At 36.3% G+C, this 72,089-nt stretch overlaps 2 protein-coding genes across 2 annotated transcripts; one reads left to right on the forward strand and one right to left on the reverse strand.

Moving 5' to 3' along the window:
- Positions 1–13,894: 13,894 nt before the first annotated feature.
- On the reverse strand, positions 13,895–42,667 carry LOC149782161 (asialoglycoprotein receptor 2-like). Its single transcript, XM_089935074.1, has 4 exons — positions 42,555–42,667; positions 36,186–36,286; positions 35,448–35,550; positions 13,895–14,112 (listed from the first exon to the last, which is right to left on the reverse strand). Exons 1-4 carry the CDS (start codon positions 42,589–42,591, stop codon positions 13,895–13,897), a joined length of 459 nt encoding a protein of 152 aa, XP_089791200.1. The 5' UTR covers positions 42,592–42,667.
- A 999-nt stretch (positions 42,668–43,666) lies between these two features.
- On the forward strand, positions 43,667–52,867 carry LOC149782162 (perlucin-like protein). Its single transcript, XM_089934836.1, has 5 exons — positions 43,667–43,758; positions 44,469–44,569; positions 44,907–45,009; positions 49,594–49,801; positions 52,141–52,867. Exons 1-5 carry the CDS (start codon positions 43,722–43,724, stop codon positions 52,166–52,168), a joined length of 477 nt encoding a protein of 158 aa, XP_089790962.1. The 5' UTR covers positions 43,667–43,721; the 3' UTR covers positions 52,169–52,867.
- Positions 52,868–72,089: the final 19,222 nt, after the last annotated feature.

The following is a 72,089-nucleotide window of genomic DNA, read 5'->3' on the forward strand; positions in this document are numbered from 1 at the left end:
AGAAATTTAAAAAAAATTAAAAATGGGGAATGTTTATATCTAGATGGTTGGTTCATGCGCTTTAATCTAAGTCAGTTTAGACAAGTTAAGACATTTCTGAGAGATAAAGAGAAGAAATAGGGACAACTAATGTAAGATTGTCCCATATTTGCCACTTAACAGGACGGAAATCGTTCATCAATGTATTTTCTCTTGTTTTTAGTATTATTTTAAGTAGGTTCTTATTGTTTATATTGCTCCTTGCCAAATTTATTGTCATCGGACTGGTATTAGACCTGATTATGATCAGTTTCAAAAGCTTTTTATTAAACAAAAATGAAATGAAGAAATGCCTTCAACTGACCTTTGAAGCATAATATTTGTAAATCTTGTTAAGGAGTTCATGCTTTCCATTAAAGACGAACACACATGTGTTCCGTGCTTTCTCCAGAAAGTACCCGGAGGAATGTTGGTAATGTGCGGGACGGAACGGAATGAAATTGTTCATTTTAGTATCTGGACACTATATTCTTGGTAAGCATATACTCAACACGAGAACACATTTACTACAGAAAATGAATGCTTTTAATCTTCAAGGAAATGAAAGTAAAGTAATTACTTGTCACATATTGCTTTTATTAGTCTTTTCTACTATTATCTGGTCTTTCATGTTTTGGTGAATATATGTGTAAATAAACGAATCTCGGAAATTCTGTAGTTAGGTAGACCGTTCAGCAGATAGTTATGTCTTCCTTTCTGAAATAATTTCTTTTTTCATATGTGTAGGTATATGTGATTTAGAAAAGAAAGCAAAAATATATTGATATCGTTCCGTTCTAAAAAAATCTATTAATATTGGTATTATGCAGAAGGAAATAAAACCAGACAAAATAATTATGTAACTATGCATGACTAGGCATTTGTGAATACGTATGAATGTATAATTATTTCAATAAACGTAGGTAGATAAGTAAATAGGTATGTAAATGCCTAAAAGTGGGTAGGTAAATATTTAAATGATTACGATTACTGCATGGTTCGCAGATTAAAGGCATTTTTTGACTCTCAAGTATTTATGAAACAGATCACAGGCTCTAAGAATAACACATCAAAAGTACTTGTATACCATTTCAGTTGTTCAGTAGCTCCAGACTGAAAGAGCAAAAGAGGAAAATTGTAAGAAAGTACCCGGATCACAGGACAAATCTTATCTATATCTATATTTTGTGTGATATTTTTCATGACTGTAGATGATACGGGTCATTGTTTAATTAAAATATTAGATACTAATACCCTTTATGATTGTGTTTTAAGATGAGACCATTTTTAAACCTGTGCAAAGTTTAAAAGCTGTGAAGCTGTACTTTAATTCAAATCAGAATCATATCGTTTGATTTTATTACACGATATCTTGACAACAATAGGCTATCTAGTCCTTAATTGTCTGGCTGTTAAAGTACTTGACCTTGTTTACAAGTTTAATTGTACTGGTGATTACTAATCAATTTTATTGTGATTTTGGAACCTCGTCTTATCTTCCTATATAAGAGATGATTTACTGAAGGTTATTCATTACTAACAAGTACAACAGCCTTAGGAAATATTAGGCTTTGTTCAGTTGGATGATTTATTTATTTAATTCAATTATTTATTGAAATTATGAAGTGCTCAGATATTGGGATTTAATAGCATAAATTCAACTAAATGCATTTTGGGTTATATCATTGTTATTTATCAAGACTATTTACACATCACCACAACAGTGTGAACTTCATTCGGAATACCATTTAACCTATTTGGATTACTGGATACTTTGAACTTGTGATCGATCAATTTAGATAGTTTAGCACTTCATTAACCATGCTTAAGTTATTTTTAGTTTATCACTTTGTATTTTAGGAAAATATTTCATATTTTGCATTTACAAAACTTGTTGGTCTCGCTCTTTTCTTTTTTTTTTTGTTACTTAGTTCCATAGAGTCGTATCACTTAACACATACCGATGCAACATGAAATACAGGTCACGGCGACATCTTCCTGTGTGTTGAGTGGTGCAGATCAAATAGCATCCATACATTGCATCACGTTACTACCTTCTAGAATAACTTTAGCATACATGTTGATGGCGTCAAAGCAGATTCAAATCACCAACATCACTGAAACCAGACCTACATTCCTAATGTCACTGCCACAACATCTACACGCCCATTGTCACCAAGATGTTATCACATTCATCTAGTGATACGATAATCTAAGTTCTCCGGACATACCACATACTCAAAACTATATATAGTTTGATATCTATTTTTATCACATAGTAGGTGTAGTTTTCTTAGTATGATCAGTTTCATATTTTTTATATTATCACACGCTAAAATATCACTTTATGCGATTCTGATTGGTCCAAAAAAAACCATGAAATTATTGCCCAGTATTGACTTTATTGATTGGCTTGGAAAATGTTTTTAACCCCGTCTTTTTGACATTTTTTGTTTTCAGTGAACATTCTCGGCCACCATTTTTCCAATCGACTCTCAAAAATGAATTGGGTAAAAATGGTCTCGTTTGTTTCAGTATGGCTAATTTACCACCACAAGGGTTTGTTATGTCATGTATAACATATTATAACATAAAAACCACAAGACGAAAACAATAACAACAACTAGTAAAACTATGGGTATTGCTTGTGTTGGGTGGGGTTTGAGGGAGGCAATATAACCGTAGCTTGGAATCCAATCTATATACAAGCGTGGTTTAAATATCAACTTACAGAAGTAAATAAACTCACCTCTATTCACAGAAGAATGTGGACATAAACCGGTCTCCAAACTAAAAGAAGATTGTCCAACTACTGCATATTTACGCGGCAAACATGTGGAACAATTCCGAGTCAAAATTTTGTGTGTGCATATTCTGTAGTATATTGTTTCAAATCAAACACTGCACAGATACATTAAAGTAAATATGGGAATTTAGCATCTACTAAACCTTTTTTCACATGAATATCGAAGTATCATTGTAATGTTTAGTTATGAAAGTGAAACTTTAAGGTTATGTAAACACGGATCGTCAAATGTAAGTGTAGTGCATCAATCAATGCGACATCAGACATATTGGACATTTTGTGTTGAAAAATGATTTTTTTCTGTGTAAAATGTTATGTTTGTTCAGAAGGACTCTTATTATTTGATTTATAATTTATAAGTAAAGTATAACCCACTTTAAACGTCAATACTAGTTTAACTTTGGTTGAGACTTTTTTTTTACGCACAACAAATGAAGATTGCAACGTCTGTCAGAATGATCGAGATAATTCGTTTTTCTTTTCATCTAAATAATTTCCACTGAAATAAGCACTATGTGATAAAAAGAATCTACAATGGCTTATAATTCAGTATTAAATTTATGAAACTCGTTGAGTAATGTGCAGCTGTTGCAAGCTAAGGATCAAGGCTCACAAATGCTCACATTATGCAACTTGTGTCATAAATTCAATACTAAATCATTACCCATTTGAGATCCTCTAGGTCCAAAAAGGCGGTCTCAACGTAACAACCAATATATTTGTTTTCAAAACCGATTTGTAAGTTATGACTGTTGTAGAGGAAATTTACATCGGAGCTGCAGACGTAATGAATGAGGGCAAATTCATTTTAATGACCAGTACAATAAAAGTAACAACAGCCCACTATCCTACAGGGTAACCAGATAGTTGGTCTATGGAAGAAAACTGCGTCCTCATCTGGCGTTCTGGTACATGTAACGATGGCACATACACAACGCTATTTCGATACATATACAAATCAGAAGAAGGGTAAGACATTTTAGTATGGAAATAATTTAGCAGTAGTCACTTGGAAGTTCCTTCCCTCCGCCCTACTGTAACCGTTCAAATATTTTACCTGAAAAAGTTTTAAGCTTCAAACTATCAGAAACTACCTTGCATCAATCCTAAATTTGTGCGTGCTTGTTTGTAATTTTTTATTTTCCCCTTAATGTAAAGATAGACAATTGTCCAGTTACACATAATAGACCACTCTGAGAATAAAAGCGTCGCAAGTCATATTGGATCTGGACATCTGGTTTGTGAAACATGGCATATGTTACATTACTGCTTGGCGAAGTCACTGGTGTAGATCCCTGAATGATGTGATGTTGTGTGTGGACTGTGTATGCAATTAACTTGAGCATTAGAGTAACCAGCACAAAGCCACAGTAAAGCCTCGCTGGACTAAAATGACAGCTAATAGGTCCACACATTAATTTTATTTTGAAAAATGTGTTTGACTAGAAAATAAGCAAACTTAAATTAAAAGATACTTATCTGCTAGAGCGTCACTAATCAGCATCTGTAAATCACTCCAAGAACCAAGTTTTGAAAAGGAAGAATGCCTCATGCTGATTTTCGATCGTTTTCCTGTATGCCCCAATAGTTGATTTTGTATTTTAAATCTGCAGAGGGAAAAAACGTATTCGGAACATGCATAGCGCTATATATTATTTGAGTAACAAGATTTGAACTTACTCGTATGCATGTGTGCCTGTAAGAGAGGGAGAGTAATTATGTATTTTCAAATGCAACCTTTCCTGCATATTGCAGCTTTAATGTCGGTGACGTTGATCGAAAATAAGAATTATTATTATTATTATTATTATTATTATTTACAAACATATTCTCCGGACCTATTCCGTCTTTGTCTTTCATGGCGTTTTCTGCGCAAGTTGTCGTTTAATTGTACTGTCATATCACAGGGTAATAGTTTATCATTTAGCAAATGTTTCCTTTCACAAGCAAATACTAAAATTATCAACATAAATTAACAGAGTTTAATCTCCCCGAATAATACACCCGGCTAAGGTTGTAGTGCTTTTGAATGTAACATATGATGATTAAATCATTGAGGTGATGGTTCGATTGTTCATTTCCCAGAATCGGTCCTTATTCCTGCCCATTATTATGGATAAATATAATCCGGCCTTAGTTCCATGTCTTATTTAATAAAAATACCTAATTATACGATGAATTATAGGATCTTTGTTTACCACTGTCACTGTAATGATTTATCTGTGCAAGAACTATCTACTGAAATTATTACATGTCATAGTTTATATTCATCTGAAACTTCGAGATATTGTATTGTGCATATTTTTGCGTCGGATTTTTAGCGCGTCAAAATATGTTTGGAAAGAGAAAATTTAATCTTAAATTAAGGAGACAGTAATAAAGTAACATTTCAGACATTTATCGCGTTGGGCTTTTGTACTTTATCATCATGTTTCATAATAAGCTCAATTTTCTAACCTCGCTATTGCGAAAACGCATTTAAACAACCCGCGATTTACAACTGATTGGTGGGGTTAAATCGTAATGTTAAGGCATTATTTGTAAATTTGTTTAAGTGGAATATTCCATAAATGGATATAAATTGAGGGTTAATTATCTTGTCAAATTGAGGATTGTTATAAAAGTGGGCATTGTCAATCTGACATTGAAGACGCGATATTTCCAATGTTGATGGATCTGAATCTACTTCTAATATTGTACCCCCTCAGTCCAAAATGTCTAATTTTCTATCGCCCAACACACATTTACACCCACGGTACCAGAAACAAACAAGTCAACCGTGTATGTAAACGTATTTTATTATTTTTTTACTGCATCCTCTCTCGGTATATATATATATATATATATATATATATATATATATATATATATATATATATATATATATATATATATGTGTGTGTGTGTGTGTGTGTGTGTGTGTGATCAGTCTCCTGATGCAGTTCTTTAATTGCTCATAAAGTCAACTTTTCAGTAAGTTGTTTCTTTTAGCAGACGTCGTTTTTTACGTTTCGTAAGACAAATTTTAATTTGTCCTCTTCGGAGACTAGAACACTTTCCACCGCTTACAGCGTATAGGCAATGATGCTTGCATATAAAATATAGCTATTGTTTTTTTAGCTGTTTTGGGATTCCCATTGAACATCTCTATTTAACAGCACAATTATGTTAGAAAAGAAAATATTACAGCGTTGACAGGGATAAGTATTTGTGTACATTCTCACTGCCTGAAAAGAACATGTTACCATATAACACACTGAAAATGATTACTCCTCGTAGGCAAATTGCATTCTAATATTTGAAAACTACACTACTGGGTTTAATCGGAATTAATTCTGAATAGAGGGTTAGCTATTAGCTGATTTGGATTAAAACTTTCATCTTGGAATGTATTATTTCTCTGTCAGTACAAATCATGTCACTTGGCAAGAACACAAACTGTCATTGAAAACCAATGAAATGATCAAAGTTAATACACACAAAACGTCAAAAGATACTACACCTGCGTTGACCGATTGTGCTTAGATTATTCGTGGATATCGGCTTATTTATTTGTTTTAATCGTGCAAAGTTTCGTCACATTACGAAATGAGAATGTACTCAATAGAAGAAATCGGCTTGACGGTTATAATCAATATGCCTAATAAAGTTCAAAAACCCCACGTAAAGAGTGAAGTAAAGTATCACCTCATGTTGGGTAAATTTCATCTTTTAAATGCACATGTCCAGCGTTAATTTACAATTTTATTAGCGTGTTGGCATTGTAACTGTAACAATACTGTCGAAACTAAAGTTTGTGGCATATACATGAATATTATGAGCGTAATCAATGTGCAGCATGCGCATAGAGGAGGCTTTGGTACAAACGATATAAATACAACAATATATACCAAAAAGCAAACCACGCTTGAAAAAAAAAGAAGAATGAATAAACGCGAAAAGGTATGTTTGTCTGAATAAATGCAGTTTAGAGATCATACATGATCTAAGAGCTTGTTGAGGTCCAACCCTCGTGTTGTGCCTGATTACTCTCGCATTTAGCATAATAGTTATTTACGTGTTACATGCTTCACTAGTTTCTTTAACTGGAAGGGTTAGAAATGAACCGAAGGGGAAATAAAGCATTATTTCTTCAAGCGTATATAACATGAAATTTTCTTGTTACCAGGGCCTTAAGTGTACACTAAATGCGGGGAGTTTGAATAATGTAAAGAAAAATGTTGAGATAAATATAAGCCTTGTTTTAACTCAGTAAAGTTGGACAAAGGTTTGAAATTTTCCAAACCCGTTTGATGCGCAAGTATTTGGACTGAATTTAACGTGAAGTATATCGACAGCAAGGCTTTTCCGCGATTACAGAATATCAATAAGTCATCAGATCTTACCACCTTCAAATTATTTATAGCTTCTGCTGGTTTCCTCAGGAGCATCTTTCACAAAGACTTTACTACTGCGCCACTGCGATAGCATTATATACGTCTAATTGACATAAAAATTAGAAGAAATTGTTGATGACCCAATCGACGAATTTCAACAATCTTTCACTAATCGTAATGATTTTAACAAAATTTATGCTGTATTAATGTTGATGATACAAGTTCGAAATTATTATTATTATTATTATTATTATTATTATTATTCAGAAATAACACTTGAAAATCATATAAAGGGGATGTCTTTATGTACGAAGTGCATTATCTGACTATTAAATAACTATTTGGTATATTTTGTAGTTTTACGACAAAAACATTTAAAGATTGTTAGTGCCGATGCAATTTAAATGACGTACCTAACATAATGATCCACCACGGAGCCAACCCGGGTCGATCCATTTGTAGGATTCAAACCTGATGAATCTGGCATGCAAGCCACAGAGCCACCGAGATTCCCTTACATGTTCCAATCAGCTTGCATGGAGTGTCTGTACCGTAAGAATTCGTTGCAAACTTACGTTTATCTGAAGCTGCTAGTTTTAGAATTATATTCGGTATACTTAGATGAGTGTAGCAATATAAAATGTTTTGCTTAGTAATGTAGGGTTCAGGAAATATAAGCATATTAAAAACTTTATAAGTTTACCTTGGCCAAGATGGTGAAATGACGAGCTGATGCGTATCAGAATGAATTTTATGTTTAATAATGAAACATTCCTGTTTTGGAGTGTAACGCCATTTTTCATCACAACATAGGCATACATGGTGACCATTATAACTGGAGGAGAATGAGAAAAGAAAAGGCCCGACATGAACGATCGACCCACTGGAACCTGTTGGCAATCTTTTTCATATACAAACTGACTTAGACTCGAAACCACTCAGATGTGATATGGCAACTGTCGATAAAGGCTAGCGCCTTGGACCACTAGGGCACCCAGGACCCTGAGACATTCCTTGCACATACATAATTATTGACGGTTGAAGAAAAATTAAAAGTATATTACCTCTTTGTCAAGACATCTCATGCATGAGGAGTGTCAATTAAAGGGTTTATGAAATATATATGCAAATAATAAACACTAAACAAAACATTTTAAACTTTTGACAGCAAAGCATCGGAAAATAGACTTATTTGTCTAGCTTTTCTTTTAAGATGGCCTAAATACAATGGAATGAACGAAATAGTTAATTAAGAGTCATTATTCAAAGGCTGATAAATATATGTTCTGTGTTAGATGCAGTCTAGTCGCATGCCAACGAAATAGTGTGATCTGAGAGCTACTTGGCTCCTTGTTAGTTGTTCAGTCAAAAGATCAGCAGCCGTTTAAACTGTCGTGGGTTTGAGTCCTGCAAAGGGCGAAACTAAAAATGTTTACTTGGACATCCTCAAGCCCCAACAGCAATAATTCAAACTCGAGAAACACACATGTGAGTAATGTATGTATGTATGTATGTAGGTATGTAGGTATGTATGTATGTATGTATGTATGTATCCATGCATCCATGTATGTATGCATGTATGTATGTATGTATGTATGTATGTATGTGTGTGTGTGTGTGTATGTTTGTATGTGTATGTATGTATGTTGCATGACTGACTGACTGACTTTATTTCCTCTTCAGAAAAGATTACATCAGATTAAACAAATTCAGGATAATACAAGATCATAAAATAGAACAGAAAAGTGACAAAAATACAACAGTAATACTGTGTCAGCTACCGTATTGACAAAACGAAATATCTCAATACCTGCAATTTTGCAAATCTGCAATCATTTGGCTGAGCATGGCACTGATCTTTAAACAGTTGCTTGACGATGATAATATTTCGAAAAGTTAATACGTCTATATTGTTATGTGCTTAACATTAAGTTCGAGAAGCAGCGAAAATGAAATGGAAAACTTATAACAGTGTAATTCCATATGTAGTTTTTTTCATATGACACATGTATTTATACATACATATATATATATATATATATATATATATATATATATATATATATATATATATATATATATATATATATACTTGTTTGCGCGTAGGCGTGCGATTATGCATTTATCTATGACTAACTGACTAAATGACTTAATTACCTCTTCAACAAAGATTATATCAGGTTACTAAGATATATATTATACATATCATAAGATTATGAGACACAGTATAGACGAGAACGCAAGCATGATATATATATATATACATCGTCTACTATGCATTTACAAAGTGAGATATATAAATAAAGAAAACCGTATAGAAATCTCTAAGAAATATACATAAACAACTACACACACACACACAAACACACACACACACACACACATATATATATATATATATATATATATATATATATATATATATATATATATATATATATATATATATATATATATGAATACATACACATATACACACATATATATATATATATACATACACACACATATACACATACATACACATATACACACATATATACATACATACACATACATACACACACACATATACACACATATATACATACATATGCATACACACACATGTACACATATATATATACACACACACATACACATACATACATATGCTTATATATACATATATACACACATACACACACACACACATATATATATATATATATATATATATATATATATATATAAACATATATATACATATATATACATACACATATATATACATACACACACATACACATATACATACATATATATATACATACACACATATATCCATATACACATACATACACACATTCATATACATATATACACATATACATACACATACATACAGCCATACTTACATGCATATACACATACATATATATACATAAACATATACACTGTATACAGCTGTCGTACAACATAATTTGCGGATTTGACAAGAAGACTTTGGCCTTTAATTGTTTTTTTTTAATGTTAATTTACTACTTACTTTTTATATCATGTCTGAACATGTTACTTGATAGCAGGGCACATATTTTATTGTAGAATGAAGCTATGCTGTTTGCGGTCACCAACATGAGCCTATCTGATACATCATCGTCAATAGACGACATGCAGTCAACCCTGCTTCCAGGAAGTGTCTCCAACACTATATCTTCTTCTTGATTGAATAAGTTAACCCCGTCTCTCACTTCTAAAGAGTCAATCACTCTCTCTCAAAAAAAAAAACGTTTCGTTCATCAAGCAGCATTTCGCAACATACAATAAAATGTTTCACTCTGTCGTCAGTCTCTTTTCCACAGAGTTTGCATACCATAACTCTACCAACAGGCATGATATATAGTTTCATTACTTCAGAGAGAGAGAGGCCATAACATGGATGGAAATGTGTGTATGTATGTATGTATGTATGTATGTATGTATGTATATGTGTGTATGTATGTATGTATGTAGATATGTATGTCTGTATATGTGTATGCATGTGTGTATGCATATATGTATGTATGTGTGTGAATCTGTGTGTATGCATGGAAGTAAGTATGCATGTATGTATACATTTATGTAAATATGGATGTATGTATGTATGTATGTATGTATGTATGTGGATAATGTGACTGGGTGGGACATCATGCTACATGTCTGCGGCATGATGCTCCAGTGCTAGACATCACTATAAGCTGCCACATTGCAGACATCGTAGCGATAAGACTGCAAAATTGTTAAAGCTACGTTAAAAATCAAAATTACATCACATCACATCACATCACATGCATGTATGTATGTATGCATGTATGTATGTATGTATGTATGTATGTGTATGTATGTATGTATGTATGTATGTATGTATGTATGTATGTATATGTATGTGTATGTATGTGTGCATGCATATATGTATGTGTGTGTATGCATGAAAGTATGTATGTATGCATATATATATGTATGTATGCATGCATGCATGTATGTATATATGTGTATGTATGTTTGTGTGTGTGTCTGTATGTATGTGTATGCATATATGTATATATATATATATGTGTGTGTGTTTATGCATGGAAGTATGTATGTATGTATATATGTATGTGTTTATGTATGTATGTATGTATGCATGTATGTATGTATGTAATCTCAAAGTCAGGTTATTATGTCTAGTCAGATGTGAGCAATAGCAACTTTGATTCTTGACCATTGTACACGTGGGTCGATATGATTCCTTTTGTATCTTAGAGGATATCATACTGCGAGTGTATGGTCACTTAAGTAGAGTTACTGCAGCCGTCATACAGTTAAGAATTAAACTTTGCAAGATGGAACCACCTATACAGATTTGTAACCGTATAAGTAACGACCCATGAGAATAAGTGTCAAGTATTTTGTTTTCCTGCAAATAAAAAAGTAAAAGGGTACATAAACAAAAAAGGAACAAAAAGCAAATAAATAAATAAATTTTAGAGAACAAAATGTGTATTGGGAACTTACAATTTGGAGTTAGCATCTTAAAATGTAGATGTAGCATATCGTACTTTCGACTCAGTTCTTCACAGTTTCAAGTGTCAAAATTGTTCTTAGTGTATCGAAATTATTTTCGTGTTACTATCTCGAGATTTTAATCTACTATGCCTAGATAGTATATCAAGATATTTGAAAGCTATTAAGTCGCAAAATTTTGAATTGATAACATATATGATAAGGTAATCCACTTAGCCCTAATTATCCTGCACGAGTAACAGTTCCAACAAAAGGAGAAAATCGAGAATACAGAACTTAACAACTGTTGAGTCAAAAGTAGGTTACTGTGGCCTCAGTCTGAAAGCAAACAAAAAAATGTTCACGGGAAATAAGCTGGTATGGCTTTTGACTTTTAATGCAATAGTATGACTAGACTGAGCTAAATTAAAGCTTTAAAGAGAATGCGATCGTGTCGAGCCCTGAATCTGCATGCTATGGTACCCCAGAAACAGACATTAAAGCACAAACCCATGCTCGGCTCTTTCTCTGAAGACAAGGCAAAGAGGAAGACCACATCATGAGAAATGTGATCTATCACACGTTTTTGCAATCACATGTCTGCTCAATTAAATTTTAGGGGATCAAATTAAGATTGTTAATTTTGGCTATTAACTTTGTCACAGAATGAGGCATAAATAACTTAGTTTTGCTTTAGAACGATTTCACCATTTTTCGATTTACATGCGTACAACGTTATCTAGGGAGACTAATTGTTTTTCCAGATAAGCGACTGTACTAGCATGTATCTTGTCGAAAATTACTTGCGGCGAGAGACACTAATTGCATGGTATACCCGGGTATTTTACCCTGACTATTACTCACTCTCCTATGCATTTACAGTAGATTCCATTTCTAGCCGACACTGGTCGTTTCGGATCTTGTCAAGGAGTGAGCGTTCTCTATTGTATTCTCCATCCATAGGGGTAGATGTTAAATTCATATTTTATTTGATATGTGATGCTTATTCAGGTTTTAATGTCATATCGTGTAATGATGCATTTACTACTACACAGATTTGAAAAGTTGTGAACTTTGAATTAACAGCTGCTATTAGAGTTTAATTTATTATCATATATCTAAAGATTTTTTAGAACCCATTATTACGACCAGTTTGGTTTTATTGTAGCTGTTCAAGGCTGTTTAGAGCTGACTGAAGATGTTTAGGGCTGACGGTAACTGTCATGGGCTGACTGTAGCTGTGTAGGTCTGACTGTAGCTGCTTAGTGCTGTGCGCTGTCTTTACGTATGTGTATATCAGTGTCTGAACACGTGGTGGAGCCAAAAATGTAGACGTAGCCAATACAAGGGTGCTGTATAATGTCGGTACGTACTTGTATACGTATGTCTGTACATGTAGTGGATATGTGAAGGGGGTGAGCGGCCGATAAAAGTGTGGGCCAACCAAAGGATTAGATGAAACTGTGGTTCATCAGTTTATGAATCATACGACTGTACAAGTGTCGAGAGTCATATGTTTGTTCCAACAGATGTTTCAATTGAGTACATTTTCAATTACATGAGATTTTTTTGAATTGTATTTGTATTATTAAAGATTATGTGAAATCTCACTTACATTGCATAATATAGGGTATTATGTGAATCTCACAGCGCATAATATTATTTGAAACATATTTGAATTCCTTGAGATTATTTGAATCTTAATCGTATTCCATACGTCAGATTATGTGAATCTCTCTTACATTGCTTAATATTATTTGAAACGTATTTACAGTCCATGTGGTTATTTGAATCTCACCTTCCATACGTAAGATTACATGAATCATATTTTCGTTTTTCAATTTGTGAATGTTTGTGTAGAGTGATAGGATCAATTCTTCATTTTAATAGCCGCGTGCATTCATCGAGATAGTCGACCGGTGCCATAGAATTGTTAATTCGTTATCACCTTATATATTTATCAATTTAGAATATTGTTGAAACAAACTGCACATGAAATTTTTCCCGAGGTGCAGAAGAACAGTTTTCAAACGTATTTTTTTTTCAGCGTCAGATAGAGAGAGGGAGAAAGATAGATAAATGATAAATGTTATTTTTTTTACATATTGCCATGAGCATGCTTAAATAGCAAAAACACGTTTTCACTGTTTTGTCTTATGTACAAAACCTTTATGTATTTATAAGGTTTATTCTATAAATCGACAGATGCCTCACAAATGTATCGTTTAAGCTCAGAGCACGGTCGATCATTCCATGTCCCATCTGCCAAGATCTCAGTACAGTCCTCATTTGTCCCTGCGTTATCTGGTTGCCCAGGAGACCAATGCGCAATTCTTACTGGAGTTTTACTCTTCATCCAAATATATTCACCATCATATACCAAATCAGTTGCTCCAATCCATGTTTCGTCTGAAGGTATGAAATTGAAGAACAAATCAGAGGGCTGTTTTGATAGTTTTAAAGTCACGAAAGTTCAATCTATTTAGTAGCTTGTATTGAATTAATTAAATATGATTCATCCCTCTTTTCACAGCTAAATAAACTCCCTTAGCACCTATTTCCTTTAATCACTGCATAAAATTCTCAAAATCGTGTTCACATCATCAATATAATGTTTTTTAATAATAACCTACTACATCATGTCACTGATCACAACCAAGGAGGGTAGACTGCCAGGTATGACCATTCATATTAGTGGTTCGACTGTGCTGACGGATACAGACGAGGCTAATATTCAGTTTAATGTCCCAATCTATCTTGACTATTTTTGAAGATATTTGCTATTAAATATCTTTATTACATCAGGCTCCTTTAACATCATAAAATACTATTATTTTAATATCCAAATTTCGTTGTTAAATGACATCGTGTTTTTGCTTGTGTTTTTATTTTGTCTCTTCAACGGACTTTTGTAAGTAAATTATTTTCAGGTTTTTTGTGTACGGAATATAACGCTAATTGGATAACCTTTATATATGTGTGTATTACATATTTAATGCCGGTACTTTTCAGCATGGATGGTTATGACTCTGTTTACATATCTTATCAAGTCTTAGGTGCAGTTACATATTTTAAAATTGTGCCCCAGTTCCTCAGTTAGTAGGGCGTTAGGTTCGTATTCCAGGTTTAGCAGGCTAGATACTCGCCCATGCCAGATTTGGTTTGCTGCCTCGGTAGTAATGAAGGGGGTCACCCTAGCGACAATGGGAATTAGCATTACAGACCCCCATGGGTCACTCTAGCGACAATGGACATTTAACATGGGGAAAAACCATGGGTCACTCTAGCGACAAGGGAAATTAACATGGGAATAAATCGTGGGTCTGTCTAGCGACAAGGGAAATTAAGATGGGGAAAATTGTTGGGTCACTCTAGCGACAAGGTGAATTTAACATGGAACTATAGTGTGGGTCTGTCTCGCGACAAGGGAAATTAACATGGGGAATAGAGTTTGGGTCTGTCTAGGGACAAGGGGAATTGAACATGGGGAATAGAGTTTGGGCTTGTCTAGGGACAAGGGGAATTTAACATGGGATTTTTTTTTTAAAATTTTAAAAAAGAGTAGGCAATCGAAAGTCAATCTCTTTTCGAGACCTATGAGTGGCCCTGAAAAGAACCTTTGGGTTTATGTTAATGTATCCATTAACATAAAGGGCACCGCATTGGTCTTCTTCTTGTCCTTAGGCTGCGCCTCACTGGTGTCTGTCCTGTGGACAACGGTCCACTTGGATCGGACATACATTAGCATGTCCGTCCTAAACATCATTGAAGATACAAGGGTGGATGATTCAACTGTGGTCCACATCTTGAGGCGACGAGAACAGGTGAATCAATGCAGTGAACTGCGCTTATTTATAGGTAGAGGAAGGATTGAAACGGATTGAGTTCATTCACCAATCCAAACACGCGTTACAAAATTCAGTCAGCCCGCATCCAATCCGAAGAGAACAGTCTGTGACGTCACGTGGCCTATATAGATTCGCTTGCGCCTGTGTGTAGTCAATCGATGCGAGACAGTGATTCAACATGACGGAAACTCAGAAAACGATTCATTGGGGTGCACCAGCAGTGGAGACCACCCAAGGGAACCCGGACTTACTTTCAGAAGAGGTAAATTGGGATTTTGTGGATTTTCTTACCTCGCAAGAATTTGTTCCGGAACCTTCGTTACCTTCTTCATTACCGCAAGTGGAGAATTTTAGACAGAGACAGAAAGAAGAATTGGAGAAATTTATACAACGACAAAAGGAAGCGGAACAAGCTTTTCTCTTACAGCAACAGCAGCAGCAAGAAGAAGAGGTAAGAAAAAAACAACAACAAGAAGAAGTAGCAGCAAAGAAACAAGAGGGTGAAAATCAAACGGTCACGGTACTGTTGGACATTTTAGCGGAGTTAAGAAGTCTGAAACAAATGTATCAGACTTCTTTATTACGACCAAAGAGAATACGACCTTCCCGAGCTAAACAGGTCAACCCTGTGACTAAGCCTACCGTACCACCCTTAGTGATTTCAACCAAATCATCATCATCATCAACATTACGCAGTCCAGAAGTAGGCCTCGGCCGTGGCAAAGGCTTAAGACAGTTAAAGTTGATTGCTTAAACTCACCCCTACACCAAAAAAAACCCCCAAAGGCCCTTTTCAGGGCCACCCACGTCTCTCGAAAAGAAATACAATTTCAATTGCCAGTAACTCAAAAAAAAAAAAAAACGTTTTACCCCTATAGTACTTTTATATGAGTGCGTGAGTGTACGTTCTTATTTTAAAATCAAAACCCAAAGACACTTACCTTATATAATTAATGTATTCTTTTATCAATAGTTACAATCCAATTCACAATTCACAACAGAGCACTTTAAAAAGTTCTTACACTCCTTCTGTCTCATTGTTTAGTCTCTCTGTTTTTTAAATTTCTTCACCTTCACAGTTTTTTCCTCCGCTTCCTCCTCACTTTCTTTCCTTCTTCTTTTCTTCTCCTGTTTCTTTTTCTTTACCTGGCTGCTTTCTTCCTCTGAAGAATCCCTCTCTTCTTCTGAAAAATCCCTCTTTTCTTCTGACTCCTCTTGTTTCTTTTTTGGGTAATCTGGAGACCAATGTCCTTTTTCTTGACAATAATAACAGGTATCTTGACTTTTGTCTTTTCTAGCCCCTTTTTTTCTTTTTGATGGTCTGGACACTCTGAAGACCAATGCCCTTTCTTCTGACAGATATAGCAAGTATCTTGACTTTTATCTCGAAAGGAAGGAGAGTAGTCCGTCGGCTGGTCTGAAGAGAATTTTCTAATGACCCCTCGCAAAGCTCTGATGAAACGTTCGATCTGGGTAGTCTCTTCCATCGTTGTGCTCGGTTTGAGAGTGAAATGAATAGTGAAAGGACAAGACACACAACCTTTTTATATACGCTGGTCTGCCATGACTATAAATTAGTCTATGGTGTTTAAACTTGAGTCATTTGACGTTTTGCACTCAAGATGAAACGATCCAATTCATTTGAGAAGAAAGAAGAAGAAAGTAAGATGCAGAAACGTGATCTATCGCCTCGTACCAGAGCTGAAGTCTTGGCACAAATTCATGCCAGTGATTTTGAAGAGGACATGAGTGAACCAGAATCCAAACCCTCTAAACAAAGTTCGCCACCCTTAGTCAACCCTGAAAAATACTATTCCATTCGAGAGACGGAAAAGCGCTCCTCTAGAAAATTTAGAACCACGGCTTACAAATACACGGTGAAGTTTAAATATTTCAAGGCTGAAGTACGGTTAGAGAAAGCAGAAGGGTTCATCACCGGAGTGTGGGATTCTTTGCTCACCACACTCAAGCGACAATGTCAACCCAAAGAAGGCGATCGCTTGAGACTTTCCATACAACAAGACGGTTTGAAATCCCCTGTTTGGATCGAGTTTAGCACCCTGCAGAATTGACCACTTCCAAAGTCATGGACAAGATTCAACACGTACAACAATCTAATGATCAGTTTGACATCACCGATGGAAAAGCCACACTGGACATGACCCACGTCTCTCCTCCTCAAGGGACTGGACGCAAAAAGATGTTATTGGTGAACGCCCTTCGCAACACCAAAACAAGTCTCGTTCGAATTAACAACCCTCAAGACCAGATGTGTTTAGCCAGGGCTATCGTGGTGGGACGAACCTATGCCAACAAGAACGACACGGTAGAATGGAAAAGAGCCTGGAAAACTATTCAACGATCCAATCAAACAACGAAATGAAGCAGAACTCCTGTTGCAACAAGCCGGACTGTCCAAAGACACACCCTGTGGCATTCCTGAGATGCACAAATTGCAAGATGTCCTAGCTCCACGCTACACCTTGAAAGTGTACCCTCAAGAAGTGCGCGGGCCTCTGTTGTTTCGAGGGAAAGACTTTAAGGATGGAAAATACATTCATGTCTATTATCACGATGACCATTTCGATGCCATTACCAGTATCACCGGATTCCTGGGATATGTTTATTATTGTGAGAAATGTGACCATGGTTATAATAATCGAGAGCAACACAAACATTGTGGATCGAAATGCCCAGGATGTTTGGCCTCTCCACCCTGTCTGAGCGAAGGACCAGTGCCTTGTTCAACATGTCTGCGCACGTTTGTCAGCCCTACCTGTTACCAACAACATTTGAAGACGCAAGGTTCACAGCAAAATGTGCTTGTCAACTGCTGAGATTGTGCCTTACGTGTGGACAAGGCATACGTACCAATAATGCCAAGGCACACGTATGTTCAGGAAAGAAAAAATGTCACATTTGTCACCACATCGTGGACTTGGAACATCAATGTTACATGCAAAAATACCAACCCCCACCAGAGAAAGAGGACGGTCACAAGAAGAAAGGCAATTTCATCTTTTTCGATTTCGAATGCATGCAAGAGACTGGCATTCACAATCCTAATTTCTGCGTGGCTCATCGAGCTTGCGAGAAGTGTATTCAAGAACATATCTTCAGTCATTGCCCTCACTGCAGCAAAATTCCTGGAGGGCGTGAAAAAATCTTTCGAGGACCGAACACGCTAGCCGATTTCGCTCGATTGGTTTTAGACCCCATCGACAAGACGTGGAGCCAAGAAGACATCGAACATTACGGAGATTGTCATCGTCCTGCCACGGTGATGGCTCACAATTTCTCCGGATACGATGGACAGTTTCTTTTGAGATACTATACGGAACAAGGCACCGAGCGTCCTAAAGTAACTTTGAACGGAGCCAAAATCATTTTCATGCAAGTAGGACAAGTACAGTTTAAAGATTCGATGAGTTACTTGGCCATACCTTTGAGCCGAATGCCTAAAACGTTTGGAATGACAGAAATGACTAAAGGGTACTTTCCACACTTTTTCAATACGGAAGCCAATCAACACGCCGTTCTACCCCATTCACCTGAGGCTCACTATTACGACCCCGACAACATGCGTACCGAACAACGAGAAGCTTTCTACGCTTGGTACCAGGCTCACGCCTCGGACCCTTTCGACTTTCAGGAAGAAACGTCAAAGTATTGTCGTTCCGACGTGGACATTTTACGACGTTGCTGTGGAAAATTTCGAGAACTGTTCATGGAACACGGAGGGGTCGACCCTTTGAAATAAGCTTGCACCATTGCCAAAGCGTGTTCCTTAGTGTACAGACAAAGATTCATGCCTGAAAACACCGTGGCTGTCATCAGCCCTCAATCGACCAACTATGTCAAACGTCAATACTCGGTCAAAGCTCTACGTTGGTTACATTACTTGTGCGACAAGGAAGACAAATGGATTCAGCATGCCCGCAACGGAGGAGGCGAAAAGACCATCGGAACGTATTCGGTCGATGGCTGGGACTTAGAAAACCCCAAGATCGTGTACGAGTTTAACGGTTGCTTATTTCATGGATGTCCCGTCTGTTACCCTGATCGTAGCACTAAAAATCAGTTTTTACAACGAACCATGGAAGACTTGTACCAGGCCACTTGTCAGCGACGCCCAAAGTTAGAACAGGAAGGATACCAAGTGGTGGAAATGTGGGAACACGAGTACGATCACCGTTTGAAAACCGGTCCCGAATTTAAATGCCTCGTGGAAAGTTACAAGCTGATGGACCCCCTGAACCCGAGGGATAGTTTGTACGGAGGAAGGACCAATGCCACCTGTTTGCTGTACCAAGCCGACGAAGAGAAAGGAGAAGAAATCAAATACTTGGACGTGTGTTTGCTGTATCCCTACGTGTGCAAATATTGTCGCTTTCCTGTAGGGCACCCACAATTGTTGACGGAACACATCGACCTGAAAAACATTCGACAATACGAAGGTCTGATCAAGTGTAAAGTTTTGCCGCCCACGGACTTGTACCATCCCGTGTTACCTCACCATTGCCAAGGCAAACTGATGTTTCCTTTGTGCCGTACTTGTGTCGAAACGTGCAATCAAGACCAGCCTTGCCATCACACCCAGGAAGAACGGGCCTTGACAGGGACGTGGGTCACCGTGGAATTGTTCAAAGCTCTGGACATGGGATGCCAACTGTTAGAAGTGTACGAAATTTGTCACTTTCCCAAGACACAACAATACCACAAGGGAGACCCCACGCAGAAAGGCATTTTCGCCGACTACATGGATGCCTTTTTGAAACTGAAGCAAGAAGCCAGCGGCTATCCTTCCTGGTGTCACACTCCCGAAGACGAAAAGACATTCAAAGAGAAATACTATGAACAAGAAGGCATCACTTTAGATCACATCGAGAAAAACGAAGGAAGGCGATCGTTTGCCAAAGTGATGTTAAATTGCTTGTGGGGAAAACTGGCACAACGTCCGTGTTTACCCAAGACGGAATATTTGACCGAACCTTCCCGCTACTTTCAGATGATTCACGACGAAACCAAATTCATGAAACACGTGGACGTCGTTCGTGAGGATTTGATCTTGGTCAATTACGAAGAAGATCTGGACTTTTTTCAAGACGACCCTTTTGGAAATGTCATCATTGCGGCTTACGTGACAGCTCATGCTCGCATAAAATTGTACGAAGCTTTACAACTGTTAGGGGAACGCGTCCTGTACTTTGACACGGACAGTTGCATTTACATCCATCACCCGAGTCAACCGCACACTGACATCGAAGGAGACCGTTTAGGAGCCTGGACAGACGAGCATCCCGACGACAAGATTCTAAGTTTCGTCAGTGGCGGTCCAAAAAATTACGGCTACGAATACCGGGACCCACAAGGAGAAGTGTACACGACGTGCAAAGTGAAAGGATTGATTCTGAATTATCGCACCAGTCGTGTGGTCAACTTTGGGGTATTGAAAGAAGCCTTGCAATCCGGAGAGGATGAACACTTTAAAGTGACCACCTATCAACCGAACAAGATTGTACGTTTACCCACTCACCACATCGTCAGTCGACCCTTGGAAAAAGTCTATCAAATGGTGTACCAGAAGCGAGTGCGACTGCCCAATCATTTCACTTTACCGTATGGACATGTTGGTATAAAACTTTGGTTGTAAGCGGATAACAACTCACTAGAAGGATGACTTCGCCACAGCAAGAATCGAGTGAGAAACCCGATGAGAACTCCAAGTTCAAACCTTACCATTTTCCAGTCTTCTTACCTGACTATTGTGACTGTGCCCGTCGATTGGACACGTTTCAGTAATGGCCAACGGATAGGGAAGGATTACCTTCTTCGCATGTTTTAGCTAGAACAGGATTTGTCTACTTGGGACCTGAGTCAGGATTGGGATACGAAGTACAGTGTTTCGCTTGTGGCTTGAAGTTACGAATGGATCTATGTATCTATAAAGATTCAGCTATTCTGGAACATACTCGATGGTCTCCCCACTGCCCTTACCTTTCTATGGACTTTCCACCCATGACATTACTGTACAATGATGACGGTACCTTAGAGACGGTACCTTCCAAAACAAGACATAAAAAAATAAAAAAGGAAAGATGTACAAGCTTTAGACTGCATTGCGACTAGTTTAAAAAGGGGCTATGGTCAAGATCGATAGTTCATTGGGACTACCAAGACCGAGCGAACAAGATGAATACTTTCAGAGAAACACAAAACAAGTTTAGACAGGTACACTTCAAGTGGGGGGCTTCTGAAGTGGAATCCGATTGTGAGCCTTGCGATGGGTACGATGCTGTACGTTGTGACCTTAGGGATGCCGTAAAGCATCATGGGAACTTTGTTCTCACTACCCCTATCATGGAAAGGGATGCTGTGCGTGCCAAACCTTGAGGGATGCGAAAGCGATGCCTCTCGTCCTCTTGGACATTTTACTGGGTTTAGTTTTAAAGAGGAATGTTCACCTTCACGTCTACCCCCCTACGGATGTCATCCAGCTCTGAGCAAACTCCTGTTCATGTCACCCAATCCTCATCGAAACGAACCTGTGAAAGACGAATATTCGTTTCCTGTGCGTTTGTCGGAATACTGCGACTTTGAAAATCGTCTTCAATCGTTCAAAGGAAAATGGCCTAAGTATCTGGGAGGCCCGACCCCCGAAGAATTAGCCAGAGCCGGATTTTTCTACTTGGGCGAAGGAGATAAAGTCAAGTGCTTCAGTTGGGGTGTGTCACTTCACCACTGGGAACCGCAAGATTCGGCCTACGTAGAACATGCTCGATGGTCACCGAATTGTCATTACTTACCCTTAGTGGGACCGAGACATTAAAGTAACTTACCATGTCGTTGACGAAGAAGAAACCAGTTTGGCTAGGAGTCAAATGTTGGACATCAACGAGACCAGTATTTAAACTTGATTTCAAAAACGATATTGAATCATTACCTAAAGAACTGCAAGAGAAGATTTACAAGGAAGTTTGGCAGGGGTTTGCCAGAGGGAAATCTCAATGGGTAACTGTAGAACTTTTGTGCCGAGAAATTCACAAGAGGAAAGTGAAAAAAGTCAACCAGTGTGTTAGATTTATTTGGGTCAAGTGTGCATTCGTCCTATTATATCACTCTAGACCGTTTACATCAAAAGAGTTCAGTGAGATTCTTGGACGTTGCCCTGAATGGCAGTGGTCAGAAATTACTTACTATGTGGATTACTTTTGCTCTAGGAGAAGATTGTGAATTGTACGGACTGACCTATTCATGGATACTTTACAAGAGAACATTCGTGCTTTGCCTGTGGAGTTGAGAGAACGCATTTACCGAGAGCTGGTGAAAATACAAGTCAAACGTAAAGAACAGTTGCATCCTTTACGTCACCAGATCTTTAACCACGGGTACCTGAATGGTATAAGAGAACTGATTCGTCAGAAATTGTTTCAGTGGTCAGACCTTGTTAGTGAGTTAGTGAATGAACGAAACGTTCATCATTTTGGTTACTTCGAGATTCACCTAGAGCAACGCATTGAGGAAGACGAGTTAAAGGATTACCAACATATGTTACGTGGAATCTGCTTAGTGGAAGAGAAAACTTCTAATCGAAGTTTGAACTGTAGGTTACAGTATTCTAGATTTCCTACTGGAGAACGAAGATGTCTGGGTAGAATGTACGTGTATTGCTTCCGAAAAAAAGAGAACATAAAAACAGGAATCCATGCCACGGCTTATGTCGTATGTAATCCAACAGATTCCGTGGAATTTCACTCCACATAAAAAAATCTAAAAAAACCTCAGACCCTTTTCGTCTGTCTCACACACATTTTGAACATGACGTCCCTTCAATCGCATCTTCCCGTCAAATTGATTCGTGCCTTGTATGGCATCAGTCGAGAAAAAAATCCACAAATACGGACTCGTGTCTTAGAAGCTAGTCTCAAAGAAGTCTTACGATGGTTCACGGTGACGGCACGTCAATTACTCCAAGGAATCATTCAGATTCCTCATCGAACCAAACGCTTTTTTGATCGAAACAAAGTCGCTTTGACCCAACTGGCCGATCCCCGCATCGACACTCAAACCAAAAAACAAATCATTTTGAAACCTGGAGGGAGCGGTACTCTAGGAGGGGTCATCATTCGCTCTCTCTTAAGATGGGATCCTAATGCCCCCAAACTTCTCCCCAAGAAAAAAGTCAAACGAAGCTCCAAGAAGAAGAAAAAGACCAGGTCCCCAAGGAGAACTTCTCCAGTGGCGGGACCCTCCTCTTACCAGACACCACCCCGGAAAAAGAAAAGAAGCCCTCAGAAAAAGAAACAGAGAAAAAGACCCCAGAAAAAGAAAAGCCCACAGAAGAAAACTAGTCGCAAGAGAAGCACTTCGGCCAGGACGCAACCTTACACTAGCAAACCACGACCTGCCACGGCGGTGACTGCGTCTCCGGCAGCCTTACGTTCATCCACTTCTCCGTTGATGACACCAAGAACTGAAGAGTACTTGGAGACGTTGATCACACCAAGAACATCTCCGTTGATGACCCCAAAAAGAACTTCCCCAGTGGCAGGACCCTCTAATTTAGTGGCAGTGGCTGCTGCTCACAAAGTACCTTCTCCCAAAATCAAAGTCCAAGAAAGATCGGGCATGTTACAAAGTTTACTGGATTTGTCCAAGCAAGAACTGGCTCGATTTAGTCCGTTGCGTACCCCTGCACGACGTGTCATGCCTGTCCTCAAACTGATACGACGTAAAGACAATCAGTGGCGACGCGTTCCAGTATAAAAAAAGGTGTGTGACCAACTAGGGTATCAGTGTTTTGGTGCTCCTGAAGATGTCACCCTCCAGAAAACATCCCTCTCTAAACAACCCCAATGAAAGAAAAGGAAAGGACTGCCTCCACGTTTAGTCAAACATGGGGACATGTTATCTGTCCTGTCCAAAGCTTCTCCACCCCTACGAAAAAAACTCATTAAATCAGCTTCCAAAGAGGTCATCGATACCGTGTGCGAATGTTGTTTGAACGTCTTGAAAGGCACGATCCCTTTGTCCAAACACCAGAAACAATGCTTAGGCAAACATCGTCACGTTCTTCGCCAAATGGTTCAAAAGAAATTTCCGATTCGTCAAAAGAAGAAGATGTTGGTCCAACGTGGAGGCATTTTACCCCTCTTGTTAGGTCCCTTGCTGAAAGGAGTCTTGGGAACCATGTTGGGAGGACTGGTGAGAGCAAGATAAAAAGGCCCTCGGAAGTCCCAAGATCTCAGAATCGACCCCTGACAACCCCATGGAAGGACGAAAACTAGCTTTAGTGCCTTACAAACGATGGATGGAATACCATCGTTGTCAAGAACAAAGCACCCCGCATTTACCTCCCAATCCCAATATGAGCGAGATGTCCCAGTTACAACACGAATTGCAGTCCTTGATGGATAGCCAAGATTTGTCCGAAACAGAAAAATCACAAAAGTACGGTCAACTCTTGCAAAGACTGCAACTCTTTCACCAGAAAGCTTTAGACGAAACAGCTCTACCCACTCTGAACAATTTTAAGACCTTCATGAAAAGTCCAGCACCATCACCAGTACCAGTACCACCACTACCAGTGACCAAGAGAGAAAAAGGAGAAGAAGAAGAAGGGTTTCAAACTCCACCAGAAAAAGTACGCAAATTAACAACACCACCTACCTCCAGAATTGGATGGATTAAAAAGATGATGGCCACCCCTTCTTCATCACAAGAGAAAAAGAAAGTGAAGACAGAAGTGAAGACAGAAGTGAAACAAGAACCGATATCCCCCGCTCAGACATCCTCCTCCTCTTCAACACCTATTGCCGGTCGCACACGCAAAGCATTGCAATCCAAGAAAGTACCCCAAGAGAAAAAGAGTAGCATCCTTCAAGAGTGGGTGTCTTATTAACACACAAACACAAAAAAAATGGAAAAAGTCTTAGCCAGCATTTACTACGATTCCTCTCATCCTGCAGGTTACGCAGGAGTTCAAAAATTGTATCGTGCTGCCAAAACGCGACTGAAAAGTCTCCGCTTACCTCAAGTGCAACGATGGTTACAAGAACAAGCTACCTACACTTTACACAAACCTATTCGTCGAAAGTTTGCCAGAAGTCGCACCCGAGTGGAATACATCGATCATCAATGGCAAGCCGATTTAGCCGATGTCTCTCATTTGGCCAGCTACAATCGTGGCTACAAATATTCAAATATTTGTTTTGTGTCATCGACGTCTTTTCCAAATTTGCCTGGGTCGTGCCCTTGACTTAAAAATCGAGCAGCGAATTAGTGCGAGCCCTGCAACGAGTGTTGAAACAAAGCGGTCGTCACCCTCTTCGATGGCAAACGGACAAAGGCACCGAATTTCTGAACCAAGCTTTCCAAAAAGAATTAAAGAAACGTGACATTCATTTTTTTACCGCCGAGAATCCAGAAACCAAAGCCAGCATCGTGGAACGTTTTCAACGCACTTTGAAAGAAAGCATGCGGAAATATTTTACTCATCACCACACTCTGAACTACATCGACATCTTACCGCACCTGGTGCAAGCGTACAACCAATCTTACCATCGAAGCATCGGACGTGCCCCGCAAGAAGTGACTCCCGAGAACGAAGTGTTGGTGTTTGAGTGCCTGTTTGGTACGTCCCCGACGAGGGCTGTCCCCAAGAAAAGTGGAGAGTTGACCGTAGGAGATTGGGTGCGCATTGGCAAAACCTAACGCACTTTCGACAAAGGTTACTTACCTAACTGGACGACCGAATTGTTTCGTGCTACTGGACGAGTGCATGGTCGTCATCCTGCCGTCTATAAATTGGAAGACATGAACGGAGAAGTGCTCAAAGGAACGTTTTATTTGCCCGAGTTACAACGTGTCACCAAAAAAGAAGACGACGTGTACGACATCGAAAGCATTCTCGAACGCAGAACCCGTAAAGTGGGCAAACGACGTGTCAAAGAAGTCAAAGTACGTTGGAATGGATATCCACCCAGTTTTGATTCTTGGATTGACACTTCGCAAGTCATCGACTATAAAAAGAAGTGACCATCATGCCCTTTCACACAGATGCAGCTACGTCGACCACTCCTTCACCCAGTTCTTCTCTGCAAGATTTACAAAAACAAGGTGGAAACACTTATCACGTCCACCGCGAATTTGTACATCCTCACTATTTGCCTGTCAGCAAGTCGTATTTAGACACGGTCAACATTGCTATAAAAGGAGATCTGGGACAAAATATTCCATTCACCAAAGGAAAAGTCACGGTGAAACTCCATTTTCGAAAACGGTTCTCTCACGACTCGCAAGTCATGTATCCAGTGTACCGAGGGGTTGCTCGACAACGAGGACACGGTGTAGGAGATATGTTAAAATCGGTCTTTCGTTCGGTAGCCCCAGTGTTGAAACCGATGGTGACACGCGGATTGCACGCCTTGAAAGATGCGGCACTGACGCAAGGCAAAGAATTTCTCCAAAATGTCATCATCGACAAACAAAACCCTAAAGAAGCCTTCATGAGGGCAGGCAAAAATGTCTTGCTGCAAACGGGCAAAGACCTTTTGGGCCGCCGAGACACACCTATAAATGCCCTGCACGGTACCGAGTCAGGCATTCAGCAAGGACAAGGCAGAAAGAGACGACGAAGAAAACACCCTTTCACCAGACTTTACACGTCTAGAGCTAGAAAGACAAAGAAAAGAAGAACCGTTCGAGACTTAGACATTTTCGATTATTGAAAAAAATGATGCACCGAGAACCTTGCGCTTGTTCCAAGTCGGAACTGGATCTGTTTGACATGCTCCCCACCATGATGACGATGCAAGAATCCCACTGGGTGGAATTTCATCCCGTCTCCTCATTGAACGATTCCGCTCCCATCGAGTTTGAAATCAAAGGACAGCCCGAAGATTACATCGATCTGAATAGCAGTTACCTACACTTGAAAGTGAAAGTGATCGAACCACCCAACGCTAACCTAGACAATGATGATGCAGTAGCTCCCGTCAACGATTTCATGCATTCCTTGTTTAGCGAAGTGGACTTGTACTTGAATAACAAACTGGTCATCAGCAGCATGGATACTTACCCTTACCGAGCGTACCTGGAAAATCTCTTGACGTACGGAAAAGAAGCCAAGAACACTCATCGGGATGCTTGCGTGGTATGGAAACCTGACAAAGCGACTAAGTTCAACAGCCTTACACTTGCCGGGGATGCTCAAAATACAACGGGATTTGTAGAACGACGAACGAAAATTCATCTAAGTCGTAGTTTAGAACTGATGGATCGCTTGCATCTAGACATGTGGTTACAAGAAAAGTATTTGCTGAACGGGGTGGATGTCCGCCTGAGACTGAATCGTAGCAGTGCCGCCTTCCATTTGATGGCTGCTGATGGTTCCACTTACAAAACCATCATCCAAGAGCCAGACTCTACGTGCGTTGTGTGGAAGTGTTACCTAAAGTGGGAAACGACGTCAGTCAGACGTTGAGCAGAACGACCGCCAAGTATCCGATACGTCGCGTGGAAGTGAAAACCTTCACCATTCCTGCTGGACAGCGATCCATGATCGAAGATCATCTGTTCCAAGGACAGTTAACCAAGCGTTTGATCGTTGGTATCGTCAAGAATTCAGCCTTCAACGGAGCCTACCATGAAAATCCTTTCAACTTTCATCATTACAATGTGTCCAAGATTGAGGTCAGTCGCGATGGCAAGACCTTGTGTACCCGACCCTTTGAGCCTAACTTTGGTGACAGGAATTATTTGAGATCGTACTTGTTGCTGTACGAAGCCACCGGACAGTTAGGAACCAACACCAGTCACGGTATTACGTACGAGGATTATACAGGAGGCTATGCTTTGTGGGCTTTCGATTTCACTCCAGACCAAGGCAGCGACGAGGGACATTTCCACCCTATAAAATCCGGCCAAATTCGTGTGGAAATTCAGTTTGCGAGTCCACTGGATGCAGGGAACACAGTGAACGTCATCCTGTATGCCGAATTCGATAATACCATAGAAATCAACAGTTTGAGAGAAGTCATTCTAGATTATTAGAAGGTATGGAAGACTGTTATCCCTCTTTACCTAGTGAAGAAACTTTGGACATGAAATGTGAGGAGACCATGGAAGAAGTAGAAGAAGATTCCCATGACGAAGAAGTGATCATGATGAAGTCAAGATGGCCAGAACAAGAAGCCCATCTAGTCTCCTGTTTTGCTACATTCCTGACAGATGTAATGAAAGAATTGATCAAGGAAGAGTGCTATGGATGTCACAACGATCATCCCAGTCAAATTCAACACGACAAATGTCTGATGCTGAGCCAAGAAGAAAAATTGGACGAATATCTGGACAAAGCTTGGGGTGTCATCGAGATAGAATTCGTGTTGAACGAGTGGTATAAAGGCTTGGATAAACATTCTTCTCCTCCATTAACGTCTCTGGAGCACCGTCGCATCGAATCTCTCTTTGACCAAAATAAGAAGTCGGAGCCAAACGCCTTTTACTTGTCAGACATTTTCAAGCAAAAGGTCAGGATCGAATTGATGACTTATCATTACCTGTGAAGAAGAAAAAAAAACCATGGATACCTGGGAACTTTATTACCTTTTGAACCACAGTTCGTATACGTCTTGGAATCCTGTCGTCTGTGCTAAAGATGAACTCCCTCATCGCAAACCTAAAGACCATCAAGCTTATGTCATCAACACGGACGACAGTCATCTCCCAGGAACCCACTGGGTAGCCGTCTACTTTCCTCAAGAAGGATGTGTGGAATATTTCGATTCGTACGGATTGCCCCCTTTGGAAGACGATATCATTGACTTTATGAGAAGAAATGCTCAGACCACCCGATTCAATAATGTGAAATTACAAGGCACAGATTCCTTGGTGTGTGGACAGTACTGTGTGTATTTTCTGCATCATCGTAGCCTGGGCTATTCCTTAGAACATTTAGTGACTCATTTTGATCCTCGTTCTTCTTCAAGAAACGATGTGAAAGTAGATAAATGGTTTTGTGACCATTATGCTTATCTTTTGTCTCAAGCTAGGAAACGTAGTGTCCATCAATGGCCTAATGACTTCCACCAGTGTAAATCACAATTTCATTCACAACGTTGTCAAACCTGTTTAAAGTAGAGTTTGAATTGAAAAAAATGTTTGTCATTTGAACAAATGTTTGATGTTATATTGTTGGATTATTGTTAAACATGTTAGAGTTGTTGGTTAGTGTTAAGTGATTTTCAATAAAAAAAATGTTGTGTTTTGAAAAAAATGCCTTTGTCTTTTGTTTGGCTATAAGAATGTTGATTCATGCTCTTTGACTTCTCTCTATCCCTCTCATGACACTCATTGAACGTTGCGGCTCGAAAACCGCAGAGGGATGTTTTCCTTCACGTCCGCGCTTTGACTTTAAGAACCGGGGTAGTTTCCAGTCTAACCATCCATTGTCGACTCATCCTCCTACGAAGATGTGCTCCAAACTAGCTCAGCTAAACGAAGCCTACGTGAATTTGCATAGGGTCAGACACAGTCTGATACCGCAACCTGAAGAGATAGAGAATGTGAGAATGTTAAAAGTCACTGAAGACCTGATAGAAGAGCTCTTCAGAGAAGAAGTGAACAGGGAGAAAGAAGAATGGACAGAGAAGTACAGACTTCAGAGACAGCAGCAACAGCAACAACAACAACAGCAGCAGGAACCTGAACCTGACAGAGGCTTTGTCGATTGTCGTACCGACACCAAAGAGTTCTTCTTCTCTTTCCGAAGAAGCACACCTATCGTCAGAAAGTCTATCCTCAGAGGACGTCGCATTCTTAGAAACTACAAAGATTGCCATAGCAAACAAAAAGAAACAGCCCTTTTCAGGGCTACCCAATACTCTAGAAAAGAAATAACAATCGATTTGCCAATGTGTGTAGGTAGAGTAGTGTGAACATAAACACTAACTCTTTTTTTAATGTGTGAAGGTATGTGTTTGTGTATAGGATTGTGTGTTTGTAAGTGCTCACGTACGTTGTTGTGGATAGTAGATTAAGATCATGGCCTTTTTGGTGTTAGAGGTGTGGGGAGAGTAGATTTGGGGTTTGATTGGATTGCTTTGCGTATGTGGATAGTATATTGAAGTGATTAATGAAAATTTTTAGAATAGTGATGGGTAGTATAAAAAGTGAATGAGTGTTTCTTTTAGGTCCGCGCGTTATTTGGTCATGATCTAGGTAAGATCAATTTTGTTTTAGGGGGATGTTTTCCATCACGTCCGCGCTTTCAGTATAAATTGAAACTCGTTCGGCAGTCTAGCTATCCTTGTTGATTGATGAAGAGAATGAATACCAGAATTGCAAAGCTTCTAGAACTCCAGATGCACCTGGAATATGCCAGGCGCATACTAAATGAACTGGCCGCGGAGGCCATTGTCGAAGAGGGAAGGATGAGAGAGGAGGAGGAGGAAAGAAGAAAAAAAAGAAAAAGAGGAAAAGGAGAGAAGAAATTTCAGAATCCCAGTAACAGAAAATTGGGATTCTGAAGCCACTTATCCCGCCTCTGCTCTTCCCCCAAAACGAGTGAAAAGAGACTGGGGAATAAGATGTGTGTGTGGCGCCAGGCCAGGAAGGTGCCAGCATTAGATAGGTGCATCTGAAGTTCAAAAACAAACAGCCGTTTTCAGGGCTATCCAATACTCTAGAAAAAAAAAATAACCAATTTGCCAATGTGTGTATGTAGAGTAGTGTGAATATAAACACTGACTCTTTTTATCCTAGTGTGAGGGTATGTGTTTATGTGTTTGTGTTTGTGTTTGTAAGTGCTCATGTATGTTTGTGTGAATAGTAGATTATGGGTTTGTTTATTGTTTCTTAGCGTATGTGGAGAGTATAGTTTGGGTTTTGTACACGTACGATTGTGTGGATAGCAAATTGTGGATTTTGTTTTAATGATTTGAGTGTGTAAATAGTAGATTTGGGGTTTGTTAAATGTTGCTTCACTAATGTGGATAGTAGATTATATGAAATGAGAAAGTAGTCATGGGGGATGTTTTCCATCACGTCCGCGCTTTTTGTATAAGAACCCACAGTATTCGTCGTTCAAACCATTCTACAGAGAAGATGGCTTCAAACCACCTCGATAAAATGCAAACATTGCAAGACGTCCTGGATAATTTGGGCATGATGGAACAAATGCTAGTGAGGCTAAATGAAGATCACTATTCTTATAGTCCCCATTGAGTGAAGATGGAGATTAACAATTTAAGAAAAGTAAAGGACATGATAAGTGATGTGATGAAAGAAATAAAGGAGGAGAAGGAGAATGAAGAGGAAAGGATAAGGATAAGAACATGGAATGAAAAAATTGAAAACGAAGAAAATGAGAAGAGGAAGAAAGAAGAGGAGGAGAAGAAGAAAGAAGAGAAAAAAGGAAGAAAAGAAAGAAAAGAAGAGAAAGAGTGTAGGAGAGAAAATAAGAAATTGGTGGAGAAATAGAAGAAATTAGAAGAAGAAGAAACCCAAAGGCCCTTTTCAGGGCCACTCATAGGTCTCGAAAAGAGATTGACTTTCGATTGCCTACCCTTTTTTTAAAATTTTTTAAAACAAAATCCTATGTTAAATTCCCCTTGTCCCTAGACAAGCCCAAACTCTATTCCCCATGTTCAATTCCCCTTGTCCCTAGACAGACCCAAACTCTATTCCCCATGTTAATTTCCCTTGTCGCTAGACAGACCCACACTATAGTTCCATGTTAAATTCCCCTTGTCGCTAGAGTGACCCAACAATTTTTCCCATCTTAATTTCCCTTGTCGCTAGACAGACCCACGATTTATTCCCATGTTAATTTCCCTTGTCGCTAGAGTGACCCTTGGTTTTTCCCCATGTTAAATTTCCATTGTCGCTAGAGTGACGGGGGGGGGGGTGTCTGTAATGCTAATTCCCATTGTCACTAGGGTGACCCCATTCACTACTCTCGGTGTGTCCTTAAAAATTACTTTTAGCTTCAATTTCGTCAGCATAATATAGCCAGTAATGCGTCAGAAGTACTCTCACCCCCACCTCATTAACTCAATTTTTTTCGAGTTTGGCAGGAGTACGATTCTAGTCTCTACTGGGATTTACATTGTAGCAGCTACTTAGAAGTATTGGGAATAAAGCAGTCCAATGTTCGAATACCGTTGGAAGACTATCTTTACGCGTAAGTGACAGTGGCGTACTCCTCAGCAGCAGGCCATTTCAACCCATCCCTCGTGTCCATAGGGTTTGCTTCCCTATTTGTTGTCACGCGAACATGTGTCTAACATTCGTCATTATTCGCAATTTGAAGAAAAAGTTAAACGCCTCAATCTAAATTTCCATAACACTCGTACAACATTGCAACAATAAATCACTAATGTAAGCGTGTATGCATTCAACAGTCCCCGCTTTGTATTTATGTGTGGAAAAGTCCGGAATTGACATATTTTATTGTTCTTTTTGCTCAAAGTAGGCACATAAAGAGCTTGTGTTATTTAATGTTGGCGAAATAAAAGATGTATGTACTAATTCTTCCAAAATAGGTAAAGAGAGTTAGTAGTGCTCATTGCAGAGGCGTAGCTGGGGGGGGGGGGGGGGCAGGGGGGTACATATGTCCCCGGGCGCCAAGGTACAGGGGCGCCAAAATGAGGCTTACAACGTTACATTATAATAAGTAAACAAGGGTAATATTCAAAAATGTGATTAAACGGGGAGGGGGCTGGGGCACCAGTTTTATAGTTCGTCCCCGGGCGCAAAATATCATAGCTACGCCTCTGGCTCATTGTTCGAAATAAGTATGAGTCTCTCATCAGACAATGCTTTCCTAAGTAGAGATTTGCGAGATGTTTTTATTCCAGAGGTTAAGAATGACTGATAATCAAACACAGTTTGTAAATGGAAGGATTTGAGCCACATCTCAAAATGAAGATTTATCGACTTATTTGCAAATATTTTATGCTACCTCTATCTTTGTTGGCATCGCTTTTTTCATTCATTCATTTTGTTCACATTATAACACTTTTCGACTGTATGTGCTTGTATTTGTCGCATTACTTTCACAAAAATTGTTTCAATTAGAGATGTCAATATTCACAAACTTAATTAATATACGCAAGTTTGCTCGATACCTTGTATGTGATTCATACAGTTAGATAGGGCATTCTTCTGAATGGCATGTCATTTGTTGGAACCTCAACATAAACAGAGAATAGATACGTTTCTTTATTAGATACAAGGAAAAACATTATATTTTCACATGTGGAAAACCGTAGGGAGCAAAGCAAAATGTTTCCATTTCATAAGTGAAATATTTCCTTATAGATACTAATAACAACCGTAGTGGATTTTTTATTTATATTTTAGAGCAGAAACCGTCGACATGGATTTTATTATTCATTCTGTGCCGGTGAAATTAACGGATGCATTGCGATATCGATAAAAAGAAGTTTTGAAATTTACAATAATATTTGGACAGCGACTTTTTACAAATTTAGCTTTATTTTATTTTAGATTTATTTTACATTCGTTATTTTTGTTAATAAATGTCTTGCTTGGATTGATACTGTGAACATCATTGCAAATTGGTTCCAGGAGAAACATTATAAACAAGTTTGTATCTTTCAGATTTAAGAGCGTAAGATCGGTAATACCGCAGATTTCAATTATGTTGAGTTTGCATGAATGTATTTTAGTTTTCAATATGTTTATTGTGCATTCAAGCTTAATCTTTTTATGGTCTTGGAAACGTACTGGCTTTTTTGCTGACAGACATTGCACTCAAAGTTCGATTGTCACTTAATTTCTGTTTACTATCAACACTCGTATATGCGTGAAGTCTCCATCATTTTATGATACAGGTATGATTGTATGGAAAGTTAAACTCGCTAATTAAACAATTTCATTACATAATTTAATCTAGAGTTTTTCCTAAATATTTGTACCATTTTTACCGTGTAGTGTAACATCTGCACGATGCTTTATGGGTGACATGAAATATCGAACAGCCCATATAAATTCAGTCACTGACAATTTGAATAATTATAAAACTTTAGTCTTTTGTTGTTTGGGGATTGCTCTTAGGCATTATTGATGTCATTCTCATGGATTACTTAAATGTATATTAGATGGTCGACAGCCTTGAACATTTTAATGTCTGTTTATTATGATGGGAAGAGAGAACGATTAAGGTAGGAGAGTGAGAAGGAGAAGAAGAAAAAAATGAGACCTAAATCTTGAACACTAGTCGGAATAATATCTATAAAGGAATATCTATTTCAGCAATAGGACAATAAAGTAGTCCCAAAAGCGATATTACCAGTTTGGCGATATAATTTATTCAACAATTGATATATTTCAATGTTTATCATAACTTTATAATCAAGTGTTTGACTCTGCTACTACAGACTTTCTTCGATTTCAATCTTCAAAGATAACTGACCGACGTCATTGTCTCACTAGCATGTGAAATCTTGCTTACACTAGGCCCACGTTTGTTAAATAACACCATATATACCTGCTGGTGTGTCACAGTTATCTCCTAATTTAGTAAATAAACGTTTAAGATCAGTGTTGTTCCTTAACCACCCAACAAAATACACTGCTATTTGTATTTACCATTTTGTTTCCACATAGTAAATGCAAATACATAAATGCCTGCTATTTTGTAAAGCAAACCATTCGTATTGTAGAAAGAAAGCACTTTATGGTGATACATCTAGAGATTATCAACTTATGTCTTTGAGTTTACGAAGGATGTCTTACTATCCGAGTAACGGTGCACAATCTGGAAACAAGCACTTTAATGGTAGGGTGAATATTTATGCTCTTACAAGGGACAATGCTGCAAAGAAATCAGACTGTTTTTATAATGCAACTTTAACATAATTGTGTATTTACCATGAATTACCTTTACTTGGTTCTCGACAAAAACCGCCTCATCGTTGTCATCTATTTCCACAAGGTATCCATTACCAATGTCACTAATTAGGTTGCAAAATGTCTGGAAAAGAGCAGATGTTAAGTAATGAATGTTCTTTGCGATCGTGTGTCATTACGAGATGCCACATTTTTAAATATTAGGCTCTATGATTACAAATGGTTTAGCAGTGTTGTATGACATATATATAATTATGATGTCTTGCAATTCTGCATGGAATAAATTTCTCTCACAAACCCGTTATAGGACGATGACCACAAAGATGCTGGAGAGGGAATAAATTAATTTATGGGTAAGTAATTATCATCAATATATTATGGGTCAGGACCCGCAACTTGCAAAAGATGACGGACTATGAATTAAAGAGAAGTAGATTTGCGAGCAAGGACTTTACATTGATAGTTTTAATGTGCCAATAATATTTCACAGAGAAAACTATGAAGACGAATGTAGGATTCATTCCTGTTAGTCTTCTTTGTATAACGTAATTGGTGTTTTGAATGGTTGTACATTCAAAATTGTGCTATGTATCATTCGATCATTACTTTATTAGTTTAACAAGGTACATTGTTTACATTGATAAGAGAGTATTTTTAATTATTTTCTCGTTCTTTTATAATTAAGAGAAGAACTTGGGTATCTTTATCAGGTCGGCTTTTCATCACAGCATTTCAGGTAATACTTCTTGCATAACATACGTAAGCATCTTCCCAGGAAACGTGATCCCGACTAACGTGGTAACAAGAACTGCCATGACGAACCCAACCTTGCTGGCAGTCACCGTAAACTTCAAAGACACCTGTTAGTTAGAATACAATAAACTGGTAAATGCCTATAATTATCCTCGACAATAGGAGGACACATAATGCCTGCAATGAAAATATCATTGTATGATACATTCGAATATGAAAAGATACAAGAGTTTTATCTTTTTAATGATATTCTGATTATAACATCTAAACTGTCCCGATGCGTTTTTGGTTACTTTATTGTAATCTAATAATACAATGTCACTGACTAAGGTTGTTCAGGAATATTACTTCCAAATTCTTAGAAAGGACCCACCTTAGTAGACAAACGTTTGACCTGCTGCTGTTATATCAAATGAAAATAAAAAACAACAAAAATAAACAAAAATATGATGCTGAGATACTTGCACGAAAATATATTTTGAAAGGGTTTAAATATGTGTAAATAAATTATTGTAAATATAAAATCGCAATCCCAGTGTAAGCAAGAACATAAAAAAACGGGTTGCTGCTGACATGTAAATGGGAACAGTTTGTTTCGCCCATCGACTGATTCGATCATTAGTCGTTTTCATGCCTACTCGTTTCAATAACACCTACCTTCATGCCACATTTATGTAAACAGAACTTTTACGTTCAGATAGTTGTTTTGTTGCATGTTGTGTTAATGTTTAGAACTTTGCAAACATAAATTTACAGAGCTTCTCATGCATATTTTACAAGACCCGGTGACTTTCAAAGCAGTATAATGTTTATGATGTTTTAACAAGTTATCAAAACAATACATAATTATTATTGCAAGAATGCTTATCTTTAAAACTTAAAACTAGCACGTTAAACGAAATTATTATGCACAACATAGTCCGTATATATATTCTAGATATTCGAAATGGCCATCGTTGCATATTCCAACAGAAAACATCAGTCATCAAAATATTAAAAAACTTAAACGCAACTCCCCACCCCGATAACTCATAATCATAATTGATAAGATTGTTTCCTAGAGACTTGTATGTCTGGGCTTAATATGCGATTAACATATTTAGTTGACATGTTATTCGTAAACTGTATCAACGCTCACTGAATGTAAGCAAACCCAAGAGCATTTTTTTTGTGGAAAAAGGGGAATCCTTTAATTGTGATTTCGGAACAGTTTAGATTCCTAAATATTGTGAATGTATCAATGTTTGAATTCATAATTTTGGGGCTTATTTTTGCAAATGCTTATATTAATATTTATTAGATTTTCTGAAAAATATTTTACGCTAGTTCCGACGATATTGCGAATAATGTAAACAAGTTCTAGAAATTTTTAGACAGTACCTGACAATATATGAAGTCTTTCTGAAATTGTGTCAATGAGTGTTAAAAATTTAAATAATGCTTTTACAATAATTTGTGATACACTGTAAAAAGAGTAGTTACGTTTTAATTATTTTTGAAAGGTTAATAGTTTTTCAAATTGTTCAGATATCAGTGATCTATGTATTGTATGTGACTAATTACGTTATTTTGTGGTAAATAATACGCTACGAAATAGTTGTATTACATGAATTTTGTATAACAATTTGTTGAAGATGCACTGATAGATAAAAACTTTGACTTTTTAAAAGAATGTTGTTTTTCGCAACCAATTCTTGCATAATAATTTTATATTTAATACCCCTTGGCATCAGTACAAAAATATTCAGATTTTGCCACACCATCAACTCGACCTACTGTAATAGCTAATTAGTTATATATATATATATATATATATATATATATATATATATATATATATATATATATATATATATGTATATGTTAACGATGTTTATATTTAGTTATCAGACGCAATGGACTGACAAAATAAACCATCTCCGGGTAATTCTATACACGGCAACGAAATCGATATACAATTTCATTCATATATCATGAATAGACATGCTTGTACACACAATTAAAAGCAAGATACAACATACGGATAACTGGCTGATTTTGAAGATATTTTATTCTTGGAGACCTGTCTTATCATCTATTGCGTGAATGTAATTGAAATATAACAAGAATTTAATTAACATCAACCCTTCATCTATATTAAAATGCTTGACAATATATAGCATCGAGAAGATATTTACATAACATATACAAAACTAAAATGAAATGATAGAAAAATAGCATCTTTACATTTACTATTTTTTGTATTATCGATTTGATATAAATGCCCCGGACCTAACAAAATGGGGTACTAGGAACTGGGAAACGTTACCTTTCTACACTGTGAACTTTTACTTTCACATGCTTAGGGTGAGATGTCTTCCAAATCTCAATATGATTTGTCATACTGTTGTCCATAGCATCGTCACTTACAACGTAAAATCCAGGATATCTCACCCGAAGAGCGAATTTGTTGTGTAATTTGAATATTAATACGGAAGGATTCTGTCTTGAAAATCGATTTTTATTATTTGGCTAATAGTGTTCCTTTCCATGAGAGGACCATCGTTTTTATGGCAGGACTTATAGAGATTTACAAAATATGTGGTTAGCCTGAACATTCATTTTCCCATCTAGACATCTTTTAGTAATGGTGGCTGGATGTATCAGAAGAATACATTAAGCTCCTATAATATTTAATTTCTTTTGATGAGGTGGTATGAAAATAAATTAGGGTGCGCTATGCACGATTGTGACCTGAAACCGTTTTAGCATTTAGGATCTGTGGTACGATATGGCTAAACTCTGAAGGGGACGAGAGAGGTAATGTTAGTTCATTCAATGAAGTTACGCGGAGCATTGGGTAAGGCTGCAATTATTTTATTTTATCAGGAAAATAGCTTCCACTCCATGACGTGGGATAGAAAGATTCCACATTGAATAGTAAGGATCCTTGGCGGTTTAAATAAATAACGAAGATCAGTGGGAACAGAGTGTCATTGTGGAAGTCAAATACCGACAAGCTATGCTAATTGGGGAGGGTGCCCAGCAACCACAACCAAATGAGGTCATGCAGACATGTTAAACAATTAAGTTTGAAATGCCCACTTGATTCGTGGTGAAAATCTACAGTATCTAAGTACACGGAACTGCTAATTGCGTTTTCCATTTTTGTATTAATTTATTTTGTATTAGAGTTGTCACTTACAATTTGCTTTTTAAAATTTCATTTCGCTTATTTAGTTGATTAAATTGTTATATTCTATATCACTGCTCTGATCTCTACTAATTCCATATAATTTCATATTTTTAATACTAGGTCGATCCGAGCTATAACACAGAGGTCGATTATTCCTTAGACTTCGATAACCAACCATTCAAGGGTAATATAAATAAAAGGCGCCAAAAACAGACGCCTGATACCAAGATGTTGTTTTCCCTCGATCTGACAACACAGTTTAAAAGAACCATGACATTCCATATTATACTCTGCGGTAATTATATTAGGCAAAGTTTACGCGAAGGAAGCGCATCTTCATCCACATGCGTACAAACTGACATATAAGCCTGCAACGTGTCAGATGCATAATCAAAATATCTGAAGTGTGTTAGGTAATCCATATGATTCGGTAAGTAAAAGACTGCACAAGATAAACGCCCGAGGAATAGGACCAATATAATACTCCTCTAGTTGCAATGATACACACGTTTACTGAAATTGTCTCTAATTCCTTTGTTTGTTTCTCTGTTTTCTTTACTGATCTTCGAAACTTCGTTAGGCATGAATATTCGCCCATTTCGAACCAGCTATATTGACATTAAGAATGTATACACATCCTAATGCATGTCCATTTTTAAAATGAAAAGCATTTAATGTTAAATATGCTATCCAAAACTCATTTGGCCTTTGGCAGAACGGCTGGTATAGAATCATTGTCATTATCGTCACTTCCGGTAGCAGAAACATCGGCTACTTCCTGGCAATTGCTTTTCTCAAACAATATCTTCAAAAGTCTTAGTATCACAGATGTGAGTATAAATAACAGAATTAAACATAATCCAAACAATCAACATTATTGTTGCCAGAGCCAGTAAGGCTTAACGCGTTTCGCACCATAGCAAGGGGAATATCAACAGCTGCATCGCTATAACAGGTAATTCCATCTATGTGGTTACTCAACCCTGCCTTAACTAAACAGGTTGCAACACAGTCTGTAGAAACATGACGCCATGACTGATAAATCATAATGAATAGGGCCAATGTATTTAGTTCACTCAAACTGTGAACGCCCTGGTTATATAGCTTTCCTTTCTGAAGACATTGTTTCATTTTGACTGGCGAATTTTCAGCTATTTACACAGCAGTTAGAATTCAAAATGAACACGAGATAGATCACTTCAAACTGTACTCAGGTAAACGACATACATGTATTGAAAGATAGCTAAAGGATATATTTAAAACGTACGAGAAACCCCATTTCTTTTCACAGTTTAGTTGCTTTGAATCAGCAACCCGTTATTCTAAAGCATTGATTATAAGCGAGTTGTGATTATCAAGCCTTTGTTATTTGGCGCCTTTGTTTTCACGCCTATTTTATTTGAAAGACTGCCATTGAATATCTGGTTTAGGTGCGTCAGGTGATATCAACGCTATGATAAAGCCATTTTGTTCATGCTAACCACATAAATCAAAGGCTGTAACCAATCAACGGAACGTTATAACAAAGCCTTTGGGATGCAGAGATGGGAGTATCTACACCATGTCATCGATATCAGTCTAGACATAAGACGAATTTAGTTAGAGATAGACATAATAAAGAGGCAAATACTCTAAAGTGTCTAATATTGACCACTAAACAGTATCCAGTTTGTTCATACTGTCTTTGCTGTCACTTGTAACATACTTAGGTTAGTATTATCTATGCTCTTCCACTGATACAAGAGTAAACACAGTAAAGAATTTTATTACGTTCTCGCATACATGTTCTCTGTTAGAACATTTGACTTGCATTTTCCTGGGTTATAGCATATATTTGTCACAAAGTGCAATTTGTTATACCGTTTTATTAATAAGGTCAAACTGAGAAAATTCACTGAATTATAAATTTTGATCACAAGGCCGGCCCAAGTTTAACAAACAATGCTGAACGTTCATATAACCAAGAAGTAACAACAAAAGCACCTGGTTTAAAAAAGCGTGATAATAACATTTCATTCATACTCAGTAATAACAAAAAGGCGTAAAATAGACGACAGAAAACAAAGGCTTGATAATCATATCTCATTTTTAATCGATAGAATCACTCGCTGATGGTTCGATGAAATGTGTTTAGTTCGTACCTTTTTGACTAAATAATTTAGAAACATCCTAAACTACCATTATGTACCTGTATGATGGTTAAATGAGTACAGCTTGAAGTTGATTGATCTCGCCGGTGTTCATTTTCTATCCTGGTTGTTATGAAAATTGATCAGAAAAGAAAAATAAATCTCTTTAGACACAAAGCTACAGACAAAAATAGCTGTCTTGACACACACCCTCAAAAATTACAAAAAAGACTGAGCATAAGTTGATCACTGCTTTTGATAAAACAGGTGTAATGGGCAAACATATGTCATTACCAGTGATAGTGATGCTTATGTTCCTTATCTTATGTTGAGTGACGTATTCTTTTAACCGGAAATAATGATGTTGATTTCTTGGATCATGTTTGTTCTGACTGTGACGTTATGATACTTGTAATATCAAGAATTTAAATGTCCATTTGTTATACGAAGAACATAGTGCTCTACAGGAAGCATGCGGACTATTGAACAAATACGATTTATTATAAAGGTGATTTTCATGATTCACCGGCTGGTACATGTCCTCGTATGTTAACACATTTATCGCATGGTACATGTCCTCGTATGTTAACACATTTATCGGATGGTACATGTCCACGTATGTTAAAACTTTCATCGGATGGTACATGTCCACGTATGTTAACACTTTCATCGGATGGTACATGTCCACGTATGTTAACACTTTCATCGGATGGTACATGTCCACGTATGTTAACACTTTCATCGGATGGTACATGTCCACGTATGTTAACACGTTCATCAGATGGTACATATCCACGTATGTTAACACTTTCATCGGATGGTAAAGCGTACTGGCTTATCATTTCCTTTTTCATTATCACATGTATTTATAAATGTATATATTTCTTGTAAACTTTATTGCTATTACATACGAATTCTGACAGACATCATACCGGTATAAATGTTTAGATTAAAAAGTCATAGTTGAACGCTATAAACAACAATGTTTACTATGCATCTATCAATACATCTATCTATATAATAAATATACTAAAATTACAGATTCCACTACAATGAAAACGTTATACAAACCTGCTCCAAATAGGGCCAAAAGTGACAGAAACGACATTACTTTGAATGTTTACTTTAAGGTCTGATGTCCCCCAAACATATATATTTGCTCAGTACTTTTATCATGTTATGACCGATTTTAAATGTCAAAGAAATAACCTTTAATCTACATGAAATATGAGAAAGTTGAAATATGGCGATGACTCGTTACTTTGAGTCACGTATTCGTCTGAATGTCTATATATATATATATATATATATATATATATATATATATATATATATATATATATATATATATATATATATATTGTATGACTGTCTTTATTCCCGTATAAGTTTGAAAGCATGCCCTAAAGTGACTTTCATTTCAGCAGAGAACTCATTTTCAAAAGAAGTTATTAGTCTATACATCCATACGTGGTTTGGCTAACGATTATCTTAAATGTAACTTTCGATTTGTTAAACCTGTACATATGTATTAATTATGATCCATCTCAAACAACAAGTAATGTTTAGCCAAGCCAAATTCAAAGTTTTATAAGAAGGGGTTTGTTTTCTAGGGCCAAACTATATAATTCCATGCCACCTTATATAAAGTCAGCTGACTCATACTAAACTTTTAAAAAGCTTCTTAGTCAACATCTACTGATAAGAATCATTTGTATGATTTTGTTTAATTCAGTACTACTACCTTTACAACAGATATCATGTACTCATCCATAATGTTTACACACACACACACACACACACACACACACACACATATATATATATATATATATATATATATATATATATATATATATATATATATATATATATATATATATATATATATATATATTTATTTATTTATTTATTTATTTATTTCTATGTGTGTGTGTGTGTCATTTTGTAAGACCTTATGGAAGCTTGTTCAGTTGACCAAATGATCAACTTTAAATAAGGTCATTATTATTATTATTATTATTATTATACTAGGCAAGAATCTGCAAGTATCTAGGGATTCGACTGTACTTCAACGTTTAACAGAGATTTAAATACACCTGAAACTAGGGAAAGTTTGTATCTCGATTGATGCGTTTACACGATGTGAGAGATAAGAGCGATAGATAGATTAAAGAGAGGCATGGACTGTAAAAGTGTCAAATATTTTCCACTTAACATCGTGAAAGACGTTTATAGATGTCGTTTCTTTTGCTTGTAGCAATTTTAGGAGTGGGTAAGTATTATTGAATTTCCTCCTAGCCAAATTTATTTTGTATGAACTGGTATTAAATCTGATTCATCAATTTTAAATGATCATGTTTTAACCAAAACAATGAAAAATGACCTTTTATCAAGGCCTTTTATATGTATGCAAATATAAACCAGGCCACCATCAGACGAGAGAGAGAGAGAGAGAGAGAGAGAGAGAGAGAGAGGAGAATGTTCTAAATTAATAAATAAACACGGTGCAATATTCATGCTAACTCTGCCTTTGTATAAGAAACGAGATCGTTCATCTTTCAATTATGTAAATCGAAATTGTGTACTGAAAGACTAGCGTACAATATTTTAGCATTCATCGTGTAATACAAATTTTTTTTTGACTATATTAATCACATACGAATATCGAACAATACATAGTTAAATAAGTTTTAAAGAAATGACGTCAGTGAATGAGGTAGATCAGTATGTATCAACGCTTGGGTGCATTCTTTCTTTGTCTGGATGTGAATCTTTCTATCTAGACAAACGGAAATGTGAAATGTGTCTCGGGAAACTCCTTAAAATAATAATGACGTCTGCTCCCACCGTGATTTTTTTTATATATAGCACGAGTATTATTTTCATCAACCATTCCAAATCGTTCCGAGTTTGTTATCACCTATTTAACCTTATTCTTTGTTCTTATAGTTGTTATTTTCTTATTTAAACCTTTTATTACAGCTTTCCCGAAGATCGCTGGAGACTGCCTAAATGGCTGGCTACATCACGGTCACTCCTGTTATCACATGAGTCGGGATAGGGTAACTTGGGCTGATGCATATGTACGTCTAAACATTTTTTGTACTGAATTTAAACCTCTAGCACGCGTTTACACACACACACACACACACACACACACACACACACACTAACAAAGTGTGCTTAGATGGCATTTACATTTCCAGGTAATAATTTTGATCTAAATGTTAAAGGAATCGTACCAATAGCCATGTTTATTGCACGAAAATCCGAAACGTGCATTTCCATTGAGTGTGTTCTTGGTAGATCCTCCACTACCTGTTTGTTCTGTTAGTCAGAAACGTTAATATCCGCCTATTCTGAGTAATGTGCATAAACTTATATAATGACAAAAAGTCTACTAATTCTTTCTTATTTCAGAAACTCTGCACTATTATAGGTGATGGTGCGAGTGGGCGTCTTGTGGAGATAGAAGACTCTGCAGAGGCGTACTTCATCGAGCATCAAGTACACTTGATAAATGGTATATTTTGCGTCTCACGCCTCAATTATTGTTACACTATGTGTTACTATCTGTTTTTATTATTCTGTACAAGCATGCAGCGACATACATACATACATACATACATACATACACACACACACACACACACATATATATATATATATATATATATATATATATATATATATATATATATATATATATATATATATATATATATATATATATATATATATATATATATATATATGTGTGTGTGTGTGTGTGTGTGTGTGTGTGTGTGTGTGTGTGTGTGTTTTCAGTCGTATCATATTCCTCGTTTCATAAATATGTATGGATTTATGAAAATATAGTAACCAGGATGCATCTTAACTTTTAAGCTACAAATTAGATAACATTTGAAGATAACACTGGACAACAAATTTTTACAAAAGTCATGTTACTGAAATAAAATTAGTCAATTCTTATCAATTTTTATGTGCTGAACACGAATATGACAGTCAAATTGCAAAATTGGCTCTAGTGTTTTTGTAATCTGCAAGAAATTAATGTTTACATAACGAAATGCATTCCAATAGTAAAAGGTCAACTGAAATAGCCTACCTATAAAAAATCAAGTCATTGACTACATCTTAGATTTCTTCGCCTGTCTCTTGTACAGCTGTTCGGGAGCATCTCTGAGGAGTGTCCAGCAGTAGTCGGCCAGCATTGTAGTGGACCATTTTCCCTGGTATCTTTGTTCCATTGTTGCGATATCTTGATGAAAACGTTCGCCGTGTTCATCACTAACAATACCACAGTTGCTAGGAAAGAAATCCAAATGGGAATGAAGGAAGTGAATCTTTAGAGACATATTGCAGCCAAGTTTCTTATACTTCATCAACATGTCTTCTACTAGTTCCTTATAGTTTTCTGCCCTAACATTTCCGAGGAAGTTTGTAGAAACTAGGCGAAAAGCATTCCATGCTTGTTTCGCGTCACCTTCCAGCAAGTTGTTGAACCGGTCATCTTTGAAAAGCTCTCGAATCTGAGGACCCACAAAAACTCCCTCTTTAATCTTTGCTTCGCTGAGTCGAGGGAATTTTTCATGCAGGTATCGGAATGCTGGCAAAGTCCGGTCAATGGCTTTCACGAAGTTCTTCATCAAACCTAGTTTGATGTGAAGGGGTGGTAGCAAGATTTTCTGAGCCTCAACCAGAGCTGGGTGTTGGATATTCTTCTCTCCAATGGCTACATTCTGCCTGTGAGTCCATTCCTTCCTCATGTAGTGCATTTCCCTTGCTCGGCTATCCCATTCGCATAAGAAACACATGTATTTTGTATATCCTTGCTGCAGTCCCATTAAAAGGGCAACTACCTTCAAATCACCACAGAGGTGCCAGCTGTACTTGTTATACTCAATGGAATTCAGTAGCTGCCTTAAGTTATCGTATGTCTCTTTCATGTGGACAGCATACGCTACTGGAATAGATGGAAGAATGTTTCCATTGTGCAAAAGCACAGCCTTGAGACTCAGTTTCGAAGAGTCCACAAATAGTCTCCATTCTTGTGGGTCATGAGTGATTTTTAAAGCATTCATGAGGCCCTCAATATCGGAACAGAATATCAGATTACTTTCCTTTCTGAAGAAAGGCTCCAATTGCTGGTGGCGCTTTCGATATGCAGTAATTGTGACATCTTCTTCTAGAAGATTCCATTGTTGGAGTCTTGATCCTAGCAATTCTGCCTTGTTCTTTGATAAGTCCAAATCACGAATCAGGTCATTTAGTTCTTCCTGTGTTATTCTGTGTGGGGTTGATGATGCACCACAGTGAAAATCTGGATCACTGCATGCTGATGGACCAGGAGAAGAACAGGTCGACTCACCTTTGTCTTCGTCAGATGAATCAAGAGAATATTCTGCTGGAGGTTCTGGAATAGGAAGTCCCTCACCATGTGGAACTGGTCTCAATGCAGACGGAATGTTTGGGTAGACTATTCTCGACTTCTTTCGCTTCGTTATTCCGCCGGAAAGAGGAGGAACCAAGCAGAAGTAACAGTCATTTAGGTGGTTGCTTGGCTCTCTCCACACCATTGGGACTGCAAACGGCATTGATGACCTTTTGCAATTCAACCACTGTGAAAGCTGTGTTGTACATGTAGCACAGCATATATGCGGAGCCCAAGGCTTGTCTTGGTCACCAACCTTGCATCCGAAGTAAAGATGATATGCCTTCTTCACTTGAGAATTGATACTTTTCTTCTGGTTGGCAAATGTCACTTCCCCACAAATATAGCAAAAATTGTCCGCGGTATTAACACACTTTCGAGGCATTACTGTTCTTTATTGTACGTAAATGGATAAAATAATAAGTTTTATGTAACAGTAGCTTGAACTGTCTCGCACAACGTCTAAAATATTTTAAATGCTGAACCTATCTGATTGGGCTTTATATAGTACACTGCTTACGTCAGCTTCAGCAGCCGCCTGGCATTAGTATAATAGGCCTACACATGTATAGTACACTGCTGACGTCAACTTGCTTCAGCAGCCGCATGGCATTAGTATTGCATTGCATCAGAAAATGATGCAATCAACTGTGGATGATGTGAGCATGATGGTATTATGCAATGTTACATCATTATTCCGGATGTTGCTGCAGTCCTACTGGAGAAATTTACACAGTGAAACATAGAAAATGAGGTATATGAATATCTTCAAAACGAGAGCCAATACAAATTTTTCACGGTTATATTCGTGTTCGGCACACCAAAATACTACAGATTAGGGCCTTTTCAAGTCAGTAATGATTTCACTGTTGACCAGTGTAATAAGCTACTATTTGGATAAAAGAAAATGACATAATAATGAGTATGGAACCTTTAACACCATCCGTACATTAGCTAAAATCTGAATAATGTGAACAAAACAATGCCTTGCACGGTAACAGAACGAGGCCACTGGAAAGCTACTTACATTCACTTAAATCGGTGCCACTGTATTATTTAACTGTTTTTAACTGTTGAAACATATGACTATGAGTGTCATTCGATATGTGAAATGATATTTAAGTTTTTTTTATGCAAAAATAGATAATACATTCAGAATAAATTTAAATCATTCTTAATCTCACAGAATATTGATATATAATATGACACCGTAATATTTGATAATTACTTTCATTGCAATCAGTGATCGCCATCGTTTTGGACATACTGCAGTTGATGAATGTTTGGACAAATTGATTTCGTGAAATATTTAATGCTTAAAGTACACATTGTGCCTTGCAATGAAGCTGAAAATTACACATAGTAATATTCAGAAATACTTAAAAATAGGATGACTTAGATTAAGCTCCTTATAAATGTGAGTATGAAATAATTTGAATAAACCACCAAGTATCCGCAATGTGGACTGAGGAAGAAAAATTATTGATTTCTAAAACACGGATATCTGCCAGGCTGTTTTAAATTTGTTCCAATTTACGCGGCTACTCGTTCTTTGAACTGACATAATATAAGGTTACAGATAATCGGAGTATGTTTTTATCTGTTTTGATAATGTTTACCCAGTCATTGAACTTCTTTCGCTCATATTTTCATTTTTTTTCTTTCATTCAAATATATTTTCTTATATCTCATCTTTTGCATGTGTTCAAGTGTGTATACGCGTGTGTGCGATTTGGATTGTTAACTTAGCTTTAAGAATGTTTCCGCCATATTACTACGATGTCTGCAGCGTGGAAATTTATAATGATGTCTAACAGCAGGCAGACCAGTCCTAACACTAACATATTAATGCTGAGCGCCTTGCTAGGGCATGTGTTCAAGTAAATTACGCAATGAATAATTTCACAAGATTAGGATGTATCACTCATTTACCTATCAACCTATCAATTCTAAACTATTGTATTTCCCCTTATTAATAATTGTTAGCACTTACATGCAATTAATGTGATACCAGTTTTGGCCATGCAACTACAAAGAGTATTTATATGCCTTATAGGCCTGCTTTTCAATCCTATTGGCAAGCATATTGAATTAATACTTCATTCACAGTTTTTATGAGTTTGTCTTTGCTAATAAACGTTTGCTATTATTATTATTTTAAAAATCCAACGCTTTGTAAAGTGAGGCGTATATCAAATTGAGAACACGGTTTTCTATTTTCTCCTTCTGATCAAAATTGAAACCAAAAACAGAGCCAACTTGTAAGAAAGTGCCCGGAACACAGAATTTAACAAATGCCAATTCGACGTGAAACCTGGGTCACGGAGACTTTGTCATAGTGTGTTGATGTGGTGCAGATCAAGTACCATGCATACATTGCCTCAAGTTTCTTCTTTCTGGAAGAAAGAATTAGCATAAATGTTGATGGCGCTAAAGCAGATCCATTACTGCCAACACCTACAATCCCAATGGTACTAACCACGATACCTACACTCCCAATAACACCAACATGTTATCACATTCCTCTAATGATAGGATAACCAAAATTATCTGGATCTTCTACACACTCATAGATGTATATATTTTATACATATATTCGTCCGTCAAGGCGGTCTCAAGAGTAACCCCCAAAACATTGTTTGTAAAACGTTAAAATCTACGACTTTCTTGCAGACGATTTTTGGATCGGAGCTACAGATGTGATGAATGAGGGCAATTTCGTCTGGATGACCAGTAAAACCACAGTAACAACAGCCCACTGGGATTCAGGGCAACCAGATAATTACAATGGCGAAAACTGCGGTCTCATAGTGCGGAATGGTAAATGGAACGATCGTACATGCTCGGAGACGTTACGATACATATGCGAATCATCTGAAGGGTAAGCAATTTCGATTCCTTACTAAATGTAGCAGCAGTAACTTGCAAGTTCCCTCCCTCATACCGCCCTACTCGAACATTTAAAACATTGTACCTGTAAATCTTGCAAACTATTCGAAACTCCCTGCCCCTCCAACCTTAAATCTGAGGGTGCTCTGTGTACTTTTTTGTTTCCATTTTATGTATAAAAAAGGACAAGTGTCCAGCTATCCATAACAGACCACTGCGATTAAAGGCATCGCACATCATTTGGAATCTGGACATCCGGTTTTTGAAATTTGGAATATGCTCAACCACTGCACGTGAAATCACTAGTGTTGATCAATGGGTGATTTGATGATGTTTGTAGACTGTTGACAAAACGAACTGGTGCATTAGGGTAAGCAATAAAAAACCACAGTGAATCCTGGATGGATTTAAATGACAGTAAGTACGTTCATAATTTAATTTTATTTAGAGCAATCTGATTGGTATGAAATATCAGACTTAAATTGGCTGTTCGTTCTTTACGATCTAAATCGTCAGGATCAGTTTTTGTAAATCGTAACCAAGAAACAGTTTTTGATCGTTCCTTTGTGTACTAATAGCTGTACTTGTAAGTTAGATCAGTAGAGGCAACAAACTTGTCAGGAACGAATATAATGCTATATAATATGTGTGTGTGTGTGTCTGTGTGTATGTGTGTGTGTGTGTGTGTGTGTGTGTGTAATTTGTATTTTCTCATGCAAACTTTCCAGTATATTGTAGTTTCAGTGTCAGTGATTGTAACATGATTGAAACCGAATGGATTTCGATGGAGTGAAAACAGCGAACACAATGTATGCGAGTTAATGTGTTTATGCAATGAAAATAAAAATGTAGAACAAATGAACACATAGGCCATAATAATGATTTGCTTTGCACACTGACAATTCAATAGAGAGAGATTCATAAACAGGTGGGGTGGGGTAGAATAATTCGTCATATGATGTGACTGAAATTGTTTAAAAGCTACGTTCAAAATCCAACACACACGCACACACATATGATATGAAACTACCACACTGAATATGTAATTATAATAAATCAGCACCATTCGAGTAAGATATAAAAATGATAAACATGATTCAAGTAATTATATGATATACAGTGAATATAATTCATTCAACAATATGCTTTAAGAAAACTGGTATGGTTCATAAAACCATACTATATGATGAAAAAGTGCACGATTCATACAACCATATGCTTTAAGGAAATGAGTGGTTCATACAACCATATGTACTTATAATTATAAACCACTGTTATTTTTCACAGTCCGGAACCCGTATCCTTCAATAAATGTCCGCTGTTACAAAATAGATGCCTTACGGATAGTCATACTACTAAATATAACACCTTAGCTGCCACGCGGCTGGTTTAACTAAAATAACCATAGCCACGCTGCCACAGTGCAGGTCATGCTACCACATTATCAGCTATATGCTGTCACACTGCACAACCTTATCAACCTTATGCTGCCACTTTGCCAGCCTTGTCAGCTATATGCTGCCACACTCCCAGCCCTATCAGGTATGCTGCCAGCTGTTCCAGCCCTTACAGTAACAAATAAACCAGACTAGACATTCGTATTACATGGAATAAATGCTAATAATAATAAGATATACACATTTCTCCTAAATGATAACAAATATATAGACACACTAAACATGACAACAACAACTAAATCCATACAATACATGCTACTGTGAATATTCTACGTCAGTATAAGTCCATCAAATGTAAATTACATAACACCGGTAATTTTCTATACTCAAACACTATGATTTTCCAGAAATTTAAACCTCAAGAATGCAAGATAAAAACGGTATATCGGTATGAGGAATTTAACTTACAGATACAAAACTGACTTATGTAATCTACTACTTACCCAAATGGCTGTGGCAGGATGTGTACTATAGACACTAATTTACAAGATCTAGGCGATCTATGTAGTTTTTACTTGTAAATAACAACATACCTCCTATAAATAATAGATAAAATATGTGCAAGAACCAGGGTAAAAGTACCCGTGCACATTATGACGTATAGGCATATCGCGAACGACATACGACGAGATGTATGTAGTACTCAGTCACCATTAGAAGACATGAAAAAAAGGAAAACTACCCCAGATAACGCTGTACGTGTCAACGAAATCAGTTACACAGAAATGTTATAGGGCAATGCTAAGTTATTTTCTTGCCTTATGACGTGACAATAATAATAATATAATTATTATTATCATTTATTATTATTATTATTATTATTATTATTATTATTTACAAATATGCTTCATAAATATTTGTCTTTGTCTTTCAGGGCGTTTCCTGCGGAAGTTGTCGGTTAATTGTATTCCCACAGGACCAGAATATCAGCAACACTGACCCTAAATGTGAAATATAGATTATTATTTTACAAATGTTTATTTTTACAAGCAAAAGCTAATACTTTGACGCTAATAATTGTTGGTCAAATTATTTTCAAACTGATCATGAATAAATTACCCGAGTTTTAAGCCTCCCCCTCCTCGTAGACTTAGAGTAGAACGTAGGGGTTTCTCATTTAGCATCTGACATTCAAATCATTTTGAGTGATAGAGAGGGAAGTTTCAAATCACATGAGAAAACAAAATAAAACTGCACCCAAGATTTACAACTGGATGGTCGAATTAAGTTAATGTTTAGACACCGTATGCAACTTTGGTTTGGGGCCCGGAGTGTCCGAGTGGTCCAAAGCGCTCTCAGTTACGGATCGCTGCCATTTCACCTCTGTCGGATTCGGCTAATGTGGGTATGTGAGAAAGCTTGCCAGTAGCTTCTCGTGGGTCGGTGGTTCTTTCCGGTTTTTTTTCCGGGTTCTTCCTCCACCATTAATACTGGCCGCCATTATAGCCTATCGTGTGCTGAAGAATGGCGTTAAACCCTACAACAACAACAACAACAACACATTTGATTTAGATAACACATTTTATAAAGGGAGAAAAATTATGGGTTATGTATCTTCTCAAATTAAGGGTGCTGTTAAAACGAACCTGAACAATCTTACATTGAACGTAAAATGTTTTTAACCATGATCAGTGGTTTGAAATTGTTACTATTATAGGTCCATATTTGTCCAAGTATTCTTTTATCTTCGTGCGTTTAATATTACCTTTGATGGGCACACTTATATCCATCGTAGAAGATAACGATATCAATGGTCGAGTTAGAAATCGCCTTCAAACGAATTTATCTGTGCAGAAAATGGTTCAAAGATTGCAATGAAATATGTACTCTCAAAGTAATAAATTACAGTACGAATCTGTTTAAAATAAAGTATATGTGAGTAACAGATACTGAGATCATTAACTTCTGTTAAATGAACGAATAATTTCCAAGCTTACATTAAACTTATGCTGAACATCTATCATGAAGTCTGAAGATTGTTTAAGATCCACATATATGTTTTGCGAAATATATATGCACCAACTGTACAAGATAAAATCTTACTCCAAACGTTGAAACAATTAGGAAAAAAATATTCCTTAATTGCATGGAAATCAACAGAAACCACACGCAAAAAAAGTACATACAAACTTGAATACCAAAGATCACATATCTTTCTCAAGCATCTTTTGCTTAATTGTGCTAACAAATTCCGACAGTTCCAAAATGTGCAAAAATGTGAAAAATGGCTATAATGGCCTGAAAATATAATCCAATTATCTATGCATTTATGCAAATGGATCTATTAAATATAATTTATGTACTATAAAGGCTTTGCGTTATCGTTGCAACCAGTTTTCCCCCATGAAAGCAGGTTTGTCCTGAAAAGCTACAAAAATGCGCAAAAGGATGAGTGGGACCGGCGTATATACGGGCGAACGAGACCAAATTGAGAGACTTCCGCTGTAAGCAATGTGGACATCAAAAACATAATTTTCAAATGTATAATGATATTATGGTAAACATAAGAATTGCACCCATAAAGACTTTGTTTTCTTTTCCGTTTGTTGTAATGTATGAATGATCATTTATTTCTCTCGTAAGACATCAGATATGCTCGCAAAAGGCTTCTGACTAAATGGATGGATTGACAAGCAGAAGGATGAATTGACATAGATAGATAGATAGATAGATAGATCGATATATAGATATATAGATAGATATATAGATAGATAGATGTATAATACAATATTGTTTCACCTGATCATCACATCACGTTCACAAAATCTAAACGGGGGTAATTTTTACTTCCTTGGAAATGTGAACGCCATAGCAAATCTTCACGTACAGGAATATCTTAAAAACATAATCTACCACAATGGTGTCGTGTTGTACAGTTTGGTTTTATTATAAATCAATTATTATTACCGGAGGCTGGTGTTTGAGATGAAAGATTCTTTTCACACATAAGTGAGTAAACATCCGACTGATATAGTCAATAGACGAAAATATTCTGCCTGTGTATATAGAAATTCATTCACGTCACTTTCGTGACAAGTTTCATATGCATCATTTTGTGGCAATGGGATCGAAACAGTATCAGAAAGAAGCTAAATGCTAATCCGCACGATGCATTTCTAACCAATCCCACCCTGTGCACAGATTTGTCCTTGCATTCATTAACTAGGCACAATGTTTTACAACAGTTCTACCCTGCCGCTATTTAACGCAGCATATTTAAATGTAGTCAGTCCACAGTTTCACTTTAAAGCAGGTATAAGGACTGCATTTGTAAAACCAGTTTTTAGCCAGCCTCATTGGGACATGGGGGATATAATATTTTGTTTAAAAAACCAACATAAAAATATAGCGTCTCTAAAGACCTGTGCCAGCGAGGCGATGGAGGTAGGTAGTGGGGCCGTCTCATGGTCCGCTCGAAATCTATCCCAAGACATGAGCATCTTTTTATCGAACATACCTAATTTTGTTTACTCGCTGGTAGCCACAGTGAGTCATTTCAAATATGAACACTTATATGTTTTGAGTCACTGTTTGGAGTCGGGAAATGGCAGTTGGAGACGGTGACTATCTGCTCAGATCACAGATATACAGTCTGATTCCATCTACCATTGTATTCGTGGCTATTATTGTAGATCTAGTGGTTACAGGCAGACGATGAGCAGACTAAAGAGACATATCATTCTGTGACCCAGTGCTAGGCATCTATTTATTATTCAAATTAAGGTGATTTAAAAACTACATCTCTCTGTAATAAATTTGTAATAAAATGCGTTGTTGTGATATAATACCATGATTAACATGTATTTCTATTGTTATATACCCAATGCATTGTCCATTGGATTTATCCATGACAACTGAAGATGAACAGAATATAGCAGTTTTTCAAGAAACGAGAACGTATTTGAAGTTAGGTACACGCTGCATCTATAAGAAAACCACCAATATCACATGTTACCACACATGTCCGTGAAAACCAAGGTTTTTTTGTTTCTACTCATCTACACCAATTATTTCACTCGGCTAAGATCAAATCACACACACACACACACATGCACACACACACAAAATAATAATAATAATAATAATATGAAATAATGATAGTAATATATTGAATGAGTTAGAACGTCCGAAGTGCGACGTAAATATCTAACTGCACATCACTGTTTACAAAATTTCAATATTTACTGTAAAAATACATATTTTTCAAAATATATGTAATGAATGCTAAAATAATTCAAATTACATTTGATAAATACTAAAATAAAATTAAAGTATTCATTCCTGTGGTTTCACGTGCACTGTTTCGAAGACACATACATATGCCAAGTTTTTTATGTAAAGGACACGCATTTTCCAAAATATGTTACGTCTGAATGAACAATTTACTGGCACAATTTTATGCTTCCTGAAAACTTTACGCTGGCACGGGGAATAAGAAGAAGAAGAAGGAGCCGGAGGAGGAGGATGAGGAGAAATTTATTTAGGCAGAATCAGCAAACAACAAGTAGTAATACAACATATCACAATTAAATAAAATTCACATTGTATGTTACAAAAGCATAATAAACACGTGTGGTACATACAAACATATATACATACATACACACATACATACATACATACATAACTCCATATACTCAATTAGAAGCTTTTCGCTTTCGAATTTAATGTGTGATTTTTAAATCATTTTGAGTGATTGAGGGAGAACTTTGAAATCATACGTGATCTTCATGTATGCAAAAACCTCTGTTTCTCTCTCTCTCTCTCTTTCTTTCTCCCTCTCTCATTTTCACTGTATGGCCTCACTCGAATTGCAAGGTAGCACTCAATTTTTAAGGTGTGAGAGTGAAGAGACAATACAATTGTTAGAAATGCAGCTCTTCCTCCATCATCATTGCACATAAAATCATACCCTTTCAAGAAATGTATCATATCAATAGTGTTGCACAACGATGTATTCAACATTATTAAATGTACTATACCCTAGCTCCGCAATGTAAATAAGGACTACTCTGTCTAATTACTCCAAGAACGATATATTTAATTACTGCATTCAGTTCTTCTGCTTGCAGTGACTTTTTCTCCGCATTCGAATATTTAAATGTGTAATACTGTATAGACAATGTTTCCTTGACGAGTTTCTCTCATTTCAACACATTTTGTACCATGATATTTTCATGGATAGATCTCGATCGAGCAATCGAGAGAGAGAGAGAGAGAGAGAGAGAGAGAGAGACTTTCCGATATGCACAGTTTAGTATTTTAAAGGCTTATACATATCGTTTTCCTATCGGTCACCTAAAGCAAATTCCTGTTCCATCAAGATTTTCCTTTCTAATTTTTAAAGTTTGAAATAAGAATTCCAATTCTGAGAATTAAATTCACTTAAAGTAAGGCTTGGTGCTGGTTGAATTACGCATTGCCCATATTCGGTCTTTCTACAAATTATTATGGATCACTATACTTTGACCTTAGTTCCAGGACTTATTTATGAAAGGGCCACATTACCTGACGAATCATAAGACCTTTGGACCAGTGTAACGTTAATGATTTATTTGTGCAAGCACTTTCTGCAGCAATTATTGCATGTTACGGTTTATGTTTATTTGTAACTTTGAGATCTTGCGTAGTCTAGATTTTTGGGGTCGGCTTCCTCGCTCCCCAAGGCATGGCTGGAAAGAAACAATTTAATTTAAATTATGGAGATAGTAATAAAGTTACATGTCAGGCATCGATAGGGACCCGCATTTATATTTTTCATCTTCATATTTCATACTTAGCTCCATTTGTCTAGCATAGATATGTTGAAATCACAATAAAGATGCAACCACGTTTAACTACTGGATGATTGCATTATGTTGTAATATTAAGACACTCTATGCAAATTTTCTTTAGTGGAACAATTAATAAATGGAGATAAATTATGGGTTACGTATGGTCTCAAATAGAGATATACAAGCTGGCCTGGACTACCTGGCAGTACAAGATTTTAACGATGATGATGGATCTGAAATTATTACTATTAAAGGAACTTATTTTTGTGGTATTCTTTTTTTCTTCGTGCGTTGAACTTTCTCTTTTATTAGCATATTTACATCCATCGAAAAATGTAACTATAGTTATTGTCAAGTTAGAAAGCGTCTCTACGCAAATTTATGTGTGCACAAAATGGTTCAAAGATTGCACAGATATAGGTGCTCTCAAAGTAATAAATTACTGTGGGAATCTGTTTCAGATAAAATGTTTGAGAGTATTTATTTGACAGAACTAACCTCAGCAATTTCCGATCTTACATTTTATAAGCTTGTACCTACGATATATCATTAATCTGATATATTATTTTAGGTCTAAAGTAGAGTTATGATTTGTAAATTATCTAAGCACCCACTGCACACAAAAACATCTTGCTCACATTGTTGGAAAAATTACGAAGAAAAATTATTATAAGAACATGAAAATCAAAACAAGCCACATAAACAAAAGTGCATACAAACATGGATGCTGAAGCCCACATACCTTCTTCGTGTATTGTTTGCTTATTCGTGTTAACAAATACCGACAGGACACAAATGTACAAAACCGAGAAAAGTAGCTCCAATGTCTTGAAAATAGAATCCAATTATTTATAGGTTCGTACAAATGTGTCTATTAAATAGCATTTGTATTCACACATGGCTTTGCTTAATTGTGGTAACAAATTGTTTTCCCAATAAAATAAATATATTCAGAATTTTTCGATAATATTTAATTAACACTCAAATATCCGTCTCTTTTCTTTTCAGCTCCACTCCATTAGAGCTCTATTTAATTCAAAGTCCTCAAACGATGTCTCCTCAAGTTGTATAAGCATTAATATGTTGGTTATTTCTGAGATCAATCTGCGTATAAATATTGTTATGTGCCAAGAACCCTCTTTCACCATCTCAGATCGGCTGTCTAAAGGGAAACATGCATAGCTAGCTTAGTCAGCTTGAATGAGTTCGGAAATTATTCTTTATGGTTGTTATGTACAATTTTCCTGAGATCATAGATACTGTCTTTTTGGTAGCTCTGTTCCAACATAAGATTTTCCATTGGCATGAGCTCTGCCGAAGTTTCAATTTCTTGAATCAGTTCTCTGCTAATTACTATGCAAAGAGTTCTTATCTGTTCTATAATTCTGTATTAGGATTTTTGGTAAATCGCTGCCATAATCGGATTCTATTTTGATTAAATAATCAACCTTCCTTTCTAACGTTTGTTTAGATTCGTATTTATTCAGTTTATCTTAACTTTTGGGATGCTATATTGTTTTATAGCACAACATCTATATGTTTGCCTGTATTTCAATTGAGCTTACTATTCTGCCTTTACCATATTTAATTTCGAAATACCGCCAAACAAGGGAACTGACCGGCAAGATGTCATTTGCTGTCTATCCAGCATGTACATCGGGCTTGTTTGTATCATCATACCCGAGCTTAAAGTTACTCGTATTTCCAGCAACACTTTCCCAGTTCAAATTATCTGACATACTCCAGAACTATATATCTCATTGTCATCAGTCAGTATTTGCCGAATGAAATCATCATTACAAGATGAGTCACGTTGGGTTTTTAGGTAGCCTGTGTTTTAGACAAGCACTTGTAAAATCTCCCTGTTGAAAGCATGGATAGAATTGGGACATTATGCTTGTTCCAGGGCCCAATGTGCCAAATTTAGTTTGACAACCATTCCTGTCCAACCGAAGTACCCAGATGTGTAAACAGTGGCATACGGGAAACGTCCTGTATTGCGCAACAAGACCTTTACCTGCAATGCATCTTTAAAGGTTAACAGTAAAATAAATATTGGCTGCCCAAATTACATTTCATATGCGCGACTTCAAACTACTTTGCGGGAGTTCTAACACATTATTGCTCTCTAAATGCGTGAATTTGCACAACTTTTGCGCGATATGTGTGTGTAGAAGAGATAGAGAGAAAGAGAAATTAGGTATGTTCACACACCTTTCTATTATATTTCAATTTTAGAGTAAATAATAATAATAATAATAATAATAATAATAATAATAATAATAATAATTATTATTATTGTTATTATTATTATTATTATCATGTACACACATGCTTCAGAACTATTCCTTTTTGTCTTTCAGGACATTTCCTGCGCAAGTTGTCGGTTAATTTTACTGACACAGGACAAGAATATCAGCAAGACTTACTCTGAATGTGAATATTAGTTTATCAGTATACAAATGCTTCTTTGTGCAAGCAAATATTAATACTTTGAACATTTTTGTTCAAATTATTTATAAACTAGCCATAAATAAACTACCCGAGTTTTATATCCCTCCGCAAAATACACTGGACTCGGGACGTGAGTGATATAGAGACAGAAATTTCAAATCATACCAGAAAACGATACAAAATTGCACCACGATTTACAACTGGCTGGTCGTGTTAAATTCTAGTGTTAAGACATTGTATGTAAATTTGCTTCAGTGGAAAATTTCATCAAGATAGATAAATTATGGGCTAAATATATTCTCAAACTGAGGAGAGTTATGCAGACTAACCTGGACAATCTTACATTGATCGCACGGTGTTTTCAACGATGATGATGGATCTGAAATTACTACTATTAAATGTACTTATTTACTTATTTTTGCAGCATTCTTATTTTCGTGCGTTTAACATTATCGTTTATGAACACATTTATATGCATCGCAAAAATTGTATTATATATATATATATATATATATATATATATATATATATATATATATATATATATTCAAGTTATAAAGCGTGTCTACGCGAATTTATGTGAGCGCAAACTGGTTTAAAAGCGGCGCTGAAATATGTACTCTCAAAGTAGTCAATTACAGTGGGAATCTGATTCAAATAAAGAGTATGTGAGTACCAGGAACAAAAATCATTACCTGCTTTTAAAAGAAAAGTACATCTGCAATTTCCGAGCTTACATTGTACATCATACTTAAAGTCTCTCATTAAGTCTAAAAATTGTTTTTGATCCAAAATAGATTTATGTTTTGTAAAACATCTATGTACCTACTGCATGCCAAACATCTTATTCGAAATGTTGAAAATGGTGAAGAAAAATACTTAATGACATGAAGATCAAAGTGGACCACGTGCAAAATGATTGCATACAAACATGGATACAAAGGTTCACATGTCTTCCTCTTTCGCCTTTTGTTTAATTCATGCTTGCAAATTCTGACGGTTTTAGAATGCATGCAAAATGATTACAATGGTCTGAAAATAAAATTCGATTATCTCTATATTTTTACAACTGTATCTATTAAATATATTTTGTCTAGCACACTTAGCTTTTGCTGAATTGTGCAAACAAGTTTGGGTTTTTTTCTCCATAAAAAACAAATAGGTCCGGAAAACATCGAAAAATGAGCACAAAATATGATTACTTGCTGACAAGACATGATGGTATTTTCTGAACATCTATATATATAAATATAAAAATGCGTAAAAATATTGCCCAGCCTGGTAGTTTCGTCTAATCAGACTGGCAAAGTGTAAATCAAAAAGTTCAGAAATGAAACAAAAATGTCTTAACTGTCTTTAAATATCAACCGATCGTCTACATATTCATACAAATATTATATTTAAATATTATCTCTGTACTTTGAGTGGTTTTAGCGCAATCGTAGTAACAAGCTCTTTGGGACCGGCAGATGGGCGAACAAAACCAGATTGAGATCCTTCTGCTGCAAGTAGCGTGGGCATAAAAAGTATAACTTATAATAATATTATGGTGAGTTTTTTAAAACATGCACCTATAAATGCTCGTGGTTTCTTTTCTTTCTTGTGTGGCAATTAATGAATCATCATTTCATTCTCTTATAAGACAGCAGGCATGCAGGCAACATGCTAGATGGCTAAACGGATCGATTGACAAACAGAAGGATGAATGGACATAACTAGCTAGATATTTAGGTCTGTCTTTAATACAAACTGGTTCACCAAAGCATCACCTGCAGAAAATCTAAACTTATGAGTAAAATATTCCTTGATGTATTTTGTACACTCTTGGAAACGTGAACATCATAGTACATGAATAGCTAAAACGAAAAGCTCTACTACATTAGTGTCAGGTTTTACATTGTGGTTTATTATAAAGCATAGGTGACTAAACATCCAACTGATGCAATTTTTTCTTTATAAAGTTGTGTATTCTTTTCAATTTCATTGCATATTTCATTAGAATCTTGTTATGACTACCTGTGACTGAAAAAAGACCAAAACATCCTCAAGAATGAGTTAAAGACTAATCATTACGAGGTAGGTCCGACCCACCACCTACTTCCTGAACAGATTTGTCCTTGTATTCACTATATTTATAAATAACAATGCCACCATGCTGCTTCTTTTAAAGCAGCATATTTAGGTGTAGGTCGTCCTCAACTTTTACTTTAAAGTGAGTGACAGGACTGCTTTGTAAAACCAGTTTTGGTCCTGCCTCACGGCGGGGTGTGGGGGCAAACAATAATGTAACATCATTGAAACCGAATAGACTCTTGGACTGAGTGATAGCACAACACAATGTTAGTGAATGAAGTTTATAAGATGAAAAATAAATGTTCACGGCAATGCATAAGCAAAGAGACTCACAAAACCACCCACTACATATCATATAAGACTACCATACTGAACACGTAATGAAAATACAGATTTATATATGAAACAAAATATGAACATGGTTATTACATCCACAATATATGTAATGAAACGATTAAGATTCACATAATCATATTATACAAATGAATAAACACCAGTGCGATTCACATGATGAAAAAGCCCAACAAATAAGTATGGTTAACACAACCATATGATACAAAGACAATACGTATGGTTCACAGAACCATATGATAAAGGAGAAATAAGTATAGTTCACACAACTATATGATACAGAGAAAAATACGTATGGTTCACAGAACCATATTGTACAGAGAAAAATACGTATGGTTCACACAACGATACGATAAGAGGAAAAATACGTATGGTTCACACAACCATATGATACAGAGAAAAATACGTATGGTTCACACAACGATATGATAAGAGGAAAAATACGTATGGTTCACACAATCATATGATAAGAGAAAAAATACGTATGGTTCACACAACCATATGATGCAAAGGAGGTTGGTTCACAAAACTATGTAATTGTAAACAATACCTTTATCCAATGTTTGGAATTCTCTTCGTTATTCCTTGGTCTTTTTTAGAATCCCGAATACCTATTCAAAAATTCCCGTCATGTAACAAATGCACTGTCACTTGAAATGGTTTCGCTGCCATTCTGTCTCTTCCAGCCCATCTATCCATCCATCCATCCATCCTCCCAGACCTCCAGCCATCCCTATGGCTGAATAAAGACGTAAGTATATCGACACTCCCTGATCCAAGCGATCACTGTGTCGCATAAGTCAAAATGTCTCCAAAAATACCGAGACAAATTGTACAAAAACAGGGATAAAGTACCCGTGCACATTGTGCTGTATGGGAATCTCTCCGCGAGCGACCTACGGCGAGATGCATATATTGCTCAGACAACCAAAAAAAAAGAAAGAAAGAAAAAGAATATAAAGTACCCTAGATAACACGGTATGTGTCTAAGAAAACAAATTGTATTAAGGCATTACCAAATTATTTTCTTACCTTATTCCATGACAAATACATTGTAAAATAAAACCAAGCCAATATTATAGCGTCTCAAGAGACTTATGCCAGTGAGGTAATGAAAGTAGGTGGTGTAGCCCCTATTCCTGTAGAGGGGCTACATCAGCACCGATAATTAAGCACATGCCTAGTTTTTGTTATCCAATAGATCTCACAGTGGGTCATTTAAAATAATGTCTTGTGTTTTGATGTCGCTTTTTGGAGTCGATTAATGACAGCTAGAAGCATGACGGCTATTGGCTTAGCACCCTGCTATACGGTCTCTTTTCACCGCCACTCCTCTGCTCATGCCCATAAAAAGTATATCTAGTGGTTACAGAAAGATGATGAGCAGACGAAGGAGACAGATCATTCTATCACGCAGTAATACACATCTAATAAAAATATAAATGATGGTATTTAAAAGTACATCTGATTGAAATAAATCTCTACATGATACTTATCAACAAAATGCGTTATCTGTCATTTAATTATATTATTAAATCGTATTTTAGTGTCATATGTACCCAACGAACTATACACTTAGATTTATTTAAGACAACTGACAAGTAGCTGAATAAGGGCGTTTTGTCAAGAAATGAGACAGTATTTGAAGCTAGTTAAACGCAACTTCACCAAGAAAACCGCAATTTCTACCCACTATCATCAATGTCAGTAAGAACCTGTGCTTATTGTTTACATTCATTTAGACCAATTCTGTAACTGGGCTTTGAACAAAATAACAGCTCACAGGGTGAAAGTAAAATTAATAATAATAATAATAATAATAATAATAATAATAATAATTTCATTGAATTTGATATTCTAGATAAAAATCTAAATGCATAGTATTCTTCATGCGAATTTCAATATTAATTGTAGAGATATATTTGTATTAATATATATCAATAAATACAAAAATTATTCAAAATATATATAATACATACTAAAATAAATCCAAATAAGTTTATTAAATGCATGAAATAAAGAAATATATATTTAATAATTACTAAAATAAATAACATTTATGCAACAAACTGCGAAAGCTTTAACAATATCAAAATTCCATGCTACAATGCATTTAAAGTAATAAACTGTTTTGCAAAGAAAACAAAATCCACTGCTAAATGTACATTTCGTCGTAAATTCAGGTGAGACGAGTGGACACGTCAGTATGAGGATTTGTATGTTAAAATAATTCAAATAATCTATTTAGCTACTAATTTTGTGGTGTCTGAATGTATGGTCATATTAATACAGTTTTGGTCTGCACCTTAGTTGTAAGAAAATTGCTTCCTCAGTAAACAGGTCAATGTGAAATGGTACTGTTCATAAACATCATGATATGTAAATTTCATATGGTCAGCTACAAGTATATAGGCTGTTGTGTCGAGTGATCAAAGTAAATATAAGTTATATCACGCGAAAGTAAGTTGTCTAAGAGGAGACCTAAATATGCATTACACTCTTAAGAATTGACCATGTGGCCATTGCATATAATTTTGAATTCACTGGGTTCTTTTTTCTTCTATTTCTCGTTCAAGCCAAATAGGATACATTATGTATTACCCAAATATAAGGGCAGTTTGCTGTTGGTGAGGAAAAGATTGTTTGTTGTTTTCCAAGCTTTTTAGAAATGCAATTGTTATCCTGATGTGGGAACGCGACATCACTGTCATCTGCGTATAATAATAACTTACAATCAGCACATGTGCTAGTTACCATATCATTTACATAACATAAAAATAGCATAGATCTTAAAATGCAACCTTGAGGTACACCTCATGATATTGTTAAAGATCTATAATCTGTATTGATAACACTGATAATTTGTTGTCTATTTTTGTATATGAGTCTATCCTATCGACGGATGTAATTCCTGATCATACCAATCTTTTGCACACTATTTCATAATTCACTGTGTCAAAAGCTGTCATACAAACACGATAATTCCAGTGTACAAACCTTTTGACGTTTGTACCATAATATGATCACAACAAAGGATCAAGCACCTAGCAGTACAGTACAATTTGATAAAACCCGACTTTACTTAATAAAATCAGTCATTTAATAAATTTTCAATTTGAACATACACTGCACTTTCTAGAATCATAGACACACTACTGAATATGGTAATAGACCTACAATTGTTTCCTTGTAGGTGTAACTAGCTACTTTCAGTTCATACCACTTGATACAGACATCAATGTAGATAAATAGAATTATGAAAATACTAGCACCAGCTGTTTTAACCTTTGCTGGATATTGTCATGGCATGTAATTTTAGATTAAGGTTACTCAGTTCTTTGTAAAAGAAGTCCTCACTTACAGTTTGAAGCTGGAGTGTGTTAATGTGCCAAGGGTTTATGAAGTTGATATGAATTGATGAAATTTGGGTAGAACGGAAGTTTCAGCAAGTGAATTTGATGCAGATAACTAGCCTAATGAGTAATAAAATAAATGACAAGATTACAAGAGGCATTGGCACAATCCAGCAGTTGAAGGAAGTAGTTTTTCAAACCATCTAAAACATTGTCATTGTTGTAGCATATCGAAATTTCTGAGATGCTGGCAGGATTGTCTCTAAATGATGGTCTCCGTTTTCACGATAATAAGGAGGGAGTAGAAAGAAAGGGGAGGAATGAAACGGTGAAAGTTCAATATTTATCTAACACTCAAATATTCGTCTCTCATCCTGTTTCACTCTGTTAGAGCGTTGTTGAAATAAAAATCTTGAAAAGACGTCTCTTCACGTTGTATAAGCAACAATATATTGATTGTTTCTGAGCATAATCTGTTTCTTATTTATATATAAATATTGTTCTGTACCGATAACCCCGTTTCACCGTCTGTTGTATGAAGAGGCATATACATAGCTCGGTCATCCAACTTGAACAAGTTGGAAAATTGTTCTTTATAGTTATTATGTACAATTTTCCACATCTCGTATATATTGTCACTTGGATAGCTCTGCTCCAAGATAAGACTTTTCAGTAGCATTAGCTCTGGCAAGTTTTCAATTTCTTTTATCAGTGCTTTGCTGATTACTATGTAAAGATTTCTTATATGTTCCATAATGCTATATTAGGGTTTTAGGTCAATCGCTTCCATAACCGGATTGTTCAGAGAGAGATATTTTGATTAAATAAATATCCTTACCTTTTAATGTATGTTCAGATTCGTATTTAATCAGTTTATCTTAACCCTTGGGGCGCTATACGGTTTTATAGCACAACATCTATATATTTACCTGTATTCCGATTGGGCTTGCTATTCTGCATCTTCTACATTTAATTTCGAAATACCTTCAAATTAGAGGTTTACCGGAATGCTGTCTTTCGTTGCCTATCCAGCATGTACATAGAACTCGTATTTATCATGATATTCGAGATTAAAATCACTCATTTGTAGTTCCAGTAACACTTTTACAGCTCTAATAATCCGACATACTTCAGAACTTTAAATTTCGTTGTCGTCATCACTGTCATTATATGGTATTTGCCGAATAAAATTATCTTCATGAGATGAACCATGTTCGGTTTTAAGGTAAACTGTATTGTAAACACGTACTTGTAAAACTTCTTTGCTGAATGCAAGGACGTTAGCTGCATTGCAGGAAACAAAGCGAGTCACTAAAGCTAACCACTTCTCTTTAAGAAATGGATAAGGTCCTGTACACTTCATCCTTGCGTCTTTCCAGTGACATCATCTAGCTAGAGAGCAAGTGGAAGGCTTAAATTATTATTGCTGCTTGGGCTGAGGCAGCATCCCTTTAAATAGCTTTGCTGAAGACCGAAGGAGCGATCATGATCAAAATATTTCTTGGACAATTTCAATCTGCCATGAGCAGAAGGGAGGGAATATAGTTATACTTTCAGATTCTAAGATGCCATGAGAGGAATGAGACCTCCGAAAAGGGTCTCTGTCTTCACGGGCACAGTCCTCAGAAGGTTCTTACTGTGATACAGCATGACTTTAAAAGTGTCCTAGACAACATCGCTGCAGAGATGGACCAGTTCCAATGACAGCACCATAAACATTAATAATGCATGCCTTTACCTTTTGGCAACTGCCTCCTCCAGGCTCTGTAGCATAGCTGGTGACAGAAGTTCCTCCTTCAGAGGACTGAAGGAAGTTGCCCAAAAACATGAACGGAATGTGAAGCTTTGGTTAAGGGAAAATTAGTTTTAAGTTCCAGCATCTCCAGAATTCTAACTGGAAAATGAACGTAGTTCACTTTGGAAATTCCCATCTTCAATATCCCAGAATCCACGGTATAGGTTCAAGGGGCTAGGCATGGGAGTGTACTCTGTGCCTAGCCACATAGACCAAAAGTCTCATAATGGGGGGTGGGCGGACTACCTCTTGCATTGCCAAGCACACTCCTTGCCCTTAAAAAAAACGTTGGCGTCAGCTCCCTAACCACAGGCGTAAAAGGACTGCGTGTGAGTTAATCCCCATGAGTATCTTTATCTTGCAGCTCCTGAAGTGAAGGGACGAGATCATCCCTAGAATCAAACTTGGCAGTTGGATGAGAATGCTTCTCATCCTTCTTGTGTGTCTGAGAAAAGAAAAATAGTCATCCTCCAAGCAAGTGTTTTAAATCCATGACTCACAACATCAGTACTGCTAAGAAGCTATAGCCAAGGCTTACATTGCGACTTAATAATAAACGTCCCTGAAATGAATGCCTCCAAATACACAGGGATCAAGAGGGATCACAGGAAATAATAAAAAAAAAAATTCGGATTTCCTTCCCTAGTCGGAATGTGTACAGACTCTCTGTCCCCAACATCATTGATCAGTGGTATGATGAAAGGACACTTCTCGACGTAATCCATGTACCTGTACATTTGTCTTCCAGTTCTCTGTTGAGGCTGTCCGCTTTCGTCTATGGATCCACCCCTGCTTCAACAGCAACCAACTTACAGTAAGTGTGATTAAATCGGGATATATCATTAGAACAAATAGATTAGCTGCTGGTGTATTCATTTCCAACTAGGACCGTTTCTGCTTCAAACAACACCAAAGGAAGTTTTCAAAGTGAAAGTTTCGTTTTATAATTTTCAGTAAGAGCATACACTTGTACTAAATAGTATCATTATTATTATTATTATTATTATTATTATTATTATTATTATTATTATTATTTGGTTTCAAAATAAATCCTTTCACATCACTTGAATGTTCTATAATTTCCGGAAACGTCTTCAAATAACTTTGTGTTTTTAATATTTATCGTTTCAAACTGCAGTAATGTTTATAATTGAAGGAAATGTTTTACTTTTCTTTTTAATCTACTTCCCTTTTATTACAAGCAAATTTATCATGCCATATAATTCAGGACGAAAGCTCTTGTAATTGTTTATTTCAATTAATACGATAAATTGCAAATCATTGTATGGGTGGGTCATTTCTTTAATCAGATATTTTTAAGATGTTTAAAGGTAACCAAAATGTTTACTTTAATCTAAAAGCATATTTTTTAAACAGAAAATTCTTTAATCTTTGGCATATTTCGTAATTATACCTTTTTACGAGCAGGCATGCACATCGCAGGAACCGGACAACAGTACCACATTTGGTACTCGCTGACTCATCAATATTTGGTCAATTGGAATGCAAAAATACATAATTCCTCCAATAATTTTAATATAAAAAATAAAAGTTCAATACCATTATATGTATTGTTATGAGAATGCAGTACATATTTCAGAATTAAAGCACAAAGATAATATCTTTATCAATTAAGTTGACACACGTTCAGTCGGACATTATTGCTATTATTCTCTTTCAGATTTTGCTCAAGAATCCATTTATCTACAGTTAATAAATATCGTATGTGTCTGGATGAAATCACACTGATACAATCTTTAGAAGTAACGCAAAAAGTGGAGTTATTAATCATTTTCACTGTAGTTTTGTAAATCATCTCGCAGTTTGCAAAATATTTTCGACTAAATGAGACAAATTTAAAGGAAAATTCAGCCGTAGATGTAGGAATTCAAAATAAATGGTCAGATCACATTTTGATTATCAGAGCTCTTTGTAGGGAATAACAAGTTATGAAGTCTCAGTTTTAAACATAGGGTTACATTTTTCCTTAAAGAAGGTCTCAGATTTTGGAGAAAATCTTATCCAAGAAGGACATCCATTGTAAAAAAAAAAATCCTACTAAGAGCAATGATTTAAGAAATACAAATCTTGACAATATTAATTCCGTTCTATTCGTACACGTCTTAAACGCTGTTTATAGACACATTCTTGTGAATTAATGCACTGTAATATTTTTGTATACAAACTGTTTATTACTTTGATAATTAAAAATCCATTTTAGACTTGTTATATATTTTTCTGATTTTATAGCTTTAATTTACAGTGAAAGATTAAAGATGTGATTCTTTTACATTTTATTAAAAAAAAAAATTTTATATCGTATGTGTCTGGATGAAATCACATTGATACAATCTTTAGAAGTAACGCAAAAAGTGGAGTTATTAATCATTTTCACTGTAGTTTTGTAAATCATCTCGCAGTTTGCAAAATATTTTCGACTAAATGAGACAAATTTAAAGGAAAATTCAGCCGTAGATGTAGGAATTCAAAATAAATGGTCAGATCACATTTTGATTATCAGAGCTCTTTGTAGGGAATAACAAGTTATGAAGTCTCAGTTTTAAACATAGGGTTACATTTTTCCTTAAAGAAGGTCTCAGATTTTGGAGAAAATCTTATCCAAGAAGGACATCCATTGTAAAAAAAGAAAATCCTACTAAGAGCAATGATTTAAGAAATACAAATCTTGACAATATTAATTCCGTTCTATTCGTACACGTCTTAAACGCTGTTTATAGACACATTCTTGTGAATTAATGCACTGTAATATTTTTGTATACAAACTGTTTATTACTTTGATAATTAAAAATCCATTTTAGACTTGTTATATATTTTTCTGATTTTAAAGCTTTAATTTACAGTGAAAGATTAAAGATGTGATTCTTTTACATTTTATTAAAAAAAATTTTTTTTAAACATTGACGATTCTTTTCTACTAAATAAATCGGATTTCCGGATAATAAAGTCTTAATTCTAAGTCGGACCAGTAGTGTGAGGAAAACACAGTAATTTTTACAATCTAATGAGAAGTGTTTCTACTTGTCTGCAGGTGCAGTGCCTATTACTAGAAAACGATTTAGAAATAATTAATTATTTTAGCTAATGCTTTTGGTTCTCAATCGCATATGCTGAACTTGATACACCCGTGCATCAACAAAATAATACGAAGTAATTCCAGGTAAGTGTTTACAATTTTGAATGGATATGTTACTAATTATTCCAATCAGCAATCGGTTCCAAGCTTGAATTTTGGAAGGCAGGAGTGAATTGTTGTTAGAGTGTCGATGATCGATTGGTATAGGTATCATTATTAACAACAGGTTCGATTATATCTAATTTGGAGCCAAACAATTGTACATTGCAACAACTAAATTATTTGATGCTAGCTTCGATGATTCAGGCTATCCCACCCGGTTTCCTCGTACAATATCGCCCGAGCCACACTCTCGGATGCATATGTTACTATTTTCATAGTCTCCATTTTTATTTTTCCAGTTATTCTTTATCTTGAAAGCTACAATTATCCAAGATACAATCAGCAAGGGAAGAATAAAATACGTATACATTCCTTCCATGGACGAGCGATTCAATATATATTTCAAATTTCGTAAAATATTTTCTTTCTCCCAGGCCTTTTCAGACATATAATACACACGGGCTTGCCATGCGGCATCACAAGACAATATAATATCTAAGTGCTTATGTTGGAATACTTCTTGAACCTTTCTGCAGGGCATCTGGAGTTTATGGATGTTATTTGAAGTTTACTTTCGCATGATGAGCATTGACTCTGTTTTGTCTGGGTTAAAGGTCACTATTCAAAGACGGGAATAGTTCTGTAATTTAAAAAAAATATCATTTGGATTTTCAACGATTATATCTATCTATCTATCTATCTATCTATCTATCTATCTATATATATATATATATATATATATATATATATATATATATATATATATATATATATATATATCAATGCGAATATTCTCACTGATGTTTGTATATAATTTACGATGTCATTTCAGATATATATATATATATATATATATATATATATATATATATATGTGTGTGTGTGTGTGTGTGTGTGTGTGTGTGTGTGTGTGTGTGTATCAATGCGAATATTCTCACCGATGATTGTATACCATTTATGATATAATTTATATGTACTACAATTATAATGGTCCAAGGATAGATCCTTGAGGGAATTCTGCATTTATTGAGAATCGAAAAATCGGGAATTAAAGACAAGTCCTTGACTTCCTAATGACAAATAATGTTCCAACCACGATAACAGACTGTTTTAGTTTAAAAAGTAATCAGGAATGTCAAATATGGTCAAACACTTTACTAATGTCAAAGAAAACAGTTCTAACTTCCTTTCCATGGTGTAGAGTTAAACAAATCGTATTATAAATATCAAAAAACTGATTTATGGTAGAGTCACAGAGTGCATAGTATGATTGGTTTGGTGATATCAAGTTATGTTGAACAATATAATTATCCAAATATTTGTAGACACATTACCATACTTTCCATGCATGCAATTTGGATCGGTGTTTATGTTAAAATAATAATAATGATAATGAAAACAATAATTATTATTATAGTGATATATAGTCTATATTACATTAAATTTTCAAACTAACAGATATTTTTTAATTATGTTCTCTGACATTTGAAAAATCAATCCATGGGTTGTGTCGACCACCCTATTTACATTTGTCCGAGCTTTATCTTACCCCCTTAACCTCATTTTAGAGATCTTAACATTACGTTGGGGTGTGGGGAGATTAAACCAAAGGATGTGAACATCCAAACTAAATTTCATATCTATATTTTTTGTGTTATCTTTTGATGGGTGTTTGTCGTACCAAAACAGTAAATGTTAACCTAGTTCAACTACTAATAAAGCAACTGATAACATTAATATGGTTTCAATTCTCCCGATATTAACATTAGCTACTTTAGCTGAAGATAGGCAGTTTGCGCAACGGCACTCAACACAATAAGCTGAGTG

The sequence above is a fragment of the Sinohyriopsis cumingii genome, chromosome 15, assembly GCF_028554795.1.
Source record: "Sinohyriopsis cumingii isolate HCF-2022 chromosome 15, ASM2855479v2, whole genome shotgun sequence".
NCBI classification, from domain to species: domain Eukaryota; kingdom Metazoa; phylum Mollusca; class Bivalvia; order Unionida; family Unionidae; genus Sinohyriopsis; species Sinohyriopsis cumingii.

What these genes read in the sequence shown, in the direction of transcription:
- LOC149782161 (XM_089935074.1), bottom strand. Translation starts at nt 42,591, where the DNA reads ATGTCGTTTCTGTCACTTTTGGCCCTATTTGGAGCAG. An exon ending in TTTCCTGGGAAGATGCTTAC is followed by an intron (nt 35,551 to 36,185) that starts GTATGTTATGCA and finishes GCTCTTTTCCAG; the next exon opens with ACATTTTGCAACCTAATTAG. An exon ending in CCAAGTAAAGGTAATTCATG is followed by an intron (nt 14,113 to 35,447) that starts GTAAATACACAA and finishes TCATACCTTCAG; the next exon opens with ACGAAACATGGATTGGAGCA.
- LOC149782162 (XM_089934836.1), top strand. Translation starts at nt 43,722, where the DNA reads ATGTCGTTTCTTTTGCTTGTAGCAATTTTAGGAGTGG. An exon ending in TGTAGCAATTTTAGGAGTGG is followed by an intron (nt 43,759 to 44,468) that starts GTAAGTATTATT and finishes CTTTTATTACAG; the next exon opens with CTTTCCCGAAGATCGCTGGA. An exon ending in ATATGCGAATCATCTGAAGG is followed by an intron (nt 49,802 to 52,140) that starts GTAAGCAATTTC and finishes TTTGTCTTTCAG; the next exon opens with GGCGTTTCCTGCGGAAGTTG.